The 60,964-nt window shown below is 36.1% G+C and overlaps 2 protein-coding genes and 1 long non-coding RNA gene across 4 annotated transcripts; 1 reads left to right on the forward strand and 2 right to left on the reverse strand.

The window, feature by feature from the left end:
- Window positions 1–26,118: 26,118 nt before the first annotated feature.
- On the reverse strand, window positions 26,119–42,991 carry LOC107675222 (uncharacterized). The gene is made up of 5 exons (XR_001632581.1): window positions 42,803–42,991; window positions 41,873–41,922; window positions 39,458–39,512; window positions 26,775–26,856; window positions 26,119–26,193 (listed from the first exon to the last, which is right to left on the reverse strand). It is a non-coding gene; the product is annotated as an uncharacterized LOC107675222 (long non-coding RNA).
- A 476-nt stretch (window positions 42,992–43,467) lies between these two features.
- Window positions 43,468–48,449, forward strand: LOC107675230 (heat shock factor protein 2-like). 2 transcript variants are annotated; one of them, XM_016469507.1, is made up of 12 exons: window positions 43,468–43,681; window positions 44,256–44,364; window positions 44,478–44,605; window positions 44,728–44,852; window positions 45,054–45,129; window positions 45,250–45,311; window positions 45,801–45,879; window positions 46,200–46,324; window positions 46,424–46,669; window positions 47,277–47,379; window positions 47,559–47,613; window positions 47,702–48,449. In XM_016469507.1, the coding sequence occupies exons 1-12, from the start codon at window positions 43,589–43,591 to the stop codon at window positions 47,992–47,994; spliced, it is 1,494 nt and encodes a 497-aa protein (XP_016324993.1). In that variant the 5' UTR covers window positions 43,468–43,588; the 3' UTR covers window positions 47,995–48,449. The 2 variants fall into 2 exon arrangements, with proteins under 2 accessions (XP_016324993.1, XP_016324995.1); XM_016469509.1 differs by lacking the exon at window positions 43,468–43,681 and adding an exon at window positions 43,720–43,823.
- Window positions 48,450–49,452: 1,003 nt separating this feature from the next.
- LOC107675227 (serine incorporator 1-like) lies at window positions 49,453–60,690 on the reverse strand. The gene is made up of 10 exons (XM_016469503.1): window positions 60,570–60,690; window positions 58,525–58,686; window positions 58,227–58,420; window positions 57,980–58,059; window positions 57,595–57,732; window positions 54,428–54,597; window positions 54,181–54,271; window positions 53,955–54,096; window positions 53,640–53,864; window positions 49,453–50,413 (listed from the first exon to the last, which is right to left on the reverse strand). The coding sequence occupies exons 1-10, from the start codon at window positions 60,606–60,608 to the stop codon at window positions 50,275–50,277; spliced, it is 1,380 nt and encodes a 459-aa protein (XP_016324989.1). The 5' UTR covers window positions 60,609–60,690; the 3' UTR covers window positions 49,453–50,274.
- Window positions 60,691–60,964: the final 274 nt, after the last annotated feature.

Here is a 60,964-nt window from a genome sequence, read left to right on the forward strand (position 1 = left end):
TTATGAAAAGGCATCAGACTCCAAAGCGTGTTTGGCTCCGGGGACGATGGTTAAAGTTATTAACCAGGCTAATGTGCTGGTCAGTAAATTCCCTTCAAGAAGAAAAATGTGAGCAATTTAGCATGTTTTTATTGTTGAATTTGCAGTAACACCTAGCCATATTGCAACTGACACCTTGCCATATCTCTGAAAAGCCGTAAGAATATCAATATAAAACATAATATCTACGATACAAAGCAACAATCTCTTCCATATTAAAATAAATAAACAGGCTTTGACAATAAGAAAGAACTGAATGACATTACAAAAAACTATACTTCATATAGTTGTAAAAGCTTTGAGAATCATGGCAACTGACTCCAGAGTAAATCACGGCTGTTAAAGTGACATTTATCTTCATGCTCAAATTTTTATAGAATTTATCACAGCTGGACACTGACCTTGTCTGGCTGTTTTCAATTCAGTTTATTTGCTCATTGTTCAGTGGAACTCAATCTATAGAATAAATAATCTGGGTTTTAAAGGGGCATAATAAAGTGGTCTAATTGGTAATGAACTGTATGACCTGCCTTATTTGTTCCTGGAATTCACCTCAGCTGGAGCGAGATGTCTGGCTTCGTAGAAGAGCTACAAAAGACTAGACAGATATTAGACTGACATTGACCTGTCATTTACCACAAGCACACTCTGAACTCTCTGAAAAAAAGCCTGGTTGTTTCTGCCAGAGAAGGTTCCACGTCTGGCTTTTATGTTTCCTAAATACATAACATTTATTTATTTATTTAAAATTACAGCTAAATTGAAAAGAAAAAAAACATTTACCTTGATTTTTCATCTCAAGCATGCTCTTCGGCTCTTTGTATGCAAACTTTATGGATTTAAAAACTGTTGGTTGTGAGACACATAAAATATTAATATAATATAAATAAAATAAATATATAAATAATAATCTAAATAGAATATATAATACATTTTTATAATATATTAAAGACACATTTATAATAAAAAATACAAACAATTTTAATATACATTTGAACCATTTTTATGTTAATACTAATATATATGAATACACACACTCACACACTGTCTCTCTCTCTGTATAAGTGAACACTAAAGGGACCCTTGCAAATCAGAGCAGAGCTACTGTCTCTTTTTCAGAACAGGTTGCAGGGGTGCCGATAAAGGCCGGCACGCACGACTCCCATAGGCCCGTGTTTAGCCGCTTGTAAAGCCCTGTCAGCCGGACATGCCATTCAGACTGGCATGCTAATTGAAAACAGCACCATTCTCCGGTTCCTAGATTTTAGCCCCCTACAGAAGTCCCACAGCACATGCTGTAATACGCTAACAGCCTGAGAATAGCATTGTTACGTAATGTATGCAGTAAACTTGTACTTTATATCCAATTAAGAATTGTAATATATAGAACCTTGGTGAATTCCCCAACCTCACAGTATTCCATTAAAATCTATTGTATGTGACAGGTAGAGGGAATGAATGCAGAACGTATTTGCCAGAATCCCATTTCTTTTAACAGTCTGATTATTTGGTGCTCTTATTTGAATGCCGCTGAGGTCTGCCAGCACATTGCACCCTTTTGCCCATCCAAACTGGAAAGTGCCACTAGAATTCCATTTCCTTAAAGAACCATTACTCTTCATTCCAGCAATGCAGTGCATATTACAAATGCAATTACGACAACCTCCCTGGTGCCTGTGAAATAATGATGCTATATAAAATAATCTTTGTAATTACCTTAAGGGGCCTTTTTAGACATTTTATTTGTGAATCGTATTGTCATGCATACATGGCATCCACCCATTTCTGCAAATTCTCTCTGGTTTCATTTCATTTTATGGCCTGTTTTGTAATCACTTTGAGTTATAACAGAGTCTTACCTCTAAATTGCATGTATGTCATAATCGATATACTTGTGAGCAAATTAATGAAGTAAGTTGACAAATGGGTTTTCCTTACAGGCATAGCTCAATTAACAATGATTTACTCACCATCATGTTATTCCAAACCTGTATGATGTTCTTTCTTCTGTGAAAGACAAAAATAAGAGATTTTCAATAATGTCTCTGTTTATTGCCTATGCAATGAAATTCAGTGGAGTCCACTGTTGTTCGACCTTAAGGTTCCTCAAAATATCTGCAGAAGAAAGATTTTGAGGGAACTATCTTTTTAAGTATAACAAGATTTATATGTTTTTAAGAAAAATGCAAGATTATGAAAAAATGACCCAAAACCATTCTCTACATTTTATATTTGCAGCTGGATTGTGATGTTTGGAGTGACTGCAAATGATTGGCATATGGATTTTAATACATTCACATTGCAAATGGGATTCAAACTTCTTACTTCTTTTTTTATTCAAACAGAGCAACAAATGTGATTATCATTCTTAAACTATACCACCAACTATACTATGTACCACCAATGGCATGGCACATGATTTAATTTAAAATACTTAACATATTTAACAATGCACATTTTATTTACATATCTGATTTGTAAATCTAATGATGCATAATGAAAGCCAAAAGAGTTCTTATGCCAGCAGTGTAGTGTCTAATTGGTACTTGGAATATCTGAATGCATCACACATGGTGCAAACAGTTTGAGAACTACTGATCTAAACTACTTTGAGATTATCTGAAAACATAAACAGGTAAACACTGAGCCATACTGTATGTGATTATTCAAATGTTCCATTGTGCCGCTCCAAGTCTAGTTTGGTTTGTTTGCCTCTTTCAACGAACAAACTAATCCAATTTTCACTGGTTTATAAAGGTAGCATTTTCAGATTTACAATAAACATTTTTTCTTTCATCTGGGGACTGCAGTTTAAATTTCATCTCATCACACACAAACACATGTTGTCGCTCAACTGTTCAGTGTTTAAAACCATTGCATTCCTCAAACATCCCTCAGTGCATCCACACTGATGGTGCTGGGGAGTTGTAATGCTTTTCTTTACCCATTAATTCTATCATGTGACACATGGGAACCGGTTTTATAGCTGTGGAATAAATGTATTTCCTGTTAGAGGTTGTTGGGTTTGAAAATGTTCAAATCAGCACTCTTAGCTCAGGTGGAGAAAATTCTGCTGGTGTTCTCAAAGTGTTGATGACATAGTCATCCAAAAATGGGCTGTTGTTATTCCAATTATGTCACCCATGCTGGATCTACGTATGTGAAAGGTCCATATAGGGTTCAGAAACATAACCTTTATCTGGACCTTTGCAGAACTAAATGAGGCATACACAAGCAAACATGTTGGAAAAAAATGAATTTTTTTGCCTGATTAGATTGTCTGGTAAATGTAAGGACATTTTAGTACACTTTAATTGTTCGACTTAAAAATGTATTGAGTTACCTAAACTGTGTTGTACAGTATGATAGCCTAAGTACAATATATATATATATATATATATATTTATATTTCACACAATTACGGTTTTATATATAATTTAAATGTGTATATTAGGTTACAAAAATGATGTGATTTGAAATTATTTTTTTCAAGCACTGGTTCTTGCATATGCATTGAACAGTAACACATTTTTTTTTAACTGACTGAACCAAGAGAACATCTTGGCCAACAAAAAAATAACTAAAGAGCTGACATACAACATTTCAATGCAAACGGCAACCCTGCATTTAATGAAGGGTATCATTTTAGGTCAGGGTTTCCAATAAGTCTGGTTAGAAGACATGCATGTGTCCCAGATGATGCCGATTTGTTCCGTGATTTGTGGTTGTTTGTGATTTGTAAATCAATGTCGCGGCTAGCGCTACAGGAAATGCTAGAAGCTCAAAACCTCCACTGGCTCATTTTTCATGGGAAGTTTGAGCCCTCAGCCTTTTATTGAGGCATACGCAATACCATCAAACCACAATACAAAAGACGCAACGGCAATCGAAGACCACATACAAGGTCAGATACTTTCATTTAATATTCCATCCTTCAGCAAAAAGCTGAGTTTAACCAACTTTTCTTAGTATTGGGCACTCATTTGTTCTATTGTGTCACTGTACAACCTCTTTAGGTTGAGGACATGTTAGGATTTTACGTTTCGAGAACGCTCAAGTGTTATTCGCTCTCTGGCCCAAGTCAGACTTCCATTGTCTCGGGCCGCAGTGGCATGCTGACAAAGCACTTGTCGAAGAAAAAAGCCCGCAGTCAAGCAGCTGCAGCCTCGCACAGAGGAAGCACTCAGCCCAGTTCGCCTTTCATTCCTCTCCGGGGAGAACGTTCTCCAGGAGGCAAGAGCATGGCAGGAAATCCGCGCACACTGCCACTCTCTCCCACGCTAGGCATTTCCAGCCGTCTGGGCCTCGGAGTTGCCGAGCTGAAGTCAAATTAATCTGTCATCAGTTCCTTGAGCTGCGAGGCAGCAGCTACACTACAATCTCTAAAGAACATCTAATAATTGCCTGCAGACGCTAGCAGGGCTTACGTACCAAGGCATCCCTGGGTGGGTTAACGTTTAACATACATCTCAGAGAGTTTGCAATTGCCTAATGCCCACTGAAAACTCAAGAGTGGGAAGTGATTCATTCTGTTATTGTGATCTTGGTGTTCAATCACCATGTAGATGGAGTTTTTGAAGGTCACCTGGCGGAGAATTTGTTCTTCCAACTAGTGAATCATAAACCTATTAAAACAAGCGTGGCCTGTTTCTCCATGATGAACAGGATGAGGTTGAATAAGTGTGCGTTTGAACAGGGATACGCTTCTACAAACAATCTTCTGGAGTGGGCACCCATTTAAAACCTTCCTTTGGTGCTTACGGAGACAATGGTCTTACTCTGACAGCTTTCTGTTTGGGTCGCATATGGGCAGATAATAATGGATATCCTGTTAGCATGTTTTCCTGTTAGCCTAAAAATACATGGTCAGCAATTTTGAGAAGGGGTCTTTCAAGCTGTTCACTTACTCTTTGCTTGCCGTCATGTGACATCTGGAAGCCATGGGGTCCCTTCACATGAACCTCAGTCAGAACTGGACCCGTCTCGGTTATCACACATTTTATTTGGGCCAAAGGTCAGATGAGCTGGAAGAAAGCAGTAGTTTAGTATGCATGCTTTAACCCTCGTTTCTCTCATCCTCCCTTTCTTTAGACAGGAAGAGGAGCGAGTGACTAAGGACGGGAGGGGGTGTCTTCCTCTTCGTAAAGACACGCGGCCGTCCCTCCCTTTCCACCACTCTAGGCTCAAGTCACCAGGGAGCTGACCACATATTCTTACTCAGGTCATGCACACTCCCTCCGTCATCTAAACGTGGTCTCTGAATTATAGGAAATTATTCATTTCCCATGTTTAAAAGCTGGAACCACATAACAACTCAACATTTGTAACAAGATATTCTATCATTCTGTAACAGTATACATTAAATATAAAATACAAAAATAGAAATGCATACATTTTTATTAATATAATTAATAAAACATAAAATAAAATTATGTCATTCTTCAATAAAATACACAATCAAAGGATCAAATATAAAATGAAATAAAATTCCATAAAAGTAAAATAATGAAATATATAATTCTACAATAAAACAACAATAACAAAGTTAAAACAAAATTAAAGAAAACTAAATTCTATATTCATAATATAAAATACAACAATAAAGTAATGAAATATATAATTCTGTAATAAAATAATGAGATCTCAATTATAAAATAAAATAAATGAAATATAAAGTATGATCATATAAAATGAAATAAAATTCTATAATTTCATAAAATATAAAATAAAACTAATGGAATCTATAATTCATTATAGATCTCATTAAGATCTCATAATTCTAAAAAGAAATATAAAATATGATAATATACAATAAAATACAATTCTATGATTCTACAATAAAAATGAAATGAAATAAAATACAAAATACAACAAACAATAAAAATTATGAAATCTATAATCCTATAATAAAAATAAAATAAAATAAAATATGATAACCATTATGAAAATATAATGGCTGGTTTTATTTATAAAATATGTTAAAACATAAAATGAAATAAAACAAAAAGCTATAATTTCATAATACAAGAAACTGATTAAATGCATAATTCTGTAATAAAATAATGAGATCTCATAATTCTAAAATAAAATAAATTAAATATAAAATATGATCACATAAAATGAAATAAAATTCTAGAATTCCATAATAAAATAGAAAATACAACTATGAACTAATGGAATCTATAATTCATCATAGATATCATTAAGCTCTCATAATTCTAAAATAAAATACATTAAATATAAAATATTCTAATATACAATAAAATAAAATTAAATTCTATAATTCTATGATAAAATAAAATACAAAATACAACAATAAAAATCAGAGGCGTCATGCCCATTAAAAGTTTTTGAGCCAAGTGGATTTTGAATACAGCTTCCAAAACACAAAAAATAGCCAATTAATACTTTCTATATTTAATACAATCACACAGGCGTGATTAGAATGTTCAGTGCGTCACATCATCAGCTGCTAAATTCAAATCTGCATTCGCTGGCTGGCGCTGAGCCAGACGCGTTTTTACAGCACTGCGCATTATAACCAATCATACACGATGCTGTTGAGCTTATGAATGCAATGACCAATCAGAGCTGTTCAGATGAGTCATCGCTAAAATGCCGGTGTTTTCTTCACTCGCTTGCTGCCTGAATACCTCTTTCTGGCGAATTCTCTTGTCAGAAACAACAAAGTGCAAATGTGTGTACGAATCTGTAAGATGTTAATTTCATAGTGTAAACAGCTTCAGTGATTTTAATGGGAGTTTCAATAGTGCATGACGCCCCTGATAAAAATAATGAAATAATTCTATAATAAAATTCTAATCAAATCAAATATCATAACCATGATGAAAATATAATGGCCATATTTATTTATCAAATTTTGAATCGTTATATTTCAAAACATAAGGTGTTCGGACTTTGGTCGTATTAGTCAGCTGTCTGGAATGCAAAATCCCTTTAAACACTCCATGAAATCACTAAATTACAGTGATTACAGATTACAGTGGAGCCAGTGCAGTGTTTATTTTCTGATACTGGTAAGTAAACACAGAACTGGCAAATGTGTGGAGGGCCAGTTTCAATGGTATACATGGGCAAGCAGTGTTCAAAAGGGCAAGGCAAGGCAAAAACAAACAGAATCCCTGAAAGACACTTGATTTCCATAGTATTTCCTTCAGTACCCTAAGGGGACTGCAAACAAAACTGCTAGTATGAGGCATGAATGAATGATCTTCAAGAGTTGGTTGCAAATCTGTCCCTAAAGAAATAGCTGTAAAGAGACTCTTAAGATTCTTACAAAATAATGAAAGAGATAACCCATTAAAAGTTATGCTTCTGTACTCTTAGGATGAACTGTGCAGATACTTCAAAACTTTCAGGGACTCAAAACAAGAGAATCTGAAGGTCTCACGTCACACTGCCCTCTACTGCCTGTCACAGAAATTGCAAGCTGCAAAGATGGGACAAAAATCTGAGGCAATCATCAGAGTACATTGCATATACATGCTCTTACACTGAAAGAGGCTGACCCTGACCACAATTAATGCAAAATGACACTCATTTGTGATGAAAATCACAAGTCCATAAAGCATCTCAACAATGTCAACATAGTTGTACAAAAACAAGCATGAGATAAACCTCAAAATGTCTCGTCTGACCTTTTTTATTTAATTTTTTGCAACATCTCATGCTTATTACAAGTGATCATGTGCTGTCTGAAATTAAATTTTGGCCAGTGTAAGTTAGTGAGCTAACTGAGTTAGGATGACTACAAAGTTTAGATGCATGCAGGCCCAATAACACCCCTAATTCCTTTCATTCTGTTCTGAATCACACGTTTCAGATCAGGGTGTCCGTGAGGGCAAGACAACCCCATTGTGACCTATAAATCTTCCACAGTTACATTAGCACCAATGTGTTGTAACCAGATATAAGTATCTATTTATGTTTACGAACCTTGGTAGCTATTTTCTGACAGCTCTTTATATGCATATATGAAAATATATTCTAGTTATTATTTCAAATGTCCTTGTATCAAATAAGCAGCTGTGAAATGGCAATAATGCAATAATTTCATATCTTACTAATAAAATAAGTGCACTGAGTTTCTGTGCACAGCAAACATCAGGGATAAAAACACATTAAACGCTCACCACTGACAATATCATCACCGTAATGGCATCTAATCAGTGTCATGCTTTTGTTATTTGCTTAAAAAGGTCAGACAAAAAGCTGTCCCACCCTTGCAATGCTAATCATCAAACTGGCAAGGAGTTCCAGGAATTGAGCTAAATACTTTTTTGTAAGGCTACATCTTAGGCTAAATCTAACGTCTGTTGGCAGTTACTCTGATTGTGTACAATGATAACAACTTTTATGGGTAGGTTGCTAAGCATTTCAAACATACAGTTACATCACACACTTTATACAAAAAAAATGTATAAAAAACTTTTTTGAACAACCTTGACATTCCTACAAAACTTTGCATTAAATATAACCTTAATTAATAGAAACCCATATTTCTGTTTCAATACGAAATATGCCAAAACAGCAAAGAAAACTGCACTTTTTAAGTGATTTCAGCAGGCCACTTCAACGTACCCAAGTCAAATGCAACCGACACCAAGATGATTTTATGTTAGGGAATGTAGGGATATAAAAATTCTCAATTTCTCTAAAAGAAACACTGTGGTTGACCACATTAAATTGAATTATTAGAGTAATTTAAATGCTCGTAATGGATTCTTTTCCCATTTGCTTCATAATGTCAAATACTTTCACTAAACCAAAGCTGAACTTGACAAATAGCAATTCCAGGGTAGCTCTATTCATAATCTACTTTTACAAAATAACACAGAAATTTAGCCTACCTGTGTTGAGGTCAACTGCAGCATATCAGATGTCTAGTCAGATGCTTAGCGGCTCCAAAAAATACTTGGCTACTAAAGTCACACACACACACACACACACACACACACACACACACAAAAGGGGCAAACATGAGCATGATTTAAACAAAGAAAATAAATAAAATAAGAAAAAAACCACAAGGTAATACAAATATCTAATCAATCAATCACATGACAGCAACTCAATTCATTATTGATGTAGACATGGTCAAGGATCTGCTGAAGTTCAAACAAAGCATCGAAATAGAAAGGTAATTTAAGTCACTTTGAACATGGCAATAGTTGTTGGTGTCAGACAGGCTGGTTTGAATATTTCAGAAATTGATGATACACAGATTTTTAGACACAACCATTTGCTTGGTCTGGTTAATCTTGATTTCAGCGTTTAGATGGTAGAGTATAAATTCTGGTGGAGCTGATGGTTGTGTAATGGTGTGGGAGATATTTCTTGCTACGCTTTGGGCCAAAAAAACTGAAATTCTGAGAAAAGGCCTGGCATTATTTGTTTTATGCAATGGCATTCTTAAACTTTCAAGTGACACTTAAGTGCCCTAAAGTGTCCAAATCTTTTTGGGGACCACCAAACAAACTAAATCAAGCATATTAGTAAAAACAAATGTATTTTAGACAACAAAGTGACACAGAAGTACACTTACTCTACATGATACTAATCAGTCATATTATACCAACAGAAATAGCAGTCCTGGTTGAGTTAGCTCAGACAAATCTGTTCATCATCATCATGATAATAAACACAATCTTTTTATGAGAATCTACTTGGACCATGTCTAGCTCAGCCTAGACGAATTTCCAGTCAAGTCGAATTGCATGACAGTTCTCCGGCACATTACTCTCCTAATGAGTTCCGTTTCATGTTGGGGAACACAACGTGATGCAAATCAAACAAACATGGTGCATTCCTGACCCCCAATAACTAGAGTGGGACATCAGAGAGGAAAGTGTGTTGCAGGTCGCTCACCGAGCAGCCAGACAAACCTCTTCGACCCCGATACAGCAGGCAAAAACATGAGAGCTGTGTTTGTTTTCACTCAACATGAGAAGAAGAGAGAGAGTTCAGTGCAGCAGTTCACTGCCACGCCATACGCCAGCTGCCCAGATGTTAACACTTCCTGTTCCACACTCTATGACTTTGTAGGGACCCACCACTAATAGACCTCTATTAGCCAAATTGTTTGATGGGGGGAACTTGCTGCCTACATAACTAGTTGCGTTTGCATGCGATATCAATGTTTCATATTTGAACCTGATAACACTGAGGGGGCCCTACGCAAAAGAATATAATTATAAAAATTATATTTAAAGAAATAAATGCAACTGAAACATTGTTCCCACTTAAAGTGGTTTTTTTGCATTCATTTTTTTTAAACTCTTTTGCATCATTTGATCATCAGTCAATGAACCAGTGGCCAAATAGTGCTTTTGCGAAATCTAATTTATGAAAATTAGTCTGATTTACATACTGTAGAATGGAAGTGTGTTTGTACTTTGTTCACCAAATTTAAACACAATGCATCTGTAGCATAATTGTTCATTGTGGCGGCCAAATAGTGCTTTTGCAGCAAAGCAAAATCTAATTTACATAGAATATTTTCCTAATTTACATACCGTAAAACAGAAGCATGTTAGCGTAATTTTCCCACTAAATTTAAATACAGTGCATCTGAAGCCTATTGTAAATGTTAATTGTTGCAGCCAAATAGTACTTTTGCTAACAAATCTAAATCTAATTCACATAGAAACTTAGCCTAATTTACATACTGTTGAGCAGAAGCATGTTTGCACTTTTTTGCATCCGTAGTATAATTGTGGTGGCCAAATAGTGTTTTTGCAAACAAAACAAAATCAGATTTAAATTTGCCAAATGTACAATGTAGAATGGAAGCAGTTTTTTCACCAAATTTCGCAACTAAATTTCACTCTTTGCGAACAAAGCAAAATTAAATTTACTTAAATAATTATCCTGATTTAAATATCGTAGAATGGAAGCATTTTTGCACTTTTTTTTTTTTTTTACCAAATTGAAGTAGCGCATCACAATGAATCACAAATAGCAAAGCAACATCTAATTTATATAGCACATTTTTCAAATGTACACTATTTACATAATTTAATCTAATTTAAACAAGCGTTTACACCAACTTTAAATATAGTGCATCTGTAGTGCAATTGTTAAATGTGACAGCCAAATAGTGCTGTTGTGAACAAAGCAAAACCTCATTTACACACGTACAGAAGCGTGTTTGCACTTTCACCGAATTGAAATACAGGGCATCTGTAGCATATCAGATGAACAATGCCTATCATATTTCTCTCTCCAGGTCTGTTTGGATGTAACCGATTTCACTCACACATGATCTGAATCGTGCTGCCGTGCGATGCGAACCCTGACCACCCCAAACGCGGTTAGTCATCTGGAGAATGCAGATATTAAAAAACACGTTGCGAACAGGACAGCGCAGTGGTCCAACAATCTGTCATTCCCACTCCAACTCACGTCACGCAGTTCCGACCTGTGCTCTTAACAAACAACACATCACTCGATCAATCTATCACTGGAATAATTATCGCCTGAGAAGGACGGCCGGGCATTTCAGCTTAGTGTTTACATCCAGCCGTGCTAGATTCCGCTCCCCTCCTTCCTCGACCTCCAGTATCGAATAATTCGTCTGGCAGACTTGCGTTTCAAAGGGACAGATGTTTAATCATACACACTAGCACGGGGCCAGAAGCAGAGTTTTCATTGAAAAGTCTGTAGCCGGGAGGAAAACACCAGCAAACGATCCGTAAACATTAACGCTGGGAGCACAGAGTTGTTTGAAAAAGACTGATGCATGACATCGCTATTCAAATAGCCTGTCGTCGCGAGGCCAAAACTCATTATTTGCCCCATCAGTAATCCAGAGAGCGTTCGGGCATGCGGAATATGCAACACCTCTAGTCTGGAGCTCCACAAAGAGGCCGGCTCGCTTGTCACCACATTCGAGATTGGGCCGCAGCCTCTGTTTGTGTGTGTTCCATGGTGATGCTTTCCTCAGGGACGAAATCTAGGGGCGTAACATAATGATTAAGAAAATGACAAATGGACCTGATCTATCGCTCTCAGGCGATGTCCCAGGAACATCTGTGCTTGAAATCAGGCAGAAAGGGCCCAGAGTTCATACAGTACCATCCAAATGGGAGGTGACCCGCCCGGGGTCAGAGTTGAGGGGCTCGACTTACTCGTCTCCCCCACCCCTACGGTCTTCTACACATGTAAACATTTACATATCTGTCTGTGCAAAACACGGACTAGGAAATAAACAAGACGATTGGCCTTTTCAGAACATTGCATCTCGGCTCTGGTGTCGATTTGTCCCTGTTGGCTTCGTGGTGAACTGCATCTTGTACTGGCTGCGCCCAGTCGACCATAGCGAAGCGGTCTATTTTCAGTGCTCTTTGCGCAAGTCCATGTCAGTGGTATGTCCCCCTGGAAAGCATCTTATCCTCTTTGTTTTGAATTATTTCGAGTTTTATGGCTCGGAACCTACGCACATCATTGAAAACACACAGAAAGGAAATGGAACAAAGCAAAGGTGCGTGTGAGAAATTGTAAACGGTGCTAACGCAAACTAATTGGGCCAACATCATCAAAAGCAAATAATATGTTGTCGAAAGTGATTACAGATGGACATCAACTCTAAACTCACTAAAAACTCTTGCATTATTATTCAAACGCTTGTCTCGATGGGGAAAAAAAGGTAGATGGGATAAATACATGTCAGATTCAATTCCTCAGCTAGGCTCAGAGTTCTGTCTGCTTCACCCAACATCTGTACAACACATGATAATGCGAGGTATTTCAACACCTCCAAGACCACTTCTTTTAAAAGGCGAGAGAAAACGCACTCCGAAAATTTGTTCGGAGAGAAAAAATGTCTGAGAGCAGTGTCCCAGAATATTTAGCATGTCTAGAGGGGTTGCAAAGTGCATTACCTCCCCTTTTCTTTAACTTTTACCAGGACTTTCCTCTCACTAAAAGCCTAACTTTGTAGGTGAGACCACAACAAAGGTGGATTTTCATTCAGGCTTGATTTACATAGACTGCATCTAAACTCAGCCCAGCTATGCTTAGCACGAAGGTGAGAGATGCTTGGCACTTGGTGTGATGTGCAGTTATGTGCCATGGAGAAGTGAACACTGGAGGAATGCACTCCACACTTCTTCACACTGCATTCGTGCATCAAGGGCTGAAACAAACCGAATACAAAAAGAGGCATTTTTTACTCACTGTCATGTTGTTCCAACCCATATGACTTTCATTCTTTCGTGGAACCCAAAGGGAGAACTTACTTGTAGCTCCATGCAGCTATAAAGAATGGGGACTGAGGTTTCATAAAGGATATTGAAAGTATATGATCAAATGCTACATTCTTTGTGTTTTCAAGTCAAACCAAAGCTTTGAGAGGGGAACAAATCAAAATGTAAGTCGCTGTTTGTTGTTTATCTTCCCCTCCAGAGAGCTGACTCAATGATTCCAACTCAAGAACCAAATCACTTGCAAATTAATCATTCTTTTGTGTACTGAATCAAGTGTTTCGCTGAAAAGTTCTGACTCAAATGGTTTGTTCACATATCAGGCATTGCTACTTTTGTCATGAACACAGAGTGTGCTACAACTTTATATTTTTGTGAACTGTCTCATTAAAAAGTTCTGACTCGAATGATTCGTTCACACTGCTAATTTGTTTGCTACAACAGTTTCGGTCTGTTTCTCACAGAAAACTATCGTTTGTCTTAAAATGATCTGGAATATAGTGCACAAGTCATATTGACTATTTGATGCTTGTGCATCCTTTTTGAACCATGAAAGCCTTCGTGCCCATTCATTGTAATTGCACCAAAAATAGCAACCATTCCTCAGAATTTCTCTGGTTATATTTCATGGAAAAAAGAAAGTAATGTGGGTTTGGAACGATATGAAGATTAGTAAGTGAAGTCAGTATTTTTGGGTGAATGGTTCTTTTAACAAACTAATCCACAAGAACTTATAAACAGTTTAAACAAAGCACAAAATGTAAACTTGTTTTACCCAATTTATTTCAAGTTTGGAATATGATCTGCCAATGCATTTGAATTTGTTTGAATTTGCACCACTGAGAATATATACAATCAGAGCGCTGGTGCATATCACAATTTTCAAGTTCTGTACATTTTATTTTACTCATGCCTGAGTTTTTGGAAAAAAGGAATCTACTCCCTATACAATTCAATACAACAGTATACTTTTTCCTATAACTTAATAAGCATTGCTCAAATCATTAGTGAAGATCTCAGTGGGATTTGACAAAGCATGTCGAAAGTGTATCCCAATTATAGTCCATATAATGAAAAGCAGGCCCCCAAACTGTGTTTTCTAAAAATGCTAAAAGCACATTCACATTTCCTGAAGGCAGAGAGGTCTAAGAAAATACAAGGTATTAACGGCTGCTTCATTATCTACTTATCCACTTACTAAACCTCATGTAATGGGCAAAGGGATGTGCTCTAAAATTAATGAGTGGCGTCTTGGGTTGCATCCCTCTACTAAGAATAAACCATCGTGCAAGGCGGCGTGGTGAACGAAATCGGGATGCGGGATACAGCGAGGCCTGTGTTTGTGCACACAGGCTGCATATTAAAAATGAAGGACACGCCACACAGGCCAAATTATCTGATTAAAGGAGAGGTGGAACAAGGACAGATGGTCCACAGGCTCAGCTGTCTGGGAGAAATTACCATCAGAGTCCAGAACCACAGAGAACTTGAAAAAACAAGACTGTCCTCAGATACTTGTGTGGGGGACAAATATTAGCCTTGATGTCAGTTCACTGAGGAATTCACAAACTGTCCCTGAACTCGTCCGAAAAGAAGCCCAACGGTCATCTGTATGTGCAGAGCCTGCGTCTGCAGCCAGCTATCTTGCTGTTGCTAAGGTTCTTTCGGCTGGATGGGACATGGACATTTATTGAAACGGATGTGAGAAAGAAAACAAAACATGCCTGGACTGACAATAATGACTTTCTTCTCCCTTTCTATGGTGCTGCTGAGGTACATTTTAAAAATAGTGGCTGAAATGCCATCAAACTCCCAGCAAACAAACTCCTTCTCGCTCCGCTGTGTTAGTTTCAAAATTAAACCAACCCTGCCTGCCTGCAACGTTGTCTTTGAACTGCAACGCTGGATCTATTCTGAATCATATAATAGCTTATATAACATTCAAAAGCCGCAACTGTAATGTTTAGAAACAGGTGCATAACTTCTGAAGGCCTGTCAATGTGCATGCAGCACTTAATGATGAAGCGTGTATTTTACGTTAAAACGTTAACGTTAAAACGTTTTAACGTTAAAATAATTCTCCTATATTTCAGCTTAATATGGAGAGACAACTACGAGTAAGCCATTCATTGGATGACTGCACACAGAGTGCAAACACTTTCAACATTACTCTGTTTGTGTGAGCAATCCAACATCCAACAATCCAACCAATGGCGTAAGTTTGGGGCAAGACTATCCACTTGGCCTACACTCTCAGAAAAAAAGGCACAAAAGTTGTCACTGAGATGGTACCTTTTCAGTTAGTACCTTATTTGCATCTAAACGGTATACATTTTAGTACCTCAAGTGTACATATTAGTACCTAAATGGTACATATTAGCACCTTTTGAAAGGGTACCTCAGTGACAGCTTTTGGTTACAGTTTATTTTAAGGTGTCCTTGTTACAGTGTAATTATACATTTAAGTAATGTACTTACTATATGGTTAGGGTTAGGATTAGGGTTTGGCTTAGGGTTACTTGCATGTAATTATGCATAATTTATTGTTATTATAATAGTAATAGTTTTGACTTGGGGCAATTAGCAACAGCCTAACAGTGGCCTTGTAACCACTTTGAACACTTTAACAACATCACCTGTCACTCAAAATCTTAGCAAACACTGGGAAAGTTGTCAGACTAACTCCAATTTACGTCAGAGGTTGACTCAATGTTGCTGTGTCAGGCAGGTTGGGACGCTTAAACAAGCAGGGCAGAGTTTTGAGCGGTAGTCTGTTAACACTGGAAAAAAAAACTACACACGCTTTAAGCCCCAAAAGGTCTAGACGAAAAGAAATTGAGTGAAAGTGCTGCCATGCCACCTAACTGGCAGTTAAGAACCAATACTAATTTATCCCCGTTCACACTTTCCAGAGACCTTCATGCCCTCCATTTATCTTCTGAACCATGTGAGACTGCTTAACATTTTTCAACCCGCAGACACATAATTCTGGAAATCCACCATGTGATTAGTCACAAGAGGTAATGTGTGTTTTATTTAACACTACAATGATTGCTTATTTTAGTTTTTTGGCCATTCAATGTATCCTTTTTCTAAAAATAGCAATCTTGGTCCTAGTGATGACCCAGTAATAAACCAGATTTATTGAAAACTTGTAGCGCAGGTGTAAGAAGAATTCATACCTAAATCGTTCAATTCTATTAAGGTCCAAAGGACTGTCCATCAAGACCCATCATGGTCTGCAACAAAACCTTAAAATTAACCAACAAACACATATTTTTCTTTTTCAAACTAGCATAACTATGTGCATGTGTGGCAGACAATGTTTTATCCTCTGTCATGGAAAAAGTCGGGGCTTTTTTCTCCGTGTGTATCAGGTTTTTGTTGTTATTTGAATGAATTTCATATGGCTGAAATGGAGCATTTTTTTATTGCGTTTCTCATAGCTATTTCTGGTACGGGGTCAGGTTCACAAGTGGCACACATGCAACCCCACCGAGTCCTTATAAAATGACTAGGTGTCACCATCGCAGTTTTTTAGAGCTCCCTTTAGGCCTTTTCTGGATGATCCACAACACATAAACACACTGCCAAAGCTTGTAAACTATGGTCCCTGTTCTCAAGGAACTCTTTATCTTTGCAAAAAAATAAATAAATAAATTATAAAAATCTTCAACATGTTTTATCTATCCCATAAAATATTGTTTTGAAAATTAACACAATTTACAAAATTTAAGTAAAATAAAAAATAAATAAAATAAAAAGTAAAAATAAAAAATTATAAAATAAAATATTTTGATATTTTTACTGGAAACAAGATTAAAACCTGCATAAAAATGTTTTGCAGTGTAACAGGACATGTTCTAATTGTTACATGAGCTTTCCCCTCCTATGAATGGGCTGAGAGCGAGAGACCACCCGCTAAATAGCTCCCAGCTGCTGCGTTTTTCTCACTGTGTTGAGGTCGGATGTGAGTGGCACACGGAGTAGAGTTTTAAAGAGGTCACCGGGTTGACACACAGCTTTTACTCTGTGAACGAGCCACATTGAATGACTCAGTATTTTCTTTTATGCCTGCCTTTTTGCAAAGAGCCAAACCTTCAGCTTTCTGCCGCACAGCTTCACCGGTGATCACATCGATTTTATAGTATTTCTTGGCTGACTCTAGAACACCAGTCATTTGGTGATGCAGTGCACTAAAGCTTCTCTCATGCTTTATCGTCGTAAAGCATCTCCACTACGCTGCACAAACAGGAGCAGGCGGCCAAACCACAGAGGGCCTCTCAAATTAAACGCTTATTTAAATCAAAGTGAAAAGTGAATGCCGAGCTTTGTTGTTCTGAAAATGAAAAAAGGGAACTTCAGAAATATGTGATGCTGCAGAAAGGGGGGCTTTCAGCACAAACTGCTGCTACACATGTAATGTAGAGCACTAGTGTCTTGTAAATGGTGTAGAATACCTGCAGAAAGCAATCCGTAAGAATTCCCATTCATCCTAAGGCAGCTGGTTTGCCATGTGCACTTCGTTCCAGGTTTTTGAACCAATCACCTGAGCTGTGAATGTGTGTGACTAATCATTCTGGAGCTGTAAAAAAACAAAACATAACCAATATCATGAGACAATAACCCTGATTTGCTGGTGGCAACACAAAAACAAGGTCGCAAAACACTTCACTAGCAATTAGGCTTTGCTGTGACGTCAAAGGCAACAGACTGGTCAAAAGTTTAGTGTCAGTAAGTGGTTTTTTATTTTATTTAGAATTTATTATTTTTATACAACAAGGATGCAATAAATTTATCAAAAGTGACAGTAAAGATAAGGATAATATTACAAAAGAAATGCTGTTCCTTTGAACTTTATATATTTTTTTTTTTAATAAATAAATAAAATTAACAGCGGTCTTCAACAATTATAATAACAAGAAATGTTTCAGCACAGAAATAAATTACTTTTTAAGAATATTCAAATAGAAATGTTATTTTTAATTGTAATAATTTAAATTATTACTGTATTTTTGATCAAATAAATTAAGCCTTGCTAAGCATTAGAAATTTAAAAAAAAAATTAAACTTCTGAACTTTAATATAATTTAAGTGTATTATTTTCAGAGCAGTGGCAAATAATATTTGCTTGTATAAAGTTATGCAAAAAACGTATGCATTTTTCCTTCCCAGGTAAATGTATTGCTCAAAAGAAGCTCAGATATAAACTGAAAAAAAGATAATGGTTAACAAAATTATTTTTTTTGGCAGTGTAAATAAAATCATGTCTGACATTATCAGATCATTAAAAGAACTTTTTAAACAAAACATACAGAGTTTACCATTACCTTTACATTCTGTTTTCTTGTTGATAACATGAATAAAGAGAAAAAAATGAGCACATGGGCCTTTAATTGTCTCACTATTACTGTTAATCTGTTGTTGTATAACGCCTACAAGGTACCAAGGCATTTTTTTTAAACAACCGGAACAGTATGTTGGCTCTGCAATAAAACTTTGATTCCAGTAACTGCAAATACATCCAGACTCTGAGCTGTAAAATGCAGTGGGCATAATAAAATTGATTCAATGATTAATTATTGAGCTATTCACAATTTTACAAGAGAACACCAGGTTATTTTATTGAGCCCTTGCTTATTTCATGTAAGGCCAAAAATACCACATTTGCACTCTGAACAATACATAATTTCATATAAGAATTTTGTGCACATGATGGGAACTAGTAAAATTGTGCTATTCTTAGACTTTCATTTAAATTAGTTTTGACAACTACTAACAACAACATTACCAGAAGAAAAACAAAAGGAAACTTGATGGGTACTACAATGCAAATGATGGAAACTTGATGGGTACTACTGCAAAGTCTAAAAGAAGCAATATTGCCATGAATAGACAGAGAAGCGGTAAAATGTAGAAATACTAGAGTCATTTGAATTACCTCACAATGTTTCACAACCAATCAGATGCTATATTCAAATGCCACAGATTTCACTTTTGCCAGGGTTTAAAACTGGGTCTAAAAAAAGATATGCAATAATAGGCAGTTCATTTGTCAATCCATCCCCTTTCCTCTATGCTCCAGTCCAGTTTTTACCGTTTATTTTACATTTAGCTTTTGCTAAGTATAATACTTACCTCTAGTCATTGCCAGACCCTGGTGGACTAATAACAGACCAAAACATGTTATATCATGTCAAGGCTACCAGAATCATCACCATGTTCCCCGACTTCCAAAACACCAATTTAACCCCTGAAAAAACAGTGCAACACTTTCATTATATTTAAGCGCTGTCCTAAACAGGGAGCGAATTCCATATCAGCTATAAAACAGTGTTGAGATTTATTACCCATGAGCCCTTTCATTCCAGCTCTCACCTGACGTACATTGTGTCATGAGGATCAGTCAAGGATGGAATCATGTTGGAAACTTTGCTTTGCGTTCCCCAAGATGAATTTTCCATTTCATACTGAATTTGTGTTGTTATTATTATTATTCAATTATATGCTGTATAAAATGTGAACCACCTGCCGCAAGAGCCTTCGGGGGCAGAAGGGAAACGTCTGTTCTCAAGGAGCGGATTGATGCCCGTTCCCTCCTCCAGCTCCCAACTAAACCCAGACCTTCTTCTTCAGTACTGCCCTGTTAATCATTTGGAATCCATACTAATAAATGCCTTATGTTTGCTAGGGCCTGTCCAAAGGCATGAAGGGCTTTGTTTGTGTGGCCTGATACAATTCCAATGATACCCTCAATAAAAAGAGATAAACCTTGCTTTTCCCAAGAGTTGACGGCATCACTCGGCAGGAGGCGCTTTGCTGCCGTTTCTTGCCGCAATTATGTGAAATTTCCTAATCAGAAACTCCCATTAGTGAATAACACGAGACCACTAAAATCTGATGGACCACCTGAGCATTCAGACAACTCTGCCAGGTCATAATGTTCCAGTTTTACTAGGATCAATGTGGGTCTGAGCTGAATATTGCTCTGGAAGCAATTTGTTGAACTCACACATGACTAATGCTATTACACATCATCATTGTCCATCATCTCAGTAGGCTACAAAAACAATTTCAAAGGCAGATGAAAGAATCGATTATATGCATTTACACATAACGTTTGCAGATTATGAATCAAAGATGCAATATCTGATCACTGAGGTTTAGCCCATTGAGTGAAACAAAAGCGGAAAAATTTGGATGCATAACGATTAAGAAGACAGCTGTCCAAAAAAACACCTTGTCGACACCACTATAAACAACCTTTTACAATCTATACTGGACAGGGAATTGTAATGTTACAGTATATCTCAGGTCTGATTTCTATGAAAGCCCTTCACAGAGAGCTCACACAAATAGAGGCCGCCTATCATCGGGTACCGGATTGACCCGGTAATCTGGTACTGCAGTTTCATTTTTATAATTTCACTACTGACTTGGTAGCAAAGGACTTTTGACACTACTACAAACAAAGGCTATATATAAAGGCTATACAAAGGCTGAATAAAGAGAAGTTAAATTTGAATGTTTGTTTTCATAAATTAAAAGACATACAAATTTGTTGCTTTCATTATAAAAAAAAGTACTTATTGCAAAATGATCCATCAGGAATGGAGTGAGACTAAAAATCCGCCAAGCACAGGGCAAAGGTGACATCTGAATAGTAATATTCATTCTTCTGTTCAGCTGAAAATATGGGAATATGTTTAATATGCTTTCACATTTTCATGAAAAACACTCTGCTTGTATGATCAATTCATTTTTAGAAATTCTCAATTGAATATCTTAGAAAACAAAATAGGGGCACACACTTTTTCCATGCTCCGTTTTCTTTTTTCATACTTCTCCATACATGGAAATTACTCAAATAAAATTCTATACTTTTCCATACTGCATAGGAACCCTGGAATTATTTCTAAAGTATCATGTGACACAGGAGACTGGAGTGACGGCTGCTGAAAATTCAGCTTTGCCATCACAGGAATAAATTCAATTTATTAAAATAGAAAACAGTCATTTTAAATTGTAATAATATTTCACAATATTACTGTATTTTGTATCAAATAAATGCAGACTTGGCGAGACTTCTTTTAAAACATTACATAATTCTTACCGACCCCAAACTTTTGAACGGTAGTGCACATATACCTATTCATATCAGGTAATCATCTTTATCCCTATGGCAATACATTCCACCAGCCACTGCCAAAGTAAGCTACGGTGTTATTGCCAACTATTGGGAAATTCTGAGACCCTTGGCCTGCCTTCACAGGGATTGTTGTTGTCAGATTTTCACCAAAGTAACTGGATATCTTGCTTCACAAATGCACGAGACATGAACAAATAAGTTCAAAAAGCTCCTTAAAGACCTCTTCTGTTGTCAGACCAAGGGTGTGAAGCTGTTCCTGTACCCTTTACTCCTGAAAGTTCACTACGTTCTTTTGTTAAAGACCTTTTCACATGACAAAACATAAACACAACGTAGCCCAGGTGTCTGGTCTTATTGGATCTGAACAAAGCGAAAAAAAGGTCACCAAAGAGGTCTCCGTCTATAAACTGATGCAAAACAGCCCAACAATGACTTAATGTCTGCATGATTTAGTACGATTACTGATTAATAGAGGAGCAGTAATCAGTTTAGCAACGTTTACTTTAAATTAAAGTTTGATATTCTGTTAGTTTCGACTCATGTTTATCATGCGCCTTCTATCCTAATCAAGATTATTTTATGAAGTAACCAGCTGTCTCCTCCAAGTAACATCATTGCTTGATTTGTGTCCTGTGTGCTGCAGAGGTTTACACTTGATTACAGAATAAATACACACGTGTCTGACATCATCATCATTTAGTTCATTTAGACATTTGTATATGCTTCAAAGCACAATGTCCTTCATTAGACATGCATCACCCATATTACTTCAACTAATGGCTGGATTTAATGCCCTGGGAGATGTTTAACACTATTCCTGTGGTTTTGCCCCAGTTCTCAGTAATCTCAATAGATTTTTAATCTTAAGCAATTTCCACACGACTCGTGATCCACATGAGATACAGCAGATGAAGCCAAGGTGATGATTATTTGGGGGGATTTTAAGCGGAGTTTGTCTGGAAAATAGCCAGTTGCTTCTGGCTCTATTTATGCCTGAAATGAACCTTCATCTCAGGTGATAAAATCACAAATGCTCAGACAAGATCATGGTTTACACCTGGTAGTAACCAAGGGGTAAAGGCTGGACTAGTTAGCATGGTCCAGTTAGCCCTTGCTATAAAATAAGTCACAAATACACTACTGTTTAAAAGTTTGAGGGAGGGATATTTTTATTTTTTGGTCCCCAAGGCTGTATTTATTTGATCGAAAATACAGTAAAATTGCAATTTTGCAATTTATTACCACAATTTTAAAAGCATTGCTTTCTGGTTTCATATATTTTAAAATGTAATTTCTTCCTGTGATGGAAAAGCAGAATTTTCAGCAGACAATATGCCACTTTTCAGTGTTACATAATCGTTCAAATATCAGTATAATATGTGACCCTGGCTCACAAAACCAGTCATAAGTTGAACGGGTATATTTGTAGCAATAGACAACAATATATTGTATGGGTCAAAATTATCGATTTTTCTTTTATGCCAAAAATCATTAGGATATTAATTAAATTTGTAAATTCCCTACCATACATTTATCAAAACCTACTTTTTTATTAGTAATATAGATTGCTAACAACTTCATTTGGACAACGTTAAATGCGATTTTCTCAGTATTTTGATTTTTTTGCACCCTCAGATTCCAGATTTTCAAATAGTTGCATCTCGGCCAAATATTGTCCTATCCTAACAAACCATACATCAATGGAAAGCTTATTTATTCAGCTTATTTATTTATTCATGTATAAATCTCAGTTTCAAAAAATGGACCCTTATGACTGGTTTTGTGGTCCAGGGTCACAAATGTTGATTTGGTGCTCAAGAAACATTTATTATTATTATCGATGTTGAGAACAGTTGTGTCGCCTATTTTTATGAATACTGATTTTTCTGGATTCTATGATGAATAGAAAGTTCCAAAATGTAGCCTTTATTTGAAATAGAAATCTTTTGTAACCATGTACAAGACTTTACTGTCCTTCAATCATTTTAATGAATTGTATTGTATTTAATTGCATTATAGTATGGATTGGATAACATGAGACAAATATTAATACAGGTGATAAAACAACGTGAAATGATTTGCTGATTTGTGACTAAAAATGATCAGAAACGATGGGGAAGAAAGTCTGGGTACAATTTACAAAAAAAGTAGCACGTAATACTCCCTTTAAGTGCTTCTGGAAAGTTCCTACTTTAAAGTTCAGAAGTTGTATAAAACGTACTCGGTTACTAACGTAACCTCGGTTCCCTGAGATACGGGAGAGAAGCTCAGTATCCGTCCAGTCGTTGGTGGTGCTGGGCGCGGATGATGGCGAGGGGGTGGGGTCATTTTCCGAGCCCAACAGCTCCTCTGCATCTGATGCTGTGAGCGGAGAGAGGCAAGACTAAAACTCTCGCAATGAGAGCAAATAGATCCTGTGAGCGCAGCTTCCGCATGGGGTTTCCCCAACTAGGAAACGCACTCCGAGTGGCCGTCATCGGCATGCAGGGGAGACCCGCACGAGCCGCAATAACGGCGCGGCATTTGCAACAACGCCGCTGCTCTTTTAGAAGCTCTTTGAAGTCGCCGGATGGCGGCAGGGGAACCGGACCGGAACTGCTGCATCGCTGGAGAAGCGGAGAAGCAGGTCAGCCGAGCTGAGAGGTCCCGATTCCAGCTGCGAAAGCGTGTCAACGGCGAGCGGCTTCGGATCAGCTTGAGACGTAGAGTCGTCGCTGAAGGAGAAGAAATCTGAGAATCCTGTGGCGAGTGCCCGCTTATATAGCCAGATGCCCCGCCCATTCTGGCGGGCTTTGGCGGGCTTCGTCGCCATAGTCTCGTGCAGCTCCGCTGCCGTGCCATTGGTTCGTTTTTAAAACCCTGCACGAACCAATGGCCGTGCAGTTTCACTGCGTGAATTAAATAGGCTTCAGTTCAGGAGAAAAAAGGCTTTTTCCCATATGCGTCTTAAGCAAGACGCAGTACGAGTGAAGTATCCAAAGGGAATATTGTTATTTTGGTTAGAATAAACAGACACAGAAAACAGAAACTTTTTGGAGCTACTGCAATAAAATCAACAGCAAAAGATGGACAGTGGGTGTGTATTTGATTGCTAGCCTGTGTACTTTATCATTCTCATGCCACCACAGTGAATTACGGCAAGTGTAGTTCTATCACGCAAGCCTGTCAGCTCATTAACTGGCTAAATAGCTAATATTTATTTTCTTTATCAACAAAATGCATGCAAACTAAACTATGCTGTCAGAATTTACAAATACAACCTAATGTGATCAATGCCACTTCTGTAACGAATCTCGAATTAACACATCCCCCAAATCAGAAAGTTGTGGCGTGGTGTAAGCTAGCAACTATGCTACCATCATAAGCTCACTGCTTGAGCGTGTTTTAAACGCCAACATTAAACGCCATATGGCACTGTGCAAAACATGTGCTTGCCTGAGATTGAAGAAGGTTCCTGTGAATGCCCATTTTGTCTTAGTGACACTTTGATCCATCTTTGCCAACTCAGACCACCTTGATTAAAGAGAAGGGTCAAAACATGGTCACATGCCCGTTCCTCACAGATTTTGGATCCAGCTCCCCTTTTCTGCTTCTTTATGCATGGTCCACAGAGGCTTTAGTCCTCAAAACACATAATGATGGTTTTCTAGCAACAGGCCAAAACAGTGTTATAAAGCTGGGCAGAGCAGAGGTACGCTCTTGCATGTTGAGAGAGTCTCCAGTGGAGGGCCGGAGAACAGTTAGCGCATTTCTGTGTGGGTGAAGGCCTGAGCTTAGCAACAGCTTTGTCCTCTGCAAAAAATCTACCAGTAAGAAACTTTTTCATGAATTAAACATGTGGAACACAAGGTGCTAGAAATATCCAAACATTATTTACTGATGCTGTGTTATATAACCTTAGACAAAAAGGCACTCTAATGAAGTTGAAATTCTGCCAGGGGCTCTGGAAAAACAATAACACAACGTAAAGACCCTGAAAAATCGGTTTACCTATGTAATATCACATCAGACAGATAAACAGCACACCTAGACATTAATATATATGTTGTCTGGAATGCAAATTTTAAGGCACAACTGTGTGTGTGAAACTATTTTTATACAACAATTCTACAAATTATATATTACATAATATACATTTGAGAGAAAAACATCAATTGCTGGCCATCTGTGCAACCTAAGTAGTGGAAGTCAATATCTATCTGCTTTATATAGTCATCAAATAAATGTACAACAAAAAATGCTCTTTTTGTTGTTGAGGCATGCAAACCTACCCTCTGGTTTGATCATCCTTCCTTTTTGAATGTGGCAGCTTTGATGTTTGTCACGCAGGGTTATTTTGCTGTTATTACATTTGTGAGGAATCCCTGCATGGTCCTCGACAGGAAATTAAAAAGCAGGTACCCACAGGAATCTATGGGCTCAAAGAATTTTGTAGAACATGGCAACTTCATAGAAGAACATCAGAATGGATCATCCATTTATGAGTTTTCCTGTCACGGTTAAAGACAATAATACTGTTTTCTGTTTACTGTGTTCAGGAAATCGTTTATGAAAACAGTGCCCCCAAATATAATAATACAGACTGGCTATATTGGGCCTAAATACAAGTTACTTGATATAACGTCTAAGCAATATCATACCCATCCATTTGTACTTAATAAAATATGTGTTCCAGAAAACATAGAACCTGGAATTCACTCACCTTCTACTTAACAATAACCACAGGGCAAAAGTTGGATATCGGAAAGCCGGGTCAGACCGTTCTTCAGTGAGAAGCATTATCTGATGTCATTTCCAGGATGGTGGTAACGAACCAGCATGGAGACATGTTAGAAAAAGTATTAGTTAAATAATACAATAAAATTATGAATTAAAATGATAAAGTTGTTACAAATGGTTACAATCAAAGGAAAATATGAAATCCGAAAATGCTCATAGCTTCACAGTGAAATCAGAATTTGAAAAGCTTATTTATGAGAACAGTTTATAATAATTACAATGGTAAATCAAATGTTACCTTACTTTTCACTATGGCTGTTTTTGAGCAAATGCACTCATTTTGTGTTCATGATTTTTAAATAATTCAAATTTCCACTGTAATTGGCCTTGTTCTGTTGTATTTTTCTGAAATGTTGCATAAAATACAGTATTAAATGGAGACTGCATTGCTATATTTGGCCATTGCATTATTTCGCTAGCATTTTAAGTTGTAACATATAGTGAACACTTTTGCAGTAGTCTGCATTAGGATTGTCAAAATATTAGGACAGGATTAAAAATTTGCTAAATATTTGGCAGATGCTGCTGAAACATTCTTTATGAATGCATGCATTATAAGTAGCCGTTAAGTCTCTGAACCTCACAGTCCTCGTCTCCATGCATGCACCATTGGTCCTTTATGGCCAAAATCTGATAGTGTCTTCTATTAGTGTCGGCTCTCATCTCCTGCGGAAAAATACACACATTCATTCAACACACAAAGATCTTATGAAGGGAAGATGAATAGAACATGTGTTTGTGCCTTCTTATGTGGTATAAAGCGATGTGCCGAAGTCCACAATAAAGCACTGAAGCAGTTTGTCCCAACACATGGCAACCTGTCACAATAAAACTGATAAAAGAAGGACCTCTGCTGGAAGCTCCACATTTTTGTCCACATCTTGACAGACCTTTACAACAAGGAAACAGAGAGTTGCTTCAGGACATTCTTGACTTGGACATCACAAATAGCGTGTGACAAATGGAAAACACGTGACACTGTCTATCGTGATGTTTGCGAGATCTCACATTTTACTTTGTGCCAGTTCTAACTTAACTGTTCTCATATGAGATCAAAAAGTTAGCTATACACGACAAGTTTTGGAAATCAAATGACTTTCCAGTAACAGCTTATTTCAATTTGAGAGCAGATGATATTTAGCATAGTGATGTTTAGCATATGAATATTAACACAACCTTTGCCTTCAACCCTTGAATGAGTCCTAAATGCCATTTTAGGCCCCATTTATCCCTCTGGCTATCACAGGGTGATGTTTTACTGTTGAAATTGTTCAAGACCTCCAAACGCTATGGAGGAGCCAGATGTCTATGTCTCTGAGTGACAATCTTCTAACAGTGCTGTTTTATTTTTCATTAATTTGCAGAGCTGTTTTGTCTCGGTTCTGCGCACAAGCTATTTCGCTTTTGTCAGCGGTTTGGTTAATACAAGCGATGTGCGAGAGTGGTAGAAATGTGGACCTTCACAGACAAATATGGTCAAAGCTGAGACTGTATTAAAGCAAAACGTCCTTGGTTATAATCTCAAGAGATCTAAATTGCATAAGGAGACAATTCTCTCTCTGAAAGCTCTCTAAAATTACACCTTTGTCAACAGGCACAACAGAGTCTTATGCCATTGTCCAAAATATCACTTTACAGTGTAGACCTGTCATTGGGATGCAATGAAAACGTGGAATTTAGTGTGGTCCCACAACCATGTGTGGGGGTTCCCCACTGTTCGAAATTGCAAGTTAAATATGTTTTGTCCTCTAAGGATGCAGCCAGTGCATAATTAACATTCCCTGGCTGTTTACAGTTGATTATTTCACTCAGTGGTTTTCCCTGGGAGCTGGTGATTATGCTGCTGCTCGACTACTAATAAAGAAATCCCTTTGAAAGTCAAGGCTCATATCAGAGAGATTTGGCGGAGAGGAACCAGTTATTAAGACGGAGCCCAAAAAATCAGCACCATCCTCACATTTAGCTTAGTGAGGTGAGGTTAAACTGATAATGGCACTGTAAAACAACATGAAAAAGACATTATACTGCATCTCAAAAATGTTTTTGAGAGCTCATTAGGAGTTTGGTATCAATTATGGAAAAGTGAAAGAGGACAAACATAAACCTATGAGATGACTGACTGACTGACTGACTGACTGACTGACTGACTGACGGACAGACAGACAGACATAGAAACTCCAAACACTATCTGGCCTCACATAAAGACTGTTTACAGTTTGGTTGAAGTGTCTATATGTCAAAACATTATCACATCCAGATAAAGAAATCTTAAGCTGAGCGGCTTGTAGTCTCATGTTTGCTCTCCCCACAGTCTTGCCACATGAATATACAGGCTTGCTTGCCAGTGTTTACAATTCGATAAGTGCACACAAGTTAAAGGCTTGTGCGCATATCTGCTTGTTGGTATAAAACAAGCAAACCACACACAAAACTAAACAGGCACATAGTGCTACTTTTTGCCAGGAACATGCAATTACTTGTAGTTTTCAGATCCAAGCACTTCCTTTTTTTACACATTTTCTTTTCCTCTTTGAGAATCCCATTTGGAAGAATAACCACATGTTGCACTGGAAGTGTCTCAAATGTGGTGATGGGAACACAGCGGATGAACCATTAAAATTCCTCTGGGATTGTATGGTTGTTATACACAAAAGCCATAAGGATCAGTGTCAGTTTTCTTTAAGAGGTACAGTACATGTTGTGTGGACTTCTGAACCAGGAGTCTTGGACACTTTCAACCAGTGTAACAAAAACAATCCAGAGCCACTTCATTACTTAACTAACTAAAGGTTTTAAACTACTTAAGGTTTTGTAAGAGTCATTTTGAGAAATTAGTACTTTAATTAAGCAAGGATGCATTAAATTGATCAAAAGTGACAGCAAAGACACTTACAATGTTACAAAAAAAACGTTTCAAATTTCAAATAAAAAATAAACTTTCTATAATTCGTCACTGTTTCCACCAAAATATTAATCAACACAACATTGCTTCTTTTCAACATTGATATTTAATAATACGAAATGTTTATTCAGCAGCAAATCAGCATATTAGAATGATTTCTGAAGCATCATGTGGCACTGAAGACTGGAGTATCGATGCTGAAAATTCAGCTTTGACATCACATGAATAAATTAAATATATTTACAAAACAGCAATTTGAAACTGTAATAATAATGTAATAGTATTCCTGTTTTAAAAGGTTTTAAAAGTCATAACAGTAAGGAAACAACCAAAACATCCTAGCAACCCCATAGCAACATACTAAAACCTCTTAAAGCACCCTAGCGACCCCACTCCAATGTGCTACAACCACCCAGAACACCCTAGCAACCCAAAAGTAAGCTTTTCATGGGCAAGCGACAAGCAAACAAGCAAAAAAAGAGGCTAGTCTATGAGTTGATTCTAACCAACTGAGATGAGAAAGACCGTATTTTGTTGAATGTGGTCTTTTCATTACTCATCAAAAAAAAAAAGAGGGGAAATGAGTACGTTTTATTCATAGCCAATGCAGTAACGGAAAAAAGTGTCCCATTGTTGTGAAGCCACATAGGGACAACTTTAGAAATAACAAGCTCAAAATAGACTAGATCATATGTATACACCAACGGCTCTCACTTACAATATGTACAAAGGATTTTGATTCCCTTTGACCCCTTTTAAGGATGTTTAAACAACAAATCACAATTATTTGACGTGCATCAATGACATTTCAAAGCGTCAACAAGTTCACAGAAGAAGGTTGTTATTAACACAAGCTTGGTTTCAGATGCCATGGAATCAAAGCCATTTATGTGACATCACACTTGGAGAACAGACATAGTTTATTTTTGCCATCTGGCAAACACTGCGCTTTTGATACGACCAACAAAGTAAAAATGCAGTGGGACTGATGGAAGCCATTGAGTTCATCATGAATTATATAATTTCCCCACTTATGGTGGATGAAAGACTTGACTGTGAATTAAAAAACCTATCATGCATGTGACATGTATAGAGCTTACTTGCGGTTTCTGACATCCACTAATTTAATCCAGAAAATTAAATCTCTCAGTCCATTTCATTAACGTCAGATCTCTTGACAGACTACCTAATGCATAACTGAATATTATCTGGCCATCAAAATGTAGATGTTTGTTTCTTCATCAAAACAGATTTTAAGAAATTTAGCATTACACAATTTGCACACCACTGCAGTTAATGAATGCTGTCAGAATGGTCTACAATCCATAATAACGCTTCCTCCAGTGGTTAAGTCTATCCCCTGTTGTTCTCTCTCATCAAAATCCATCTACATATTTGTTTAAAACTCTTTAAGGCTGTTTTTTGCTTGTGCATATTTCTCTCCTTATTCAAATGAGATTTTTCACTGGAGAAAGCAATATTATGGATAGAGGAGTCATATTTTTGGTCTGAAGTTTTGACTAATTTAATGATGGATTTGTTTATTAAAAACATGCATGATTTTTACTTCACAAGACATTTATTAATGGACTGGAGTCTCGTGGATTATTGTGATGGTTTTATCAGTTGTACTCTCATTCTGACAGCACCCATTCACTCCTGAGCAGCTGATGTAAAGCTACATTTCTCCAAATCTGGTCCGATGAAGAAACAAACTCATCTACATTTTGGATGGCTAAGCGTGAGTAACTTTTCAGCTAATTTTCATTTTTGGTTTAACTAATTCTTTAAAGCTAGTAAAATACTACAATATCTGATCACTGGATGCAGAGACTGACCTGTCAGAATCAAGTATTCCTGAAACTATTTCATACTGTATATTCCTAAAAGGCATGCTAAAACTGTGGTTGGCCACATTATATGTCAATCAGGCAAATATTTCCTGTTTAAGTGGGCAGTTGTTGGACAGAAAAAGCTGCAAAGGACCATACAGACATCTGGCAGTGTGAAACTAGTTCTTCATTATTATAAGTAGGTCATTGATTCAAACATTTTATGGGATAACCAGTCAAACATATTACACACCATTTCTAATTTGTCACCAGTCATCTAATAAATATAATGATGAGGAGAATGAATGACCGTTTCAGTTTCAGCACACAACTGTGGCAGTAAATACTCACTACTCAATACCACATGCTTTGAAATTCTTGACGCCCTGTGATTTGTATAAGCAATTGGCTCCAAAGCACGTCTTTGAATTTGGGACCAAATTTCTTTCCATTTAAAAGAGCATTGTTTGACATCAGCCGGCTCTTCTGACAAATACCAGATAATTGTCAAGCATTTTTTAAATTTCTCCAAAAGGGCAAGAACAAGTCATCAAGTCAGGGTGAATCATAGCTATTGACTCATAACCTCCACTTCAGCATGATGTGGGCTGAAGGTTAAGTGTGTTGAATGTTTAAGTATCTTCACATGGGGAGAACATGGGAAAGAACGTTGAGAGATTAGAGCACAAAGCGTATTTGCTTCTTAAACCTCAGTGCACCAGAGATCAAGGTCACACTTGCCAGAGAAACACTCAGGAAAAGCTAATAACACAGGGAGTAGCTGGATAAGACCACCTGTGAGTTTATTCAAGATATCAGAAGGACATGCTGATGTGTCATACTATAAACAGTATGAGCTTATTTGCATTGCCAATTGTTCCTGTGCAATGGGGAAGTCATGATAATTATTGGCTTTACTGAATTACTTTAATTACACAGCTCTCTGGGACACTTGATTCTGATTGGTCAATTGCATCATTCTGTGGTCAGATATTTTTGTATAATGATGATAAACTGTGTAATTGTTATTGTTTCCTACATAGTAGAGGCCTGCAAGCCCGTCGGGTTCCGAAACGCTGAGTCAATTCGGGCCGGGCTCTGGCCTTTTTTTTTTTTTTACAGATCGGGCTCAGCCGGACTCGGGCTCATTTAGATTCTCTCCTTTTATAGTGCCCATATACGCGCAGAGCACACATAGGCTAATGTATGAAATATTGTTAATATTGATTATATTAAAAATATTATACATCGCCTATGCAATACGCAACGCATATACGCACGCATTAGCATATGATACAGGTGACAGTTGACCATGCAGAGCATCAGGGAGAAGTTGGAGCATGGGGAGTTACTAAATGTTCCCCTATGCTTCGGGAAAAGCTGCATTTTGGAAGAGTTTTGATTTGATTACCATTTTATAAAATCCGACCACACACAAAACTAAACAGGCACATAGTGCTACTTTTTGCCAGGAACATGCAATTACTTGTAGTTTTCAGATCCAAGCACTTCCTTTTTTTACACATTTTCTTTTCCTCTTTGAGAATCCCATTTGGAAGAATAACCACATGTTGCACTGGAAGTGTCTCAAATGTGGTGATGGGAACACAGCGGATGAACCATTAAAATTCCTCTGGGATTGTATGGTTGTTATACACAAAAGCCATAAGGATCAGTGTCAGTTTTCTTTAAGAGGTACAGTACATGTTGTGTGGACTTCTGAACCAGGAGTCTTGGACACTTTCAACCAGTGTAACAAAAACAATCCAGAGCCACTTCATTACTTAACTAACTAAAGGTTTTAAACTACTTAAGGTTTTGTAAGAGTCATTTTGAGAAATTAGTACTTTAATTAAGCAAGGATGCATTAAATTGATCAAAAGTGACAGCAAAGACACTTACAATGTTACAAAAAAAACGTTTCAAATTTCAAATAAAAAATAAACTTTCTATAATTCGTCACTGTTTCCACCAAAATATTAATCAACACAACATTGTTTCTTTTCAACATTGATATTTAATAATACGAAATGTTTATTCAGCAGCAAATCAGCATATTAGAATGATTTCTGAAGCATCATGTGGCACTGAAGACTTGATACAGGTGACAGTTGACCATGCAGAGCATCAGGGAGAAGTTGGAGCATGGGGAGTTACTAAATGTTCCCCTATGCTTCGGGAAAAGCTGCATTTTGGAAGAGTTTTGATTTGATTACCATTTTATAAAATCCGTAAAAAAAAAATTTTTTTGATTTTAATTATTTAGTTTTAAAGTAGTAATTTAAAGCTTTCTATAGATATATTTAGCAAGTCCGTGAGGCAAGTATTCGCTGAGTTTCGGTTCATCATTGTGAAGCACTCCTGTATGTAGCCTATCCTTTATTTTATAAAAGCAATATAATTTAGCAATACAATAGCATTTTTTTTATAAAAAACGTTTTGTTGATATTGTGAGTGCACACAAATAAAAGTAGACCCTTTACAGTTCCGAGTGATGTATTACTCTTACATTTATGAGCAAAAATGAGGCATATTTTACGTTCTGTTAGCCTACTTTAAAAAAACAAAAACTTACATTTAACGAACAAAAAATACTCCAAACGTTTTTCTAAATTAACTTAGAAACGGAATATAATCACTTTGACATTACATACAAAACTGAACTATTTTAATAGCTGAAACAGTAGTATAAGCTGTTTTGGGAGAAGGTGGGGGGGGAGACGGGCTCGGGTCGGACTCGGGCCAAGAATTCTGATGAGCTGTCGGACAAGGGCCGGGCTGTATCACCCTGCAGCCTCTTTCTACCTGGACAATAAAATTATTTCAGCTAAAATCAGTATTTCACCCCCATTCATTTATTTCTTTTTTAAGAAATAAGCACCTTATAGAAATAGTTTCTGTTTTCATTTACTCATATGACTTAAAATACAAAAGGAGACGTTTAGCATAATGTTGACATCGCTCTTTTCCACCTCATTATTAGCTTTCAAACTGCAAAAAACGACAACAAGCAGCATGAAAGTAAGCCACATAACTCATGCACTATATTGAAGTCTTCTGAAGCCATATAATCAGGGTTATTATTGTTTATTAAAACTACTAAAACCATAAAAATCATTACTTATAAAATAAAATAAAATAAACATTTAATGGAACTGAATATTAAAAATACATATTTTATTTTAGCAGGTTGCAAGGCAACATTTCTCATTTTCATTTAGTTTAAGTACTAAATTAGTTCAAACTAAATTAATTACTGTATAACTTAATAAACTTAATAAACACTGTAAAAATAAAAAAATAAAATACAAAACACAGCAATTAACTAAAACTTTAACTTAAATTAAAATGAAAACAAACTATAAAAATAAAATCTTCAAAATATTATGAACTATATCAATGATATACTAAAATAGCACTGCATATAATAACTGAAAATAAAAGTTGTTGCTTACTAATAATCTTACATAAAAAATGCAACATCAACATTCTGCTAAACTTTCCTTTCTTGTTTATTCCTTTAAGATGAATGTTTAATTTTGGCATGAAGAGGAAGTACTGAATTTAAAAGGTGTTCTTAGGCCTCTAATATATTTTATTTCCACTATTTCAAACAAAGAGGGAAATTAAAGGGTCAACAAGAGTTTCAGCAGTAATTTATCGCAGAAGAAATACTGATGAGCTCAAGGCTACATTATGAAAAGGCCTCTGTCTTTCTATCTGTAATCACACAAAGAAGCCATGAAGAACAACTTCAGCTGTATCCGACTGGCACACTTTTTCTAAGATAATAGCATACAGCTACAAAGCAGATAATGAAGGGACAAAGAACATTGTTATTGAAATATCCGTATCTAATTCTCGCAGGCTCACCTGCAAGGCTGTGACTGAACAAATATGAGTGTGAGAAATTAAAGCTAAACTGACAACGTCAACATCATTTGAAACATAATTCATTTGTTTTCGGCTTTTTTCTAATTTGTGTCATTGTACAACAGTGAAACTCTTCTGATGACATTCATTCAAAAATTAGATCTATTGTACTTATTTATTGGCAATTACCTGAGCTATAGTGTCATGAGAAGACCAGCTGAAAATGATAATGACATTATGAAGAAGAAGAAAAAAAAAATGCTGACTGTCTGATAGCACCATAAAACATGTACATTCCCAAATCTTTCACTACACTGGCAGTCGTAATCCATCAAAAATCTACTTTAATATAATGGAAAAATGTGTGACATTGCTTGTAGCAATTAAAAATGGTCAGAATAGACAGTAACTTCTGGATAGCTAAAGAATAGCTAAAGAAATATACTTTTTTATATATTTTTTTTATTTTTTTAATAAGTTTTGCTGCCAAATAAAACAGCATATTCAAAATTTTGGGGTCAATAATATTTTTTTATGTCTTAATTAATGCATTTATTCAGCAAGGACACATTAAATTGATCATAAGTGATAGAAAAGAAAACTAAGAAATCTGAAGAAAGAAAAAACTACAAAAATGCAGTGTAAAATTCAAAATACATGTAAAACACCTGTACCTTTTTTTAACATATACGTGACCCTGGACCACAAAACCAGTCATAAGGGTCAATTTTTTGAAATTGAGATTTATACATAAATAAATAAGCTTTCTATTGATGTATGGTTTGTTAGGATTGGATAATATTTGGTTGAGATACAACTATTTGAAAATCTGGAATCTGAGGGTACAAAAAAAACAAAATATTGAGAAAATCACCTTTAAAGTTGTCTAAATTAAGTTCTTAGCAATGCATGTTACTAATCAAAAAATAAGTTTTGCCTTTAAAGATGTCTAAATTAAGTTCTTAGCAATGCATGTTACTAATCAAAAAATAAGTTTTGATATATTTACAGTGGGAAATTTACAAAATATCTTCATGGAACATGATCTTTAGTTAATATCCTAAAAATCTTTGGCATAAAAGAAAAATCGATCATTTTGACCCATACAATGTATTGCTGGCTATTGCTACAAATGTTCCCCTGCTACTTATGACTGGTTTTAGCATCATAAAACTAATAATGATATGGATGGCCCCAAATGACAAAAACACAAAAAAATTGTTCACTAGAATAGATACTGGGTCTGAATGGGTTAACAAATCTAAAGGTCCGGTGCTAAAAACTGGCTGGTTTTATACCTTCATTTTCAGCAGTGGCTGTATTTCTTCTAAACCTAGAGGACACCCAAGTCGATGCCTCTAAAATGGTCACACTCCGTATCATATGCCAAAACAAGTCGTGGACCACTGGGGATAGAGTTGGATGTCAAATAGCCTGTATTAAAAACAGCTTTGCTTAGAAAGTAAACCCAGACAGTGGGTGGAGGACCAGACTTGCCCAGAGCAAGTGGCTGGAGCTTAACAACTCATTCCTGAACGAAAAGCATAAAACCTTCAAATGCTTGAAAAACGTGTGTAGTTCTTTATGCTGGATAAGGTAAACTCCAAAAGATGGTTAAGATGTTAGCAAGGTGACTGTACACATTTGCACACTAACCAGCCCCTGCCAGCTGAAATTGTATCTAGTATCCAAAAATGCAATGTGAAGATTAAACAGGCAGCTATTTAGTTTATTTCCATTTTAGGCCCCAGATTGTTGAATTCCTTTCTCAGGGGAACAGTTGTTAGTTCATTTTAGCTAAATGTCATACAATGTAATTGTTAGATTAACAACAGCAAAGCAATCCAGTTTTGGTTTCTAAAGCTATTAAGACTAAGGCAACAAGGATGTGATTATTTAAGCAGAAGTTCTGCATTAACTTGCAAGAGCAATCCACAAGTGTCTTCACGATTTTCTACATGTTGCTGTCTAATCATTATTGCACTCCTTTCATACACATGAAATAATGTCTGTCCTTACTTTTTTGTTACAGTAAGATGCAACCAAGCAGTCGGGGTTCAGCCTATTTTGCCCCTTGTGGCAGGTGCTGTAATTACACACTCTATCAAGCAAAAAACATCTTTCTCCAATGATTCCTATTTAAAAAATGCTATGTACTGTGACTAAAATCAAAAATTTAAATGTCTAATTTCAACAGTTTGCTACCAAAGATCTCATTGGTTGTAATGGCACATAAAAAAAAAAAAAACTTATATCACATTGTCTTGTGATCTTGTGTTTACTACTATAATGCCCCACACTAAGAAAAAAATTAAAAGATTTTCATACTCCTTATTGTTTTCCAGTACATACATCTAAACATCAAGACACATTTACTGGGAAGCAAACTGACTTAAAATATGTCTTGTTTTCTGAAAAACGTATCAAAATTAAGTTAGTTTATAATCTTGTTTTAACCAAAACCTTCATAATCACTTAATTTTAATAATTTATTTGATCTGAAATTTCTTCTAATTTCAGATATTAACAATATCTTAAGTCATTTTGCTTCTCAAATATGTACTTGATTTCAGAAAGTATAGATATTTGTACTGGAAAACAAGACAAAAATGCTGAGAAAGATTTTTTCTTTCTTTGTTTCTTTCATCTGCAGTTCAGGGAATCAATAAACTACTATCCTATTACATGCAGTGCGCATTATTAAATGCATTTTCTGAAAGGCATGAGAAGTTTGAAGCCTCAGAAATCTCACACCCTCAGGCAGATCGTTTTAAATTGTAATTCCCATGTAAAGTCATTCTCAGCACACACAGCTCGTCGAACCTCCTGGTTTGCGGTCTGCCAGGGATATTTTAGTGGTTACAACTTGTACACAGTTGGCTGTTCCTCTGTATTTACAGCCTCTGTGTTTATGGGGAAGTGCTGAATATGCATATGAGACACAACGGGAGTCTTAAACCTGGCATCATCAAATACCTCCCTCTGAATCCACTCTTTGTACTAGGTCTTTCAATGAAAAGGGATTCACGTTACTTCACTATAACCAAAATGAGAAACACCTGGCAAGGTAAAGCTTCATAATGTGCTCTCTTGAGGGTAGTTAGCACTCCATCTGTCCAACATTTAGGCCTAGTGAGCTGACTTTCTGCCTTCTAAGGCAGCATCCTAAACACTGTGGAACATAGGTAGCATGTCGCAGTGCATTATGGGATTGCCTTGTCTGCAAAGGATCCATGTAATTCTGCTTTAGAATGTGTCTGAAACAATGGCTGTGTCCAAAAATCATAGGTACAATAAGTAGTATGAATAATACATTTGTCATTTTGTTATTGTCATGTGACCTACCAGCGTCAGTTTCATCACTTCACTGACATTCACAAATCCTCTCCTGTGCCCTAATGGAACAGTAAAGTGTCCACCAGACGCACACTTCAGAATTATGCCAGAAATAGTAGTTTATCCAGGGACTTGTTTGCCTCCTGTTTCATGAATCCTCAGACATACTACTCTGTTCACTGTTTTTCACCTACTATATAAGTATGTGATTTCAGATGCAGCCAAGGCATTTTAGAAGGCAACAAAATTAATATGTGAACTGATCAGGAGTGCATTAAAATTAAAAGCTTTAAAATGCTTGTCTTGCATACAACTCACAAGGTTTTGGAACAAAGATTTTGCTTATCTGAACGACTAGCCCTGTCGTTTTTGTAATATCGGTGACGATATCCTAATTTCTGCTCACAATGGAATTCCACCTTGGTCATGTGAAACTGCAGAATACAGGCAATCACATCCCCATGGCCTAATGACAAAGCGCTAAGCATTTTCTGAGCAATAAAGCACAAAAAAAATGTTAATACTGAAGCATATAAATGTACATGCCAGGTGGTTCTGAGAGCTTGGCTGCATTATTTATCTCTTTACTTTTATGACACTTGGCATGCTATGATAACCCCCGATGGAGTGAAAACAGAATACATGCTGACTAAATTGCTTCATTATCATGGAGGTGAATCAGGAAAGAGATCTTGAGAGAAGTGAAGCTATTTAAACGGAAACCAGGATTGTCAGGCGTACAAATTGTAAAAGTTTAGAGATTTCAAACAAAGGCCTGAAAGGCTTCAAGTTATGTAATGAGCCTACAAAACTGAAGAAACAAAGGCCAGATGTGAACGTCTTCCCCTCTTCGATAGTGACTAATGCGTTAATGAGGTTGCAGGAGAGCTGGATGCACTGGAAAAAGACTAACATCATATTTATCATGAGATATCACACCCTTTGGTGTTCAATGTATTGTACTAATACTGTCAAATTATTAAAAATCAATTGCTTATCAGAATAACATTACAAAAAGCACCAATCAATATCAATATATTTCCATATTCCATTTTATAACACTAAAAAATTTATGCATATAGCCCTATTTTTTTTTCTTTTGCATTATTGAATTATTTATCCATTCAATCAGCAATTACACATAGCAGAGTGTATGATAGTGAAAATGATTTTGTCATTAAAACCTCTCTTATTTGTAAAATGGAGAAAAACTATTTCTTCACCTAATTTAACCTTTGATTCTGAGCTTCGTGAGGTCATACGTGGCGACGTCTCCTCTCCAACCTAAGACTCCTTGATGTTGAGGCTAAATGTGAAAACATACCTTTTACTGCCTCTGGCTAGTATATCGTCTATAACCATTTCCAAGTCTCACCGAGCTGAAAGAAAAGAAATGGATTTTATGTTCTCTTTAAAAATAACTTCCTCAAAGTGAAGAAAAAAAGTTTTTCTCCCTGACATCCAACTGGTAAGGTGTTTTATTGTTGCAGTTTAAAACATTGGCTCTAAAACAGCAACTAGTTGCATGATGAGATCATTTGATTTCAATTTGTGTGGTGGAATATGGAAATACTGCACCAATTAATACAGAGAAGCATAACCACTCAGCTTCACTTAATCAAAGATGTTTCGAACAGCAATAAAAATGGTCTCTTTGGCAGCTTTGTGAGGCATAATCCAAATGTATCTATTCATTAGGTAAAAAATAAATCTGCTGAGCTCAGCACTAATATATTTTTCTCTGTTTCATTTCGGTTCTCTTAGACTTCAGGATTAATCAAATAATGAGAGGGAACAACAACTATAAAACAGAGGTCCAAGTTCTACATCCAATGGAAAATATAAATTCCTTCCAGGCTTTTTTGGTCCAACTCTGCTGGAAAAAAAACTATAGAAAATGAAAGACAAAAAGAGAGGGCAAGGGAGAGTGAATGTACTGCTTCCCAACCAGTACCTACCTGAAGACATCAAGCCTGTCCAAGCAAATGGGTTCGATGAAAAAGTGTGTCAGTCAACCTCGGGTGACTCCTACATCTGTTCTTTGTTTTTGATTGTTTGTTTGTTTACATTATGAGCGTGCCATGAACCTTACATTCGTGCAATTCTGCATAATTTTGCAATTGTGCATGCTATGTGTTTGCACACGACAAAATATCTAACATAATGTGCCATTTCCAATGTTTTTAAAAGGCTTCACTTTGAATGCTGTAACATTACCATCTATCGAAGATTACTATTGATGTATGATTATTAATAAACCCTTCTGGTGCTATAAAAACATTGTTATGTTTGAGCATCCCGACCAGACTGACACAACAACAGCGGCTCAACCAATAGCGGGATTGTGTGCAAAAAAATAAAATTAATTAATTTAAAAAATTGTTTAAATATGTAAAAATGGTGTTTTATAACAATATTTTGTTTTATAAATAATTTTTTTTTCTAATCTTTTTGGTTACTCTCTTATAGCTTCAACTTTTAAGTAAATTGCACTGATCTAGTAGTTTCTAATCCACTAAAACAGTTATTATATAAATGACCATACTTATTCTCAGATAAAATCCAAAACCCATTTATCCATATATTTATATCTTTTTTTTTTTTTTTTGATAACACTTCACTGAAGGCCATTATGATATAATCTGTTTGGCATTATAAAAAAAAAAAAAAGAACGAAAGAAAGAAAGAAAGAAAAAAAGAAAGAAAGGCAGTAGTGACTTTCCTATCACTTGTCTAACTATAATTCACACTGATTTTTGCCATCTCCATAATCTCTCTTTACCAAGAATCAAAGAATGTTCTAATTATGGCTATTAGGACAGACTCTTTGATGTAATCGTTTGATGTGAATATTACTGTCTGCTCTCATTAGTCGGGCCTGTCAAGTTCATTCTCTGTTACGCTCACCTTAATGTTCGTCTCAGTGTTGTTAGTCCACTTACAGTTACTCTGTCCAACATCAGGTCTGGTTAATTAAATACAGCCTTTTATTTCTCTCAGAAGGCAATTTGTTTTGCAGCTGGCTTAACAAATTAAATCAAGTGCTAAGCATTTAAAAAGCACAATAATCAGTTATTTATAACATCTGAAATTACTATCACATGTGTGTACGTGTGGGAGAGAGAGCTGGGTAGCATAAGAAGGCTCTTTTTTGCAGCTGCATGGGTAAAATCCTCTTCACAACAGACTCAAGGGCATGGAGGAGGACAAAAATTTAATCTTGCCATGTTTTCCCTCTCAGGTGATTAGGTTTGTTGAAAAACGCTGCCCTTTTAACCCCTTGCTTGCAACAATGCCTTGCATTCTGCTCTATACAACCACATTTTAGCATGCATTTTTATTTAATGTACTGTTCTTGAACAATCTGAATGTCATCGACAAGTGTAATGACAGAATAATCAAGCTATCATCTGTATCTGAACTTTTCAGATCAGATTGATTTCACTACTAATATTTGCTGTGCAATGCTGACCTCTAGTGTTAGAATATGGCAGTGCTAGTTCTAACAAGACATAAATATGGGCCAAACGACTACATGCATCATACATTTCATTCAATCCTCAATTCCCTATTAGTTATTCAAAAGATGTTTCCCTTCACTCCACAATTACACATGTTGCTGGCAAGTGTTTTGACAATATTAATGTAGCAGCATCATAACTGCAAAATGTAACCCAATGACAAAGATGTAATAACTGAAAAGTGACATATTAAAATACTTAAGTTTAATAATACTCACTTGTGCAAACTGTATGAACTCCATCTGCAATGACATGCAAACCGGATCTGCTGTTAAAATGGAAGACCGGGGTTAGTTATCACACTTTTACTCCAAAAGACATTTATATGACATTCGTCTGCATGGATTCAGATTTATAGAACACATTGATGCAATACACCATATAATTCATTTATTTCACAAACAAAAGTGTCCAATACCAGGAGGGTTAACCAAGATAAAGCAAGTAGGTTGGTCATGTGATATAAACCTGCCACCATGAGATGCTCCATGTAAAATACATTTCTACACTACCAATGACTGGATTTGTCATTTCATATGAATATTTTTTAACATATTTTGATTATTGAATGCACCTTTGAAGCCTTGGCAAGTGGCTAGAAAAAAAAATAAAGATATTGAATATTTTTACCAAAATATTTTACAGAATATAAATATAAAACTTGATATAATATATTCCTTTATAAAATATATTCCTTTTTGTGATGAATGTTGTCACAAACAATCTATTTATTAATTTAACATTTGATTTGTAAAGCTTGTAAAGTTAAATTGATGAATGATCCTTTGAGGTATTGTCAAACGGCTACAGAAATAATAATAATAATAAAAAAACATTTAATATGAAAATCTTTTATGGGGCATGTTGTCACAATACCTGCCATTAAGATGTCACAAATAGCCTATTTATTGATTTTTTTTTTTTTTCAGTGAAACATTTCTGAGGCACAGCATTATTTTTAAAACAGCTACAATGTAAAAGGCAACATTAAGCAATATCGCAGAAGCAAGAGTGCTGTTGTTATGAATATCTTCACAGGTGTGATTCAGCTGTTGGCAAAAGGCTGCAGGCCGAAGCAAACGTGTTCAGTAAACTGTATATTTTTACACAACAGTTCCAACACTAGTAAATAATATAAAATAACTTACATTTAAGGCTTAATTTGGCCAGTTAGTTGACATGTTTCTTCTCCGTCAACGAATTTATTTAAGAGTTTCAAAACCAGCTAAGCCATCAAGCTTTGATGGTGACAAGGAAACACAAAGACCGTTATGGAGAACACGAATGAGTGGAACGGAGCGACACTGATTTTGCACTCACAGCCTGACTCGGCTGTAACTCCACTCCGCGTTTTCCATTTCCCGCTCCACGCACGCAGACCTCAAACAATCAACACCAACACCAGTGGATCTACTTTCATCCGAATATGTTGCTAGTGTAGATTTATTAAGTTTGTTTACGTGCTATAGCATAAATATTATGCAATTATATTTCTTTACAGGACATAATTCACGAAAAATAATAAAAAATATTCTAATTTACGCTTTAAATCAATTATAATTTTTTTTTAAAACGCTATATTTAGTGAGATTTGATGTTGCGATTTGTGCAACAGACAGCCGTACAAATAACTGTAGGAAGACACGCAATTCATTTTTGAGCGCTGGTGTCGTTTTATTTCTCTTGGGGGCGGAACAGTGACCAATCAGGTCCCTCGCTCTTCAACGAAGCGTTTTCATTGGCTACCACCAACATACGGCTGACAATACACGTGAGCAATCTTACGTAAGGCCGCAACTGACCAATCAGAGCTCTCAAATCCTACAGGAAGTTGTGTAGTTACGTTGCTATTTTCACTGGTTCTCGTGTTTGGTCTAACCCAAGAAAAAAATCTGACTCATATTATTTATTCTTTGCATTTTCGCTCCAGCAAAATGAAACACAACTCCAACGTTCCCGCATTTATCACCAAGCTTTGGACCCTCGTCGAGGATTCGGATACAAATGAATTTATTTGCTGGAGCCAGGTAACGTTAAATGAAAGAAAAGACCCGAATGTTAGCATTGTAGCTTAGTTTATAGTGACACAGATATTTGTGATCCGGGTCCTGTGCGATTAGATGTTTGTTATGATGTATGTGTGTCAGATCATAGATGTCGTGCTATGATATAAGTATTAAGATTTGCAACATATATATATTTTTTCCATTTTATTTTTTTATTTAACAGTTCTATTATTATTTAGTTCTTTAGAGGATTTGCACATGCATATATATATATATATATATATATGTGTGTGTGTGTGTGTACACATATTTTTTTTCTCTCACCCTAATGTTGATACCTTCATAGTATTCTTTTTATTGTTATTTTTTATTGTCATTTCTCTGTGAAATACAAAAATAGCATTTTGATGTAATTTCTTTTTAATTGTTTTCAATGTAAACACTCTTCTATTCAATCAAGAATTTATATTGACCATGTCTGTAAAGCTAAAAAAAAAAAAAAACACACAGAATGTGTTCTACAGAATTAGGAACAACATACAAAATGACAGGTCTGTTTTATTTAGTTTACAAAGCTCTACGTTTATTTTTATAGGAAGGGAACAGTTTCCTTGTACTGGATGAACAAAGGTTTGCAAAAGAGATTCTCCCAAAGTTTTTCAAGCACAACAACATGGCCAGTTTTGTCCGACAGCTCAACATGTGTAAGTGGTTTCTCTACAGCTCCACCGAAATTCTCCTCCTTCCTCATTGTTCAGCTGTAATTTGAGATCAATGTTCGTTTCTTTGTCACTTTGTTCCTTTCCTTTACAAACAGATGGTTTTCGCAAGGTGATGCACATTGACACGGGCATAGTGAAGCAAGAGCGAGATGGACCAGTTGAATTTCAGCATCCATATTTCAAACATGGGCAAGATGACCTGCTAGAGAACATCAAAAGAAAGGTAAATCTCTGTTAAAAATGACGAAATTAGAAGGTAGAGACCTGAAAATAAGATGCAAATGAAAATATTTAGAGAACATTTATTTTAAAATAGTGTCATTATGATTATTTTTCTTGATACAGGTGTCAAATGCTCGCCCTGAAGAGAGCAAAATAAGGCAAGATGATCTTTCTAAAATTCTGACAAGCGTTCAGAACGTACATGAGCAGCAAGAAAACATGGATGCTAGACTTGCTACATTGAAAAGGTAATGAAATACTCTTATTAGAAGCTTAATTTGTACTTGTGCCTTATCCTGTATCATTTAATTTCGTCCATGTGCATTTACCCAGAAGTTAAGGAAACAAACCGTCTAATCACTAGTTGTACCTAATAATGCCCTGTTCAGCAAGTATCAACATGGTTAAACAAACCACTCTCTTTCTCTTTTCTGTTGTCTTTTCTTCAGAGAGAATGAAGCTCTTTGGACAGAGCTGTCAGACCTCAGACAGAAACATTCACAGCAGCAGCAGGTCATAAAGGAGGTACGTTCTACTTGCACATAGCAGTTTTGCAGACATTTCAATTGTATTTCAGCATAAAATGTGCATGATCTAATGCACAGGTTTGAATGTTAATGCCACTTTTTGTATTGTTCCCTGCAGCTGGTGCAGTTCATCTTCACATTGGTTCAGAACAATCGTATGTTAAATTTAAAACGCAAAAGGTAAGTCTAAAAAGTATGTGTATGCATCTAATAAAAGTACACTACTGGCGTTCCAAATTTTGACAGCAAAGTAAAAAAAAAAAAAAAAGTTTCAAATAAATCACTTTCAAAGAATCCTGAATAAAAACTATTAACAGTTAACAAAAATATTAATTAGCTGAACAGTTTTTAACATTTGATAATGATAAGAAATGTTTCTTCAGCACCAAATCAGAATATTAGAATAATTGCTGAAGGCTGGAGTAATAGCTGTTGAAATTTCAGCTTTGCCATCACAGAAATGAAATACATTTTAAAATATATTAAAACAGTTATTTTAAATAAAAGATGAGTAATTCAGTAATTTTGAGAGAAAGAATTTATATATTTTAAATAAAATGTTATTTTATTATTATAAATTAAAAACAAATATTAATATATTTTACACTTATTAATATGTACATTATGTATACCTTTTATGATTAATATGTACTTGCTGTCTAATTTCAGGCCACTTACACTGAACAGTAACGGAAAGAAGTCTAAATTCATCCACCAGATCTTCGAGGAACCTATGGACCACAGCAAAGTAGGTGTAAAACCATCCAGGGGTGATTAGGTTCCATGCACTCTGTCTCTCCTTGCTACTAGGAGGAAATGTGCTCTTGTCAGTTATATTGTAAATGTAATGTTGCTATTCATTATCTTGCGTTTTTCTCTCTTAATGAGATTTGAGGCAGGGTTCACTTTGTGTGAAAGTGTGCTGCCCCTGGATAGGAACCTTAATTTGTGAGAATCACCGTCAGTTAAATTCACGTTGGTGGGGGACCGATTTATTTATATAAACATTATATTCCTCATTAATATTGCAACTCGAAGATCTGTTTGTCAGAGACTCATCTCTGTTAGTCTGCAGTGAATGGACTCAATGGATTGAAGAACAGTTCTGACATTTCTGAAGACGTCGTCTTCTGTGACATCACAGAAGAAGATGCAGAATTTACAGATGGCGTATCGGTACCAGCTGACCAAGGGTAAGCATTTAGGTTTTGATTCAAACCATTGCACCTCCTTTGCATAAAGTTTTGACAGAAAATTAGAAATGAGATCTGTGTTTTCTTGATTTCTTACAGAGATGCTGAAATTGTGGAAGTTGCTTGTGAAAGCAGCCCGACTATAAGAAATGACAGCACAAACGAAACTGGAACAAATTCAACCACTCAACAAGAAGCAGTACCCAAAATCATCTCTGACATTTCATCAAGCACCCTGCAGTTGAACAAACCCTCAGCTCTAAGTTCAGAGGATCCAGTGAAGCTGATGAACTCCATTCTCAGTGAAAATGGAGCCATTTCACAAAACATAAACCTTCTTGGCAAGTAAGTAGGCCAGTGTTGCCCATATACAATACAAGGCTGTTGAGATTTAATATCCATCCTGATGAGCTTCTCACTTGCCAAGAGAAAAAAAAAAAAGTTCCTTGCTATTGAGTAAACAACTATTATTCAAACTCTGAGAACTTATTTATGGAAGCCAGTTTCTACCACATAAGAAAAAAAATGTTTAGGTAAATCACAATCCACAATTTGGACTTTATCTCATAATCAGTCTCATAATTGAGATTTTGAATCTAATTAATTTCAATGTTTTAAATTTTTTCTCTATTTTTTTTCATAATTGATTTTATCTCCTAATTATGTCATCTCAAAATTTTTGTCACATAATTCTGACTTTTTCTCTCATAATTTGGGCTTTTTTTCCTCATACGTAGTATCTCATATTTATGACTTGGTGTCTGTCATGTGGTGGAAATAGGCTTTTATTCTACTAAATAATTGGTTCAACAAAATTCAGGCTTTGCATTTCTCTTTATCTTTTATTATTGATTCATTTTTTTATTGGTGAGACTTTTAGTCATGCAAAAATGACACATTTCTGCTTTAAGAATATTTAATGAACATTTCATTGTAAATGAAATCACTGCAGAGTTGAGTTGATGGACTATCTGGACAGCATTGACTGCAGTCTGGAAGACTTCCAAGCCATGCTGTATGGAAAACAGTTCAGCATTGACCCAGATATCATACAGGTTTGTTTGGAGATTCCATAAGCCATGTGTTTTGTTTTGTTTTTTTGTTGAAAAGCTCTAAAATAATTTCCAATGATGCATCGCTCAGCTGCTATAATTCACCATGATGACTTGTTTAATTTTATTCTGCATTGTCATATTTTGATAAAGCTGTTTTTTTTTCCATTTGCTGTTGACAGCAAGCTGTCTCGGAAACAAAGGATAGCATTCACAAAGGGGAGCCTGACAACAAAGGTAATTGTTGCATGTTCCTTTATAAATCAGTGTCATTTGTGTGCCCTCACTGTGCTTTGTTTACTAGCGTGTTGGTTACTTCATTCAGATAAGCAGCTGATCCAGTATACAACCTGCCCTCTGCTGGCCTTCATAGATGGATGCACCCCTCTGGCCCCACCAGATTCTCCAACTGAAAACCTGAGCCAGCCTATCCTGCCTCAGAGCCCTGAAAACTTCACAGACCTGTTGGACAAGGACCTGGAGACGGAGACGCCTCGCAGCTCTCTGATCCGTCTGGAGCCCCTCACAGAGGCGGAGGCGAGCGAGACCACGCTGTTCTGCCTGTGCGATCTGAACTCTGACCTGCCCAGTGACGACACGCCACAGCTTGATTTCTGAAAGCTAATCAGCCTGGAAAACAGACCTTTTCATTTTTTGTAAATATTCATCAAAATTATATCTATTTGGCAGAATTTTTTTGGTACAGTCTGTCCACGAGTTTGACATTCCTTCTCTACACAGATACTTCTAGTTACTGTTCACTAGCTAGTGTCCTTTCCACAATCTCTACCAGAAGATTAGGCTGCAGTTATGTTGCTGGTTTACATTGCAGCTGTTTCGTGATGCACGTGTTTTCCTGTTTTATTATTGAGCCGTTCAGAAAATGTTAAAGCTATCCTTTATGTGTATGGTATAGAAGTGCCTGCCTGATGTCCTAATGTCACTGTAAATAGACGTGAAGACTTTGGCTTATGGTTAGTTCCATATTGTTGGACAATACAGTGATTCTTGTTACCGTGAGCTTTCCATTATTATACAAATCTTTGCAGTAGCATTAAAGGAATTTAAACATTGATTCTAGTGGTTTTTTTTTTGTTTTTTGTTTTTTTAAATAGGGCTGGGTTGAAATGTTTATATTATGATTTTAACGAACCGAAAAAAAAAAAACTTTTTAAATCCCATTTTTTCTGTGTTAGTCAATAATTTGAAGCCCTTCTCTTTCTTACTATTGGGTGTAACAGCTGGTTTCCTCACGATACGATTAACGTCATTCACGGTAATCCGGGGAAGCTCTTGTAAACATTTTCAGTTATCGCCGATAGCGAAAATGGCTTCCGGTGCTGCACCGGATGTAACTGAGCTGGCTGAGACCAAACGCGGAAGCGATCGTGCATAGAGTCTATATGCTTTGTTAGTTTTAAAAATTAAGAAATTATTCTGACAGTTTCATCATGAAATTTAAAGAAATAAATACCGATTTGTAGCGAGAAAGATCACAAAGCCCACGCGAATCGATAATCTCTTCCACTTTTAAATACCGTACAACTAAAAATATAAAATATCTCGGTTTTGAACCGCAGAAAGATGTCAGTAAATCAGTTTGTGTTGTGAATATGTCACAAACTAAAAAGTAAAAGGGGAGCATTTTGCAATTAAGCCAAAATAGGCACATTCATTACTATACTATCTATATTCTAACAACTAAGTTGAGAAGATAATTAGAACTGTAGGCCTATATACTGTAGTCAACATTTGAAGTGGATCAAAACCTTTCATCAAAGTTGTCCTAAATCCTAAAACCAAAATGCGTTCGTCTTAGGACCACTTTGATTAACTTTTTTATCCACTTCAAATGTTGACTACTGCATGTAAAAACTCTACCAAAATGTACCAAGAGGGTTCAAGATTTAATTTACAGTATTAATTGTTTGTGGAGTTTTTTTTTCTTTCATTTAGAAAAATACATATTCATGAATATTTTCAGGTAAATCGATGTCGGAAACCTGAACCGTAATTAAATCCTGAAATCTGTAACAATAACTGGTAATATTTTGAAACTCCAATGAGAACATAATCTGGGTTTTAAACCTTTAATAAGATGACATATTTGGTGATTACAATGCACTTGTCAAAGAGCAAAAAATAACACTGACATAAAAAAAAAAAAATGTGAGCACTGTCATCAAGAGAACCACCAGTGTGCCTTTAATAGGCTACAATAAAGGGTAAAGCAAAACAAGTAATCTATTCAGGTTTTATCAGCAAAGGATAATATATTCAGTGCAAAACATTGTTCAACACACACATTGGCTACAAGCATAAAATGAATAGTGCGCAAACAACTAACATGTGCAAGTTGCAAAAGGGTTAGCACTGTTAAGTCAAAATTACAGTCACGTTCATGGTGCAAATCATCAAGAGGCGAAAAGCATGACAAAATCTACAATTTTAAATTGCCTGTAAATTTTTTACATGCTAATTCACTACTGTATATGTGCGTTCTATAGGAAGCTATGGATGTCACGATTTATGGGAAAACATGACCTGCATTTTCACTACTCTCCACAAATAACTTAAGATATATTTTATTTATTTTTTTAAACCATACAGAGGTTATCAAGCGTTATATTATCCTCAATTTTGAAGAACAAATTCTTGAAGGAAATATTAACTTCACATCACAGGAAACCCAAGCCATGTTCTTCATTTATTTCAGCTCATATATGAACAAATAAACACTACATAAAAGCATGCAAGTTTAAAAAAAAAAACATGTAGTGTCAGCTGAACGAACAAAACACAAGTATTTACGTTTGGACCCTCCTATCCCTATACATGTGGATATTCACATAAGTAATGGCGGATTCTAATTGCAAGCTTTCATTTCTATCCGTCCTCTCATTCGAAGTCACGGTTGATGAGGACCAGTGGAGCCACCAGAGTCCACACATACAGAGAGATGCAGATCCAGCTGGAGGTGATCTTCACCCACACAGAGGGCCACTTGCTGGTCATAGTCTCATAGTTGGAGTCAGGGCTATAAAATTGACAAGAAAATTTTTTTTAATTCAGAGTTGAAAGATAAATCTGTTAACCTTGTTTACCATAAACATTTAAACATAAATAGTGACAACAAAATACTAGATGATATTGTATATACAAATGATTTTATTACATTTGTTTTTATTAAGAACAGATTTAAGATTTTAGTTAAAAAGAATTAGTAAAAATATTGTTAAAAATATACATACACCACCGTTCAAAAGTTTGGGGTCAGAACCACTTCTTATTATAAATATTCAAAATGGTTGTGCTGGTTAATGATTTTATTTATTTATTTATTTTCAGGATTCTTTGGTGAATAGAAAGGTCTAAAAGAACAGCATTTATTTGAAATAGAAATTTTTTATAACATTAAAAATATCTCCCGATACACTTGAGCAATTTAATGTATCGTTGCTGAATATATGAATATATATTAGTGCTGTCAAACGATTAATCGTGATTAATCGCATTCAAAATAAAAGTTTTTGTTTACATAATATATTTATGTGTGCTGTATATTTATTATGTATATATAAATACACACACACAGTATATATTTTGAAAATATTTACATGTATATACATTTATATATTTCTATTCTTATATTTTACATTATATATAAATGTATTTAATATAAAACAACATATTTATCTTAAATATATACATGCATGTGTTTGTATTTATATACACAAATGTTTATTTTGGATGTGATTAATCGCAATTAATCGTTTGACAGCATTAATATATATACACATGCTGTAAATTCATTTATAAAAGTTATACATTTATAAAAGTTAGAAAAGGACAGTTATTATTAACAGACTATACAGATCTAAAATAAATAATAATTAAATATATAAAAACAGTGTAATGATGGCAAAAAACACACATACACACACACACGTTGTGGTAAATTTCTGTTTACCATCCATTATTCATCACCCAAAACTGTCAGTAGATACTGAATAATGTTACTTACAGTAATATGTCAATCTATTAATAGACAATACACTCCTAAAAATAAAGGTTCCAAAAGGGGGGTTTTCACAGCAATGCCATAGAAGAACCAGTTTTGGTTCCCCAAAGAACCTTTGAGTGAACAGTTCTTAAAAGAACCATTTTTTCTTATGGTGCTTTTCCACTGCGTGGTACGTCTCGGCTCGGTTTGCGTTTCCACTGCAGTTTAGTACCGCTTTAGAGTTGGATCCGCTCCTCTGCCATCAACGAGAGGAACGTCTATACTTCCTCAACAGACCACGAAACAGCCATTTTTTGGTTGTTAAAAAAGGTGCGCTCGTTCAAAACAGTTGCGTTTGATCCTTCGCTGGCTGTGCTGATTTAAAGGGTTAGTTCACCCAAAAATGAAAATTAGCGCACAAATTACCCACCCTCAAGTCATCCTAGGTGTATATGGCTTTCTTCTTTCAGACGAATCCAGTCGGAGTTATATTAAAAATTGTCTTTGATCTTTCAAGCTGTTTAATGCCACTCAGCGGGTGTTGCATGCATCAGTCCAAAAGTTCAATAAAAAGTGACCATCCAAAAGAAAAAAAAAAAGTGTCTCACACGACTCCGGGGGGTGAACAAAGGCCTCTATAAAGTGGGGCAGTTCCAACTTTGCAAGGACAGTCGGGCGCTTCTGACTCACAGCCTGTAAGTAAGTTTTTTATATTTAAAAAATTTGCCTATGATGATTCAAACGCGAGTTTTGAGCAGTGTAGAGTAGGCTTGTTGTTTCTCCGATCACAAATGCAGACATGGTTTTATGTTTACGCAGCGCGATACACAACGCAACGCGTAAAAAGACCGTATAAGTCATTATAATCAGTAATTATGTCCCCACTGGATGCAACAAATGCCTCGTTTGTAATGGGTTTTATTGGTTTTGTCTCATCTAGTGATGTCCGCATCGCGAACGAATTGTTCTGTTTAACCGGATCTTCTTAGTGAACCGGTCGAACCAGTTCAAACGCACTGGATAGCTGGCCACTCAGAGCACACCTTGCTTTTTTAGAACGATGAACTTTGTAAAAATCAACGCGTTTCAGAAAGGCGGGCATAGAGGAGAACCAATAATGTACATTATATGGAAAATAATGTGTTTTTTGAACCTTAAACCGCATAAACACATTGCATTACACCAAATACACAACATAATGTTCTTTTTAGCAACGTCATATGACCCCTTCATATGAACAAAAATCACTTTTCAAAAACTACAACAAATGACTCGTTTGGACTACAACGCATATTTTCCGGGATTTGTGATATCACAAATATCGACGAATGGGAGGAGACCTGGCTGAGCTGCACTAGAGAAGGTCACGAGTGTTTATCACCATGTCAAAATATGTGAAAAATAATGTGTTTTTTGAACAACCTAGTATGAAAGCCTGTTCTAGTACACCCCCAAAACAAAATCAAGACTTTATAAAGAGCATAATAGGCTTTTTTTAAGAGCAAACTGGCGTTTTCACTGCGTGTCAGAAACCATCTCCATCCACACTACTGAAAACGCATGTCACATGACCATTCATGCAGGTACAATCATAGATATGTATAGGTAGAATCCCTATTCAGATGGTGGACACGTCTACGTGCTTGGAGCGGTCGAATGCAGAATCTACCTATACATATCTATGGGTACAACAATGAGCATGATGTTATTGTTTACACGGTCGTCAAGGATACGCAGAGCGAATGTGGGCAGCCACGCCAGTTTTCAAAAGTCTCAGTTTTGGTCTGTTTACACTGCGCAATCCTGGAGTTTTCAAACTAAAACGGGGTCTGCAGCGTTTTCAAAAATCTTCGTGGGTCGAAAACGCCAGAATAGTGTAAACGACAGGCGTAACCGTCGCAAAAGTTATGCGTTTTAAAACGAAAACGCACTAATGTAAACGTAGCCTAAAGAACTTTTTCCACTGTAAAGAACCTTTTGTGGAATGAAAAGGTTCCACGGATGGTAAAGGTTCTTTATGGAACCATTGATGCCAATAAAGAACCTTTATTTTTAAGGGTGTATTGCAATTCAGTATGTATATTTTTATGTACAGAATTTTATGCATTCATAAATGTAATTTTATGACTTTTAAATGCCTTTTGAATTTTTGAAAATAAGCTCTTGATCTGCTTACAAAATTGGCCTAATGAAACTAAAATATGATCACTAATATATTGTGAAATTAAACTGACAAATACATCATCACATGGGCACATACCTGTACCAGTTTGTCAGTGTCATCATGATATACAGAGAAGCCAAGAAAAGCATGAAGTGGAAGAAAGAGTAGCTGTAGGTGACTCCATCCTTCTCATTGTCAACGGCACGGTTGGAGTCATCACCCACTTCAAAGTTCTCTGGAGCGGGACCATCCTCAATCAAAGCAGACTCGTCGCTGGTGAGGGTCAGTTTGTTCACTTGGGTGTTGCTGGAGTTCCGGATGCTGAGGAAATAAAAAGACAAATTTGACTGCCGTGTTGAAAAATACCTGCAAAAACAGACCATATATTTTAACACATGCAAACTCTCTTACCTGGAGTACAGCACACACATCAGGAACAAGATCAAGCCCACAATGCCCTGGGCATCCCACCACTGAACAACACGGTCCTGACCAGCAGGGGTGGTGCTGTTGATGCCAATAATGCCAAGCAAGCTAGGGTTGCATCTGCGGTCTTGAGGGGAAAGAACTTCATTATTTTAGACCGATTTCATGAACAAAAGAATGTTCCTTTAAACAAATTTCTCACAGTCCTTACCAGGCTCATTGGTCATGGCAGACCAGGTCAGATACATGGTGTACAGAGTAACAATGGAGGACTGCAAGAGACCAGATCTGGGCTGGGACTCCTAGAGGAGGAGTGGAAAGAAAAGAACAAGAAGAAATTAAACAACTTGATGCTCACCTGATATGATACATACCCAAAATTTTGAGCAATACTGAAGTATACGAGATGATCACAGTTTCAATACTAGTCATACAAACAGACGTTTTGTATTCATTACCTGGATTTTAGGCAAGATGGACATGACAGATGCACCAACGCACAGCAGCATGTTGATGCTGATGAAGACTTTGTTCTCAGTGCAGCCATCAGAGTGAGTGTAATACACATAGAACAAGACCAGAGACACCAGCGAAAGAGCGTAGTTGATGGTTGTGGCAGACAAAAGAGCTATGGATGGTAGAAAAAAAAATTACATTAGAACAATAGTCAATCTTCTTTATGGCTGCATACACTGTAAGAAGTATCTAAAGATAAAATAGGGACAATATCTCTATAAATATGTTAAAATATAAAAATAATGTGTTCTATTTATGACTTTAAATATGTTATATTTATGACATTTAAGAAAGGGAAACTTGAAATCGCATCATATGACCCCTTTAAAGATATGCACTACCAACTACCATTGGCAAGATTTTCTGGAAAGAAAATTCTAATGAGTAAGGATGCAACAAATTCAAAATCAAAAGTGACAGATAAATTCTGTTCTTTTAAACTTCCTATTCATCAAAAAAAAGGAATCCTTAGAAAAATGTAAATTTCCAATAAAATGTTAAGCAGCAACACGGTTTTCAACATTGATAATAATAAAAATCAATGACATTTTAAAAGGAATAAATGACATTTTAAAATATATTATAATAGAAAACTTAAATTGGAATAATATTTCACAATATTCCTGTTTTTTAAGCAAAAAAAAGCCTTGCTGAGCATAAGAGACTTCTTTCAAAAACATTAAAAAAAAATGTTATAAACTTTTGAACAGTAGTTAGGGGTTGAACAACTTCTGATTTTTTTAAAGTCGACTTTTATGTGATGAAAGTCGAGTCGAAGTCGACTAGTCACTGATGACGTCATTAATGAACAAATAAGCCTGGAGCTGTGACAAACACCTTGAGCACAGCTATGGCATATAACACAGCGCTGCCCACATGGCTATTGCTCCTATAACAGCTCATTTTTATCAGATCTTTTGTCTTTTTGGTCGTTATATTTCTCACAGATTTCTGCTCGTTCTAAATCAGATACAGATAAAGTAGCACAGTAAAGATTGCATTCATATGAATGCATTAGTGAGAGCGATTGCGTGTGTGAATTAATTCTACCTGGCAGCGTCTCTCTACTAGTAGTGAAGCTGTGGGATTTAGTTAAGAAATATATGCTTGAACTTTTCAGTGTTTCTAAGCTATTTTATTGAGAAATCACAAAACAATACATTGTTGTTATTGTGTTGACAATACATTTCCGCGCTGAATGATTCTGTGTGCTCGCGATCTGTGCGTGACGTACGAGCTACTGTCTGTAGCCTATGTGTGTGTGCATTACAGTGCAGCAGCGCATTAGATTAGAACGACAATTAACTTACCTGTTTAAAACGTGCATTCTCCCGTTCAATTTCGAGCATCCAGTAATATAATCACTAGTGCTGTCAAATGATTAATCGCGATTAATCGCATCCAAAATAAAAGTTTTTGTTTGCATAATATTTCTGTGTGTTCTGTGTATATGTATTATGTATATATAAATACACACACATGCAGTACATATTTTGAAAATATTTACATGTATTTACATGTCTATATTTATATTCATATCATTTATATTATAAATAAATATATTTAATATATAAACATAACATATTTTTTAAATATATACATGCATGTGTGTATTTATATATACATAATATACACAGCAAGATACTGTACATATATTATGTAAACAAAATTTTTTATAATTTAAAAGTTTAATCGCGATTAATCATTTGACAGCACTAATAATCACACATGTCTTGTGGAGCGCTTTCAGAGTATGCATTTATTTGTCATTTTAACTGTTAGGAAACGAAGCGTAAATGTGGAAGTCCTTCAATGATTTCTTATCCTGTTGCGCCCTCTATAGGACCAGCGACTAGTCGACATCAAGCTTAAAGCGTCATGGCAGAGCATTGAAGTCGACTAGTCGGTCCAACTCCTAACAGTAGTTTAAAAAAAAGTTTTTTTATTCTTATGTGGGACCGAACAAATCAAGTTCTCTTAATGCATACCTGCATACCAGCAGCGAGAGTTTCCCTCCTCCATTTTCTCCACCCAGGACTCGTTCCAAGAATGAGCAAAGTCGATCAAGAGCACCAGCTGGATGAGGATGAAACAGAATGCTCCAGCCATGCCTATATAAAACCAGACTGGAAGAGACCCAGCAGAAGATCATCACTCTCTCATCACTTAAGCTGGCTAAACACTGTGCTGTTTTTGCTATCTTTTATGATAAATTCCACTGTATAATGTATAATTAATGTAAAACTATGTTACGCATTCAGCAGTTATTTTTTAATGCTAGTTGCTAAACAGCCATTTAAAGTCAATTCCTTTCACCTTTACATTGTAATTGCATGCATATTTCATATTTAAGGTAATAAAATAAAACTTTACCAGTAGTAAAAGGGCCTTCAGGAATGAAGAAAGCTCCAACTGTAATAGCAGTGGCAGCCACAAACTTGAAAAACCAAAACCTGTAGAATATATGAATATTTAGAAGAAGCTCAATGAGACATTTCTGAAATTATTTTCATGTTTTAAACACAGCTAAACCTGTGTCTTGCTCATAAGGATTCAGATCTTCAACCTTCGAGTTACAGGTCAAGACTTTAACCATTAGGTCACGCCAACGCCTACATACCCGTTATGCACAGCAGCTCTTGGGTCCTGGCTGCTCTTGACCTTTACCATGATGAGAGAGAAGAGCAGGAAGAACATAGCCATCCCAAAGCACACATATACATGCATGTGTGTATTTATATATACATAATATACACAGCAAGATACTGTACATATATTATGTAAACAAAATTTTTTATAATTTAAAAGTTTAATCGCGATTAATCATTTGACAGCACTAATAATCACACATGTCTTGTGGAGCGCTTTCAGAGTATGCATTTATTTGTCATTTTAACTGTTAGGAAACGAAGCGTAAATGTGGAAGTCCTTCAATGATTTCTTATCCTGTTGCGCCCTCTATAGGACCAGCGACTAGTCGACATCAAGCTTAAAGCGTCATGGCAGAGCATTGAAGTCGACTAGTCGGTCCAACTCCTAACAGTAGTTTAAAAAAAAGTTTTTTTATTCTTATGTGGGACCGAACAAATCAAGTTCTCTTAATGCATACCTGCATACCAGCAGCGAGAGTTTCCCTCCTCCATTTTCTCCACCCAGGACTCGTTCCAAGAATGAGCAAAGTCGATCAAGAGCACCAGCTGGATGAGGATGAAACAGAATGCTCCAGCCATGCCTATATAAAACCAGACTGGAAGAGACCCAGCAGAAGATCATCACTCTCTCATCACTTAAGCTGGCTAAACACTGTGCTGTTTTTGCTATCTTTTATGATAAATTCCACTGTATAATGTATAATTAATGTAAAACTATGTTACGCATTCAGCAGTTATTTTTTAATGCTAGTTGCTAAACAGCCATTTAAAGTCAATTCCTTTCACCTTTACATTGTAATTGCATGCATATTTCATATTTAAGGTAATAAAATAAAACTTTACCAGTAGTAAAAGGGCCTTCAGGAATGAAGAAAGCTCCAACTGTAATAGCAGTGGCAGCCACAAACTTGAAAAACCAAAACCTGTAGAATATATGAATATTTAGAAGAAGCTCAATGAGACATTTCTGAAATTATTTTCATGTTTTAAACACAGCTAAACCTGTGTCTTGCTCATAAGGATTCAGATCTTCAACCTTCGAGTTACAGGTCAAGACTTTAACCATTAGGTCACGCCAACGCCTACATACCCGTTATGCACAGCAGCTCTTGGGTCCTGGCTGCTCTTGACCTTTACCATGATGAGAGAGAAGAGCAGGAAGAACATAGCCATCCCAAAGCACACACGATACACAGCCTTATAGCCCACCAGCACATCGCAGTTCACATGACCTTGGACTCCCGGGATGGACGACCCCATTCCTCCTTCACAAAAGCCTGGAATCTGCAGTGACGTTAAGAATAAATGATCAGATTGCTTCAGCTGCAACCCTGTAAAACGAATGCAAAACTTTAATTTCCAAGAAACGCTCAGGATTGCTGGGTCACCTTCTTCAGATGCTCCTCCATGCCTGGCATGAGCATGATGCAGGCGATGCCCACACCCACCAGCATAAAGAAGGCATAGATCAGCCGAGTGACTGTGGAGTTGTTTCCACTTGGGCAGCATCTGCACAGCAGGCAGGGAGCACTGCCACAAAGGCAAGGAATCTGCAGTGAAGAAGAAAAAAATTACATTAAAGGTGATGTAAGCCATTTCAGATATTTTGAACTTCAGCCACAAACTCCCTCTTCAGATCACAAGATTGTTTTTATTTCAGACCCTAGGGCTGTCATCTTTTTTTAATTTATTTTTTTAATCTCAGCATGCATTGTGCAAGATATTGTGACTGATAACTATAAAATCAATATGATTTTTTTTCATTATTTTTTGGCTATTAATTGATAAATTAACACCATTTTTAACAAAAAGAAGCAGAATATTATATACAAGTTCATTTTGCCATTACAACAGCATAATGTAACATATGAAAGATGGGCAATTAATGCTTTTGAAAAGTGCAATTAAAAATATAATAAAATAAAAATCTAAATTTTCAATTACCAATATGATGCTGATTTATCATCCCTAGACATAAACAGCTTCATTCTTCAAAACTAGCAGGACTGGGTGACGCATAAACATGACTTCAAAGTGACTCACATCAGTGTTTAAAAAATTGTCTAATTAAAGAGGCCTCATCCTTCATTTGTACACCAGGCAAAGCTTGTGGCTAAATTTGTCTGGCTTTACATAACAAAAGAGTTTAGATGTGATTACAGAGGACATTAAATCCCTCCTAAAATAAATGTCTGGATAAACATCTTATAAAAACATTCACACTACTAAATATTGGGAGTCCTTAAGAACATTAAGATTTTCATTTATTTATTTATTTTGTCATTGTGGTTTTGTTTTTTTTAAAGGGGTCATATGATGCGATTTCAAGTTTTCCTTTCTCTTTGGAGTGTTACAAGCTGATTGTGCATAGATAAGATCCCTGAAGTTGCAAAGACTAAAGTCTCAAAACCAAAGAGAAAAAAGCATCATATGACCCCTTTAAATAAGTCTCTTACGCTCAACGGGGCTACACTTATTTGGTCAGTATTTAGTCAGTATTGTCAAAAATATTACAATTTGAAATAACGGTTTTCTCTTTTAATACATTTAATATCAAGGTATTTTAGATATTTAATATTAATATTTTAAAATGTAATTTATTCCAGTGATGGCAGAGCTGAATTTTTTTGAATAATATCTGGAAAAAAATTTTTAAAAAAAAGAATAAAAAACACAAAAAAATAATAAAAGTTAATTTTACTAAGTGTTATTGATCAGTAAATACTGCTACATAGCCTCAGGCCCCATGTTTCCTCATCTCTCCTGTGTGTGTTTGTGTCATGAACTGACATCTAATCGGTGTTTTGATGTCGCAACACCTGAAATCCTAGCAAACATGTGATCTTTGAAAAGCTCATGTTATGGTGGAAGATCATCTATGTGTGTGCCATTTAAGATCATAAGTGTGTCCCATTTAAACCCCCCCAAAAAATCAAACAATAAGTTGCTGTCATGATCACAATTGCCGACAAAACCCTGTTTATCTACTAGTAACGTTATTAGGCTGCAATTACGAGTAAAAGCAGTAATAGTGTCACTTGGTAATACAAATTACGCAAAACATAACAACACAATTGTTGTGTATTAATACAAAAACAGTTTGTGCTTCATCACAACAAGGGAACCACCTAACATGACATTGTACATCTAGAAAAGCAAAACAACTGATTTAAATCAAACCAAAACATGATGAAATTAATTAATATGTTGTTGTGTGTCATTCTTTGTAAATATTCAAAAGATTCAGTGTGTTTTATGAATTAAGGGCATCGTGAAGTGCCCAGACACCATTTTCTATTTCGTTTTTTTTCCCCCCGATGCGGATGTCACCTGCATCACATGATAAACTCGCTAAAAACCAAATAGTTATTTTACTTCGCACATCTATACGATTTCATTTATAGTTCATCAGTATATTAATATGTAAACTTACCCAACTGGCCATGGAACAAAGCCCAAGTACGGCCCCCATGTTCAGCGCTGATGTGCAATGTTTCTCCGGACGGGTTTGAAAATGGACGCTGTGTGTTTACAATGTAGCTCCGCTGTCTGATGAAGCCGGAAACCACATGTTACTTTCACATTCCACATTTCAAAATAAAACGTCGGTCTTTCACGCAGACAAGTTACAAAGAAGGCGCTGGAAAAAGTGAAAAATGTTACATTTTAAGTCTCAGTCTAAAACAAAAAATGTGAGGAATATAAAAACACAGGTAATTCATTATAAACACAAGTAATTTATTTAAAAAACGAGAAAAAAAGAAAGTCAGTAGGCTAGCCCTATTCATATTTTGTTTTAAATTGCACACAGTTGTCCTTTCATATATA

Source organism: Sinocyclocheilus anshuiensis, unplaced genomic scaffold (assembly GCF_001515605.1).
Source record: "Sinocyclocheilus anshuiensis isolate Anshui unplaced genomic scaffold, SAMN03320099.WGS_v1.1 scaffold1222, whole genome shotgun sequence".
NCBI lineage: Eukaryota > Metazoa > Chordata > Actinopteri > Cypriniformes > Cyprinidae > Sinocyclocheilus > Sinocyclocheilus anshuiensis.

Excerpts from the sequence above, each read along its gene's own strand:
- LOC107675230 (XM_016469507.1), top strand. The coding sequence starts at position 43,589 with ATGAAACACAACTCCAACGTTCCCGCATTTATCACCAAGCTTTGGACC. Across the intron at positions 44,365-44,477 it reads TGTCCGACAGCTCAACATGT|ATGGTTTTCGCAAGGTGATG; the intron begins GTAAGTGGTTTC and ends CTTTACAAACAG. Across the intron at positions 45,130-45,249 it reads AGCAGCAGGTCATAAAGGAG|CTGGTGCAGTTCATCTTCAC; the intron begins GTACGTTCTACT and ends TGTTCCCTGCAG.
- LOC107675227 (XM_016469503.1), bottom strand. The coding sequence starts at position 60,608 with ATGGGGGCCGTACTTGGGCTTTGTTCCATGGCCAGTTGG. Across the intron at positions 54,598-57,594 it reads CTCTCGCTGCTGGTATGCAG|CTCTTTTGTCTGCCACAACC; the intron begins GTATGCATTAAG and ends TACCATCCATAG. Across the intron at positions 54,097-54,180 it reads TGCCATGACCAATGAGCCTG|ACCGCAGATGCAACCCTAGC; the intron begins GTAAGGACTGTG and ends TTTCCCCTCAAG.